The following is a 71,253-nucleotide window of genomic DNA, read 5'->3' on the forward strand; positions in this document are numbered from 1 at the left end:
TAACATAATCAAGCCTTAAATGTGTATAAACTTCCTTACCTCATATGGAGAATCCATCCCTAAGCTTCCTTCATCTCCTAGGTCTCCAACTTCTCCTTCTCTTCTTCTTCTTCTTCTTCCTCATGCCCTAGCTTTTCCCTCTCTTTTCTCTTCTCTTCAAACTCTATCAAGACCAAAATGGTTAAGCCCCAAACCGTGTACCCCATAAAACCAGCTGCCATTTATCTAATTCCCAACCAAATGACCATTTTGCCCCTCCTTGCCTATCATTTCCCACCTAAACCTCAAGGGTACTTAAGTCCTTTTACTTCTATTTCATTTCTACCATTTTCTACCTAGAACTTGTTACTCTCAGCAGTAACTAATGGTTACCCAGGTTACTAAATCTCCAATAACCATTACCCGCTAAATCTCAACTTAACCATAAAATTCCCGAGGTACCCCTAGGCTCCTCCCGAGCCGGGTATAGAAATCCCGTTGTGACTCTTAAGTTAAATTGCTCTCTAGGACCGTCTCGGCACGTGCATCACAAAATAACACCACACTCACGTGGTACAAATCACGGAATACAATTATCACAAATATGCCCTCGACGGGCTAAAATTACAATTATGCCCTTCAAACACAATCAGGGCCTACATGCATACCAATACACATATACATGCGTCTCAGATGAATAAATAGTCAAATAACATGCTTGAAATCATAACCATGCATTTAACTCATAAAATCACACATAATTCCCATCGTGCCCTCCTGGCACGCTAATCAAGGCCCTTAAGCCTTATTAGCGAATTTGGGTCGTTACATGTACCCACTTTTGTGACTTTTACGATTGTCACCTATTTGTTTGGATTGAAAGTCCTGGATGATTATTATGATCATTGGTTGATGTATTATAATCAACATCGTATCTCTATTTATTGGGGCTAAGAGTCCTGAATGATTATTATGATCATTGGTTGATGTGTTATACTCAACATTATGTGGATCTGTTGCCTGTTGGAGTAGGGCGTGTGCCTTATGATCCGATGACATGTTATAACTGTTCATAAGCATATTAAGTTTTCTTGCTAGGCTTCGGCTCACGGGTGCTATGTGGTGTAGGTAAAGGCAAAAGAAAGATGGACCATCCTTGAGTTGGAGAGCTTAGGTGATGAGGTGTACATATGCAGCTGCTCGTCCACCACGGCCGAGGTTGAGAAGGAACTAGGGTTAACCCTGTTTTGCCGCATAGAACGACCTGTTGTAAATATTTTCTTATAATAGACTCTGAAATTATAATTTTGGGATCCCAACATATATATTAAACGTTCTAATGAAATGTTACATCTTAACCAAAATTTTTAATCCCTAAACCGCTAATCATACCTCGTACACGATTTTGGCCAAATGACTCGATTAGCGAGTTTAGCACTGTTTACAAGGCACACCGTAACTGTCCCTGGAGTTTAGGGCGTTACAAGGTTCGTGGCCCCTACCTCCCGGGCCAAGCCCAACCCGGCCAGCATGGCTTCGTGCTTAGCTTCGTTGTTCAATGCCTTGAACTTGAAATGCAAGGCGTTTTGCAACTGGTGTCCCTGGGGTGATACCAAGATGATCTCGGTCCCGGCCCCATTCTCATTCGAGGCCCCGTCCACGAACACTTTCCATACGGGAGCAGCGGGGGCCGCAGGATCGTCCCCCTGAGTGATCCCGGAACACTCCACGATGAAATCGGCTAGGGCTTGCCATTTGATGGAGACCCTAGGAATGTAGGCTATATCGAACTGACTTAGCTCCATGACCCACTTTATGAGTCTTCCCGACGACTCGGGGTTCTGCAACACTTGCCGTAAGGGGTGGTTGGTCAGGAATTTCATGGCGTGGGCCTGGAAGTAAGGACGGAGTTTTCGGGACGCCATCAGCAGGCAAAAAGTCAGCTTTTTGATCAGCTGATATCGAGACTCAGCGACCAATAATTGTTTACTCACATAGTATATCGGGAGCTGGGTCTTTTCCTCCTCCTGCACCAATGTGGCGCTGATCGCGTGCTCGGTCACTGCCAGATAGAGGTACAGAGGCTCCCCGTCCACCGGTTTTGCCAGGATCGGCCCTCGGGCCAGGTGCTCTTTCAGCTTTTGAAAAGTTTCTTCGCATTCGACTGACCACTCGAACCGTTGGCTTCCTCGAAGGACGTTGAAGAACGGGATGCACTTGTCCGTGGCTTTGGAGATGAAACGACTTAGGGCGGATATCCGCCCGGCCAGACTTTGCACGTCCTTATACTTCCGGGGAGAGGACATATCAATCAGTGCTTTGATCTTATCCGGATTGGCTTATATTCCCCGGAAGCTCACTATGAAGCCCAGGAACTTCCCGGAGGCCACACCGAAAGTACATTTCTTGGGATTCAGCTTCATCCCATACCTCGGAATGACTGCGAAAGCTTCAACCAGGATGTCTGAATGCTTCCCGGATGTCTTGGACTTGACCAGCATATCGTCAATATAGACTTCCATATTTCTCCCCAGCTGGGCCCGAAACATTCGATTGACGAGCCTCTGATAGGTTGCCCCGGCGTTCTTCAGCCCGAAGGGCATGACGATGTAGCAGTATATTCCCTTGTCAGTTTGGAAGTTGGTGTGTTCCTAGTCTGCCACATGCATGGAAATCTGATTGTAGCCGGAGTAGGCGTCCATGAAGCTTAAGATCTCGTACCCGAATGTCATATCCACCATTTGGTCGATCCGGGGAAGCGGGAAGCAATCCTTCGGACAAGCCTTGTTGAGATCCGTGAAATTGATGCACGTTCTCCACGCCCCATTCAGTTTCGGAACCAGAACTGGGTTGGCCAGCCACATGGGGTATACAGCCTCGCGTATGAAGTTGATTGATGACAACTTCTCTACCTCCAGATTAAGGGCCTCGGCCCTCTCCGTTCCCAAGGGCCTTCGTTTCTGACGGACCGGGGTCGCATTCGGGTCGATATTCAACGCATGGCAGATGATGTTGCGGTCGATCCCCGTCATATCTGAGTAAGACCAGGCCAGAATATCCTGGTTCTCCTTAACTTGGGCGATTATGGCGGCTCGGACCTCTGCCGACAAATTTTTTCCGACTTGGATTACCCTGGTTGGATCGGTGTCACTAATGCACACCTCCTCAATCTCATCCATGGGCTCCAAGACGCGATCGTCTCCTATCCTCGGGTCCAGCTCATCTTCTTCCCGGATCACTCTCTCAGCAAGGGGGGGGGGGGGGGGGAGGAACCGGCTCGATGAAGTCCTCTAAGGGTTCATCCCAGACCATGTATATTGGTCGGGCGGACACGTGGTAGCACTTCCGGGCGTTCTTCTGATCTCCTCGGACTGTCCCCCCCCCTCCGTTGTTGGAAGGGAACTTCATGCAAAGATGTCGGATGGAGGTGATCGCCCCGAACTCGACTAGTGCGGGCTGGACGAAAATGACATTATAAGCAGTAGGGCGATCCACCACTACGAATGTGTAGAATTTGAATGAGTGCTGCAACTCGCTCCCCAATGTTACGGGCAACTGGATCTTTCCCATGGGGAGCAACGTGTCTCTGTTGAAGTCGTAGATCTGGGTTGGGGATGATGCCAGATCCTTTTCGGTCAAGCCAATCGCGGTGAAGGCAGGCTTGAACAAGATGTTGACGGATCTCCCGTCGTCCACCAGCACCTGGGACACCTGCTTGTTGGCGATCTGCGCGTCTATGACCAGCGGGTCATGGTGCAGGAAATGGACGTTGCGGGCGTCGTCCTCCGTGAAGGTGATAGGTAGGTTCATCAATTTCGAGCGCTGAGCCGAGGCCTAGACCAGAGTGCACACCTCCTGATCGTGGTCGAGCTCGCTTAGTTAGCATTCCTGATCATTCCTGGATGGCCCTCCCAGGTGAGGTCCACCCGAGATGGTGGCCACATGTCCGTCCAAGCGAGGGGGTGCCGTCCCGGATGGATAAGGCATTCCAGGGCCGGGTGTTTACGCGACGGGGACCCCCTGAGGGGTTTGCGCCGCCGGACCCTGCTCATTAGGGGTGTTCATAAAACCGCCCGCACCGACTGCCCACACCGCACAGCAATTTGCGGTTTAGAACCCTTCGCGGTGCGGTTGCGGTTTTAAATTTTATAAATGTGGTTCAAACCACACTGCACCGCATCATTATATATATTAACTTTTTTATATTATTTTTTTTCAATTTTACTACATTTAAAGTTAATGCATAAATATTTATATAGTATAATATATGTACGCCCTGGTTTTCCCACGGGCTGATTAGCAAGCCCGAGCTGATGACTAATCGTAGTTATCTCATGAACTCCCCTGAGACCGGAGCTCCTGTCGTTAGCTCGAGGAAGCCCCGAAGGGCTCCCCTCCATTGTCCAAGACTGGAGCAGGTCCCCTGAAGGCCGAAGACCGAGCTAAGTATGAAGCTCGTGGTACGAGCTTCATATGGAGGTTGTGACCCTTTGCGAAGTCAACACACGCAAGGTAAACGTGCATATATCAGACATCACGTGTCTGATATCCCCCTGACTTCTCGGACACGCAGCAGGAACGTGTGTATCCAGACACCCACGACTGGGTTGGGCCGTGCGGCCCATTACCTCCTTGCCTATTGACTTGACCACACTTATGTGTCAGGTTTAGGAATTAATCATGAATGTCACAGAATTGATACGACAAGTAAGAAGGTCACGGGATGACCTCCCTACCAACTTCCAGGTGCCTTCTCCTATAAATATGGAGACCCTGGGAGTTGATAGGGGTTGGAAAAATAATCTCTTGTAAGAAATACTTTGTAACCAAATACTCAGTACAAATCAATAATATTGACTAGTGGAGTAGAAGGATTTTAACCTTCGAACCACTTAAAAACCGGGTCTTGAGTCACCCCTTTCGTCCTCTAAGATCATATATCTATTTCGGGTCACATTTAGCACTAATCCTTTTCTTTCATTCTCTTAATTACCTGTTGGCGAAGAACCGCGTCAACAATATAATATACACAATATCTAGAAAGAAATATAATGTTTCATAGGATGCTAATACATATTCTACTTCAATCTAAAGATATTCCTCCTTAATTAAAATAATATTCTTTTATATTACATTTTTTATTTGTTATTAGTTTGTTATATTTTTATTGTCTTGCTTAAAGTATATTAGCTTGTTGCACATTTAATTCTTTTGTTAAGCATTTTATGGTTATGAGATTTATTATGAATATTTCTTAATTATAATATTTAATTGTTAAATTATTTGGCGATAGGTATAAACCTCCAAAACCGCACTGCACCACACCGCATTTTTGCGGTGCGGTTTATGCGGTTTGAGGTCTATGCGGTGCGGGTTGCGGTTTGGAAAATTGTTCAAACCGCATATGCGGTTTGGTCCAAAAAATTAGAGAAAAACCGCACCAATCGCACCACGAACACCCCTACTGCGCATACCCTCCTCCCTGAGGCAGATATGCTCTGGCGCACCCGGGACCGCGGGTTGTCTGAAACCTGCTGACAGGCCCGGGACTCCCACAGGCATCCTGACCTACTGGTGGAGATGCCCCAGCTTGATTAGATTCTTGATCTCATCCTTAAGCTGTCGGCACTCTTCGATCGTGTGGCCCACATCCTTATGGTAGGCGCACCATTTGTTGGTATCCCTCAGATTTCTCCCCCTTTGAACATGGGGCTAGGCTTCCAGTAGTGAACCGCCCTTTCTGTGGCCAGGAAGATGTTCTCCCTGGTGTCCACCAGATTGGTGTATTTTGAATATTGGGGCTCGTAGCCCCTTTTTCCTTTCTTAGCCGGCTCATACCGATTTTGGCCTTGCCAGATCTCTTCCCCCGGGAGGGGTTTACGCTCGCCTCTATTACTCCTGCCTGAGACTGTTGTGACCCGTTGGCGCGGCTTCATATCCGAAAAAGGGGGCGGACTGGACCGGGGGATACCTTGAAGAGGCAGGACCGTACATCGTAGGGATGTAGGTAACCCCGGGCGTAACGGACGAACCCGGGGCAATCGGGGGAGTGACGTAGGGCTGCGCCGTGAACTGCACCCCGTACCCCAGGAACGTCTGGGCACTGGGCTGAGGCGCCGGAGGCCATCCGAAAGCCTGGATATGAGCCTCCTTCCAGTTGATAAATCCTTGGGCCCTCCTTATGAATTCTTCTAAGGTAGCCGCCTTGCTACGCTGCATGTCATCCCAGAGAGGGGACCCGACCCGGATCCCTGACTGCAATGCCACTAGGCGCTGCCCATCGTCCACCTTAGTCTTGGAGGCCTCTTTAGTGAAACGTTGGATGTAGGCCCTCAGTGTCTCCGCGGGGTGCTGTTTAATATTGGCGAGGGCACTGATTTGCATATCCATCCTCATGGCGCCCACGAACTGCTTACGAAACGCCGACTGCAGCCCTGACCAGGATTGGATGGATCCCGGCTTAAGTCTCTTCCACCACTCCTCGGCGGGGCCACCTAGAGTGATTGAAAAACAGAGGCACTTGCCGTCATCACTAACGTGGGCCACGGTCATAAGCACCGAGACAGATGATCCCTGGGGTTGGTGCTCCCGGTATAAGCGGTGAGGCTCAGCATCTTGAACCCCTTGGGGGAGCACAACATCCAGGATGTGCCTCGCACAAGGCTCTTTGTCCTCTTCGTCGGAGTCGGTATCCGCTCCTTGCTTGCGGACCAGACGGTCCGTGACCTTTTTCAAAGCGACCAGCTGCTCCATGAGCTGTCTGGCCGTGCCATCCTCCAAGGGGATTCTTTCGTTCCTCCTGTCGTTGATGTTGTTCCTAAGGTCGCCACCTCGGGAGAGGATCTTTTCCTTACGGACCCGCTCTTTCTGAGCGTTCAGCCCGTCACGTAGGTCTATCCGGGACATGTCGTCCCCTGAACTAAGGGTGTGACGTTCTTCGCTACGTGGGCGTTCCCGGCGATTTTTGTTCACCGAGGCACTGGGGTGTAAAGACCTTTCCCGCCCGTCTCGCCCTGGGGCATGCCACGGCCGAGCATCCCGCGGCCGCGTCCTCTGCGGATTGGTCGGGTGGCCCTGTCCTGGGACGGGGTGCACCTTCTCTTTCCTAGGGAGCGGCCGGGAACGGGCCCCGGCTTTCGCGATGGGGTTGTTTTTCTCTTGGGTCTTTCCCTCGACCTTCTTTTTCTCCCGGTCCGGGTTTCTTGGGACTGGCTCAAGAAATTGTTCCGGGGGAGGGGCCGCCCTCACGTCTCCGGGGGCTCCGGCTCTGGCTTGCGGAGCGGGCTGTTGCGCTCCCGGAAGCGGGCCAGCTGGGAGATTGGTCGCTGGACCCTACGCAGCTATGAATGCCTGCAGGGCTTAGAGGGACTCTTTCATCCGCCGAGACGCCTCTGCCTGCTCAGCAATCCCGGCTTCCTGGTCCAGGACTTGCTGCCTTAGTCTAGTCACCTCCAGGTCCTGGTGGTTGGGATCTCCTCCTGGGATCCCGGGATCCACAGCTTCGTCGTGGTATTCCCCCTCGTTCTCCTCCTCTTCATAATATTCCTCCTCGTTCTCCTCTTCGTACTCTGTTCCACCCTCATAGTCTTGTGACTCGTCAAGGTGAGACGTCTGAGGAGGAGCGTTCTCAGGTGGATTCTAAGGAAGAGGCTGGGAAGGCAGCGACTCTCCATTGCCCTGCTCTGGGTTAGTAGGGTCGAAAGTGGTGTGTCTTGTATTCACCATTGTAGTAGAGGTTTGATGTTAGCACTAGCTTTCTCAGGCTCTCAACGAAAGCACCAAAATGTTTACCGATATTTTCAGAAACTATATTAATAAAAAGTAAGCTAGATTAATGATATGGAATTTAGAAGATATAAACAAGATTTTTACGTGGTTGGGGCGTTAATGAGCCTTAGTCCACGAGACAGTTGTATTAGAGCTTGGAAAATCTTTAACAAAGGAGTTTCTCTCTATGTTTTAGCAGAGTAACTGTATACAAGCCAAAAAGAGGTCCTTTCTCCAATGCTCTGTTACCTGTATTTATAGGCTCACAGGAGCACTGGGCTTGGGCTGGGCTGACCCGGGCCCAACAAGGATATAAATACCCTTAGCTTCTCTATCGGAAGCCCAATACAAATGATAAAAATACAAAAGATTAAGAATGATCAAAGCCCACTGGGGTAGCCCAAGGCCTATATTTCGCCCAACAAAATGGGGCTTTTGGTCTGGGCATTCCGAGTTACGAGGCAGATTCATGGGACAAAGTAAGTCAGTGTAGTGGCAGCGCAGGTCTGAACCAGCGGTGTGCAATCCCGAGGTGGCCTTTTCTGCAGGTGAAAAGTGGGGATAACCCCCACGCGTCATGGGGCGGCTTCAGGGTCATGGATGCTTTTTCCTGCCAACCTTGAGGACTTGACCCGAGTTCGTTTACCTCTGTCCCTCTTCGTTTACCGTAGGCCCGGATCGTTTACCAGGCTCCGGGACCGTCTGCGTACACTTTGACCGTAACCTCAAATAGCTATACGTCTCTCGAATGATCGTCCTAGATCATCTTCCTGGACACCGTCCGGATCTGGACCCACACTTGGGCCGTCGTTCCCGGTCATTCCCTGCCAAGCGAGCTTGGGCTGGGCCAAAACCCAATTGCCCAAATAGTGGGCCTGGACCACCGTCCCTGGCCCAAGGCAGGAAATGGGGATAACAAAAGGTAATACAAAATTATTAATGTTGACATATTAAGAAGAAAAATGGAAGTGGAGATATTTAACTTATATGATAATTGTACATAGATGAGATAAAGATGTTTATGTTTCTTTTTCAATTGTGAGTGATAACAAGTCTCATGAACCATATACTTCTCTTATTATTTTAGTAATAATAATAATAATATATTTAAAATGGGAAATCAACTACTAGAGATGTTAGGCAACAAATTAGAATATATATATATATATATATATATATTTGGGTGCACTTTTAATGGTCAGTACCGATGGATGGTTATTTTAATATTAACAATTTTTTTTTCAAATTTTTGAAAGAGTTACCTGATGAAAAACGTGTATTTATTATTAAAATATAATATTGTAAATTTTTTATTTTTTATTTTTCAAATGCATGTCAATTTCTAAATATAGCTAGTATTTCTTATTGGTTGGAAACATCATTAATTATGGCAAAAAAAACTAAATTTGAAATTAATGTAAAAAAGAAATATTTAACTTATGTTGCTACATCATCATAAATTAATAAATTTTTGATATTATACATAGATTTTAAAAAATTAATTTATTAGAAACTAATTAATAAATTTAATTGTTATTCAAGTTTTAAAATTAAAAAGGTTAAATCTTAACTAAAATTATTTTTAAAGAAATAAAGTGTTTTGAATAAATGTAGATTAAGTCCTAATAATTCTACATTTTTTTTCCATTGTTTTATTGCACAACTCTTCTCCATCTTCCTATCTATCAAACTATATTTTCTAAGAAAACAAAGTTCAAATTAGAGTTCATAGTGAACAAATTTTCATAACCATCAAATAATGACTCAACCATTAAAATCAAAGTAACCATATATAAATAAGTAAATATTGACATAATCATTGAGTACACTATCATATATATATTTTAGTTTCTCTATTGGAACATTATTCGATTTTTTTTTCCTTTTTTTTTAAAATAAAAAGTGATTGAAATACATCTTAAGCTAGTGCACTTAGCCAATATTTAAGCTAGTTTTACTCAAATTAAGTGGTAGTGTTGTTTTGATAAATCTTTGGGCCACAATTGGGTTTGTTACTAAATGGTCTTGGTTTTATTTTCGACCCATACAACTTATGGTCCTTGCCCAAACATAGGCAAGAACTCATTCTTTTTTGGGCTTTATACAAAGTATGGTAAATTATTCATCTTAACTATATATATATATATTATTTATTTTATTTCATAATTTTTAATTTTAATGCACATATCATTATTCTTTTTATTATATAGGAAATTTATACTTTTTATATGGATTTTATACTAACACCAAAGTAACAAGTAAAGGGTAATATCAACTTTTTATCACACAAAATAATAAAATTAGTAACCAATTACAAATTTGATTAAATTAAATAAGTACAAGTTGGAAATAAAAATAAGCCAGAAAACAATAACATTAAAAACCAAGAACTAACAACATTAGTAATAGTACTAGTATATGTGTAGAAATTATATAAAAGAGATCATATACTCCTAAGAAGGAATGTACATTTGCAACAACTAAATGTTTGTTAATACTAAAATCCATGAATAAACCAAAATGAAATAGCTTAAAGACATCCTTCTTCATATTATTAATATAAAGAGTAATCATAGGTGCACTTTCAAATTTCAAACTCAAATTATACACCATGATGTGTAATAAATATCAACTGTAGATACTTTTGATGGAGACCACAACATATTTAATTGTATGATTGAGAATATTTACACATTATAGTGTATAATTTGAGTGTGCAAATTGAGAGCGCACCATCAATCACAACAAATGCTTTCTTTAGAGATCGAGACCAATCATTTTTAAAAAAAAAATGCTAAATTTTTCGAACCAGATTTTTCACAAGGTTGATATGCCAAATTTGACTTGGTTGTTGACATTAATTTAGTATTATTGAGTTAGTTGGAAGCCGATAAGAAAATACTAAAAATGTGTTTGGTGCTTGCGTAATGAATAAATGGATAAGAATATGTAATGCATCTCATGTTTTTTAGGTGTGAATGTGTAACTTTTTTTGTGGGTCCTATATTGCTTGTAAAATGTTATATCAAACTATTTGAAATGTTGAGTTTGATGTCACCCTCATCTTAAGTCATTCATTTTGTTCGAAATTTCTTCGTTCGTAAAAAATTTACAAATTCACGGGCCACTCAACTCTTAAAACAAACTAACTAGCATATTTGGCCTATGCTGATAGTAACAAACATGTCAAAATCATTTCTAAAAATGACCAATTTACAAAATGATGGTCAATTAAAGTCAATTATCCAAAGGCAAGAAAACAGGAAGGTGTGAAATTCAAAATTTCTAAAGAAATAAAAAAAGTGGTTAGAGAAAGATGGAGATGAGTCTATAGATAAAGATGAAAAGATGTAAGCTTGGAGAAGGGAAAAAAAAGACAAAATAATAGATTTTTGCAAATATAACTCAGATATGAAATGTCATACATATTGTATAATAATTAGAAGGGATAAAAGCTAAAATTAAAAACAAATCATATTATAAATCAATAAAATAATTATTACAATGAATCCCAAATTCCTATTAAACTCATTTCCGGTGTTACGAGATAATATAACCTAAATGTGCATTTTTAAAGTCACTTTGTAATTGGAATTAAGTATTTTTCAGAATAATTACTCAATTTGACGTATTTATAAGATGATGTAATTATACAGTTTTTATGTAATTGTTGTTAATTGAGGAGTCTCAATAAGACTCTCAAATTCTCATGGCCACCCATAAGAATTTAGTATAATTATATTGTATAATTGCTAATTACTATAAATTTTAAATAGTATTTATTACAAAATAATATTTTTATGTGTAATTACTAACTAATTTAATAACCATAACAATAAGAATTGATAAGTAAATTTTACATTCAAACACATTGTATTTTAAAATATGTTAAGCATCTCCAAGTTATACCTTCAAACCACATTTTTTATTTATTTTAAAGACAAAAAAAACTAAAAAATTCCCACTCCAACAGATTACTGACTCTATCTTCCCTATGAAAATATACACCGTTCTCCTTCATTATTGAAGGCAATACTATTATTTTAAAAGAAAAAAATTCTCTACCAAAAATACCCTTAATAATTCCATTTAATTACATTTATATCCTTTTATATGTTTTAATTATTTATTTTTATAATTATATTCATGTTTTATATTTTATTTTAAGATTTATATTATACTAATAAATTAAATAAATAAAAAATATATAACACGAATAAATAAAAAAAATTAAAAACCAATAACTTGTCAAATTTAAAATACGAAATGAAATTTAACATAATTAAACAATAACAACAATTTTTTTTATATATAAAAAAACAATTACAACAAAATAGTTCTACTATCAACATAAACATAAACTAGGATCATCACTTAATAATCTATTTTATCTTTTTTAATTTAGATGTAATGTTAATTTTTTTTAAAAATGTAATGTTTAATTTTTATAATGTAGCAATTAAAGTTAATTCCATTAATAATTTTTTAGTGTTAAAATTATTATTACTTAATTATATATGTTAATGTATAAAATTAATATTTATTAATTAATTAAATTATTTATTGATGATTAAAAATAATAAAAAGAAGATTTTGTTTTTTTGAAGTAAAATTTAAAATAGTAAATGAAGATGAAATAGTAATTTAGAGTGAAAAGTTGAAAAAATGTAAATAAAATTGATTTTAAATGAAGTTAAGATTGGAGACTAGCTAAATACCCATTTTCAGTTGAAATTCGGAGTTCCATGGCGTCGGCGGTGGTTGAGAAAAGGCGTAAAGTGGTCTGCGTGACCGGGGCCGGTGGCTTCGTCGCTTCCTCGCTCGTCAACCTTCTCCTTTCGAACGACTATATTGTCCACGGAACTGTTCGACAACCCAGTACGTACTTTCTTAACTTCTCACTTTTTTCTTCTATACCTGGAGCTGGAGTTATGGAGCTCAGCTCAAGGTCTGATTTTGAGCCAACCCCTTTTCCATTTGGTTAATCGATCCAAATAGGTTAATTGTAAATCGCTTTGTAATGCTGTGTAGACGATGCTAAGTACGCTCACTTAAGTAGTCTGAATAAGGCATCGGAGAATCTCAAGCTATTTAAAGCTGATTTGTTGGATTACGGTTCTCTGGTCTCTGCAATTCATGGCTGCAGCGGAGTGTTCCATGTTGCTAGTCCAGTTCCCCCATCGTCAGTCCCAAACCCAGAGGCAACAATTTAACAACCCCATCTTTGAAATTTTCTCTTCCAGGTAGCTATCTCAGTTGTGTCTGCAGCCTCTTCATTTTCTCATATTTTACCTTCTGTTGTGCAGATTGAACTGATTGAGCCTGCGGTGAGTGGCACGCTTAATGTGCTCAAAGCTTGTCGTGAAGCCAAAGTTGAACGAGTGATTTACGTGTCTTCAATTGCTGCTGTGGCCATGAATCCCAACTGGCCCAAAGATCAGGTCATGGATGAAACATCCTGGTCTGATAAGGATTACTGCAGAACAACTCAGGTAGTCTATCCAACAAATCATTCTGTCTTAATTGCACTATTATTTTGTAAACTGACTGCCTATTCTTGTTTCGCCAGAACTGGTATTGTCTATCTAAAACACTAGCTGAAAGTGAGGCTTTTGAGTTTTCAAGGAAAACTGGGCTTCACGTGGTGTCTGTCTGTCCCACCATTGTTTTGGGACCGATTCTACAGTCCAACGTGAATGCAAGCACCTTGATTCTCCTTAAACTTTTGAAAGGTTTGTAACGGTATCTAGCTAGTATAAAGGATAACGAACCAAAATAACTGCATTACCTAATTTTCTGTTGTAGGCTGGTTTGGACAACTGTTAGTTAGTTGTTACTAACCGTTTCCATCTAATCTGTTTGAGTTTCTTACTGCTCTAAATTTGCTTTGTAAGAATTTTGTATAAAAAAATACGAGTTCTCAAGTGTGATCACTCACATTCAGTAACGCACTTTAATTCAGTACTTTCAAATCTTTGTTTTCTTGCTCTCTAGTTTTCATACACAACTGCTCTCTCAGCTAGTCCATACATCAGCTGATAAGATACAAGTATAAAAGCCATCAAAATAGAGGATATTTCATACTTACTGTGCTGTATTTGACAAAGTGAGCATATGTATGTATGCAGAAGGGTATGAGTCAATTGAAAACAGACTGCGGTCTATAGTAGATGTGCGTGATGTAGCTGAAGCAATTCTTATGGCGTACGAGAAGCCCGAGGCTGAAGGAAGATATATATGTACTTCTCACATAATTAAAGCAAAGGATTTGGTGGATAAGCTGAAGAGTTTATATCCTAACTACAATTATCCGAAGAAGTAAGTTCTCATTTTACGTGCTATTTCTCACCAAACTTAAGGGAAGGGATCTCGAAATTAGATTAGATTAGATTAGATGACAAAGGGCTTTGAATTTTTTAAGGCCGTTGTCTTCGTAAGATGAACTACTGATATAGAGTGTCCGTGTGAGTTGCAGCTTTACTGAAGTCGAGAATGAAAAGAAAGTGAGCTCCGAAAAGCTGCAGAAGTTTGGTTGGAAATTCCGGCCACTAAACGAAACTCTAACTGATTCTATTGAAAGCTACCGGGCAGCTGGACTATTGGATTGAAAAAGAATTAGAAGACTTATCACGGTTTCCATGAAAGCATATGTTATGCTTGTGATTACAGACTCAAGAGTGTTCTTGTTTGTTAATTTCAACTTTGAATAAAGTTTTTGAGGGGTAATGTTTGGCTTGTGAACCATTGTTTTATAAGCACTCTGGACCTTCTTTTTTTGTTATTTCTCTATTTGTTTGTGTAATAAGTAAAAGCTATCACTGAAAGAAACTTGGTTTCTTACTATCGCCAAGGCTATTGATTCGATTGTTTAGCAGTAGCAGCAGTGTCACTTGTAAGATGGGAGTTAATTCTCTATTTACTGAATTGAGCAGCTCTAAGATACTGTTTCACTCAAGAGCTTCTTTACTGCTTAATCTGCAGGAAAATATATAAATATGGAAAATGAAACTAGTTTTCTTTATGTTAACATACTAAATGCAATTGGTTGTTTCGTTAATGGTTTCAAAATCAAATAAGTCATTTAGAATATATATATATACCTCTAGCTTGGTCAATATCTTTGGTTAAAAGAAGACTACTTTTCATTGTTGTTTGGTGGGAGGAAGAAATAGATGATTGCATTGTTTATTATTGTTGGGATTTTGTGTTTGTGTTTATGATTTTTCATGGGTATTAGCAGACTATTGATTTTGCCTTTTAGTTTTTCAATATCTTGATTTGGGGTTGGAGCGATTTGCTCTGTTGTAACTACTCTGTTCTAGTATGAACATAAAATTATATTTTATCAAGACAATTTGAAGTGGTATGATACTCTCTTCCTTTTCCTTGGTAGAAGTTCTTCTTAGCTAAAGGTTTATATATATATATATATATATATATATATATAGATTGATGTTGTTGGGCACTGAGTGAACACTTAAAATCTATACAGAGTTGAGAATTTCTTTAGGTATTGAAGTGATATTGTTCTGTACTATATTATATATAGTGTGTGATTGATAGTGAAGATTGTTGAGAGAATTGAGGGTGTGATTCTTTCTTTTACAGTGGACTGACTAGGGAAATTGTAACCTTTTTGTCAGTTTACTATTTATTCTTTGTTTTGTTTTGTTCTTAATTAGTGTTGGTTTTGGTTTTCTTGTTGGGTGTTACTGACTAAAAAAAGCTTCTCAGGTGATCAGAAGGTCTCTGTGGTGCTTGCCATGGCTGGTTTTTCTTATTGCTTTTCCTGAGGTATGCACAGATTATAATTAGTATTGGATTAAGACTTCGAAGTGAGTGTTTAAACAATTGATTGAACCAGCTGTAACTGGAGACACTGGCATGTTTGAAGGCTGGAGTTAAGAGATTGTGATTTTATCATCTGTGGCTGCTGCCATATACATTATTATGCTGTATTAGTGTGTCCACATGTAAATAAACAAGTGACCTAAACGAGCCACAACCGCACAAATACTGTCCAAAATAAATAGTGAACCAAAAGAGATACTAATGTTCCAGGAGTTCAAGATTGGTAAGGGAGATATTAGTGTGTCCCATATAAAAAGTGTGTGAGCACATTCAACAATATATAAGAGCGTTACTTACTCTACTCATTACCAATTTGTTTTGAGAAAAATATTAAAATAAAATCGGTGTGTTTCTCATACCAAACAAATGACTTTTTATTATATAAATTTTTCTGTGTATATTTTTATGTTTTACACTATTTTATATAAACTTTTACAAAAATGTTCTTGCTGAATATTTTGTACTTAGATTTTATATGCAATTTTTCATATTTTGCCCGTATATATATAGGGTGTGTCTGTCATACAACACCCCAAAATGTTGTATCGGTACAACACACTCCCAAAAATACCACTTGGGGGTATTTTAATCTTAATTTTGTTATGACAGTGCTTATTATAATTATAGTGACTTTCCTGTAAATTTTCAAGAAGTTTAGAATATTTCACAGTGCCGAAAACAGAGTTCAAAACAATTATTTTTACACGCGTATAAAAAAAACAAGTGCGTGTGCAATAAGCTGTTTGAACTCTGTTTTCGGCATTGTAAATTATTCCAAATTTTTTGAAAATTTGGAGGAATGTCACTATAACTACAACAAATACCGTCATAAAAAAAATAGGATAAAAATACCCCAAGTGACATTTTTGGGAGCGTGCTATACTGATACAGAATAAGGGGCTGTTGTATTACAACCGTCCTCTATATATACACATATTTACTACCATGTCTTTAGTAATACACGTATGTTATATGAGCAATAATAAAATCATGATGAGTCTACCAATGGTCCCAATCCAGTGTCATTGTAAGAATTTGTAGCACAATTGGGATGGAATATCCAACACTTTGGAGAGGTAATATTTTAACCTCACAACAGTTAGTGAGGACTGATAAATTGATCTCTGAATGACACTATCTAGAGAACCACAATACAATGTTCCTCCTTTTACCATCATACATATACAATACAATGTGGTGGTGGGGCTAAGTGGTCCCACAAATGACAATGTCATAGTAGAGCATAAAATGAATAATAGCAATAGCAGACTTCATTGCTCGATCAATACACTAAGGCTTGGTAAAAAAAAAAGCACTTTGAAGATGTAATATTTCAACGTCACAACCACTACTGGGAATCAATCGATCCTAGAAAGACTATCAAGAGAAGAGAACCATACTAGTCATCTTCCCTTACTATAGTGGTGGCAATTTGGGTCACGATACGATAACACGACACGACCCGACACGAAAATAAATGGTTTTGAGTGACACATTTAATAATCGTATTCGTGTTTGAGTTTTTGATATGTTTAATAATCGTGTCGTGTTCGTGTTTACCTTAATCGTGGCGTTTCATAACCGTGTCAACACGATAACATGAATAATTATCACAAGTTATATGATTTTTTTCATACAGTTATAATTAATTGTGCCGATTTCATGTTGTGTCATGACACATTAATCGTGTCATAATTGTGTTATTGTGTCATGTCGTATTTTTAACACGTTTAATAATCGTGTTATATTCGTATTTACCTCAATTATATCATGTCGACATGAATCTGACACATTTACCCGAATTGCTAGCCCTCTGTTACCATCATACATAAACAATACACTTCATTAGTAGGGCTAAGGTTGTCCCATAAAATTAAGACAATGTTGTAGAAGAGTAAGTAGTAGTAGTAGTAGTAGTAGTAGTAGTAGTAGTAGTAGACTTCATTGCATGTATGGCCCAATAATACACATATACACCCTAGTCACTAATTTTTGAAGAAGAGTGTCGATGGAGGAGGGGTACACCAAGTTTATGATGGGAATGGGTGCATGTGATAAAAATAGATAAATAATGCATGCACTCACTCCTGCCTATCTACCCGATTAATGAAAGGAAATGTTGAATGATTCATTCAGTTCAGCTTCATCATCCATTCCATTGTGTGTGGGCTCCTTTTCTTGACTCTACTCCCATTCCATCGACAGCTCCATCACCTTTATCCATCTTAATCTTTTTCTCTTTTTTCTTTTTTCTTTTTTTAATCACATTTAATCTACATTCATAACATTATTAAGATAGCCCTCTTTGTCTTCTAGTCATTTGTGTATAATATATATATATATATATATATGTGATATAAGACCATTAGAGGTACTAATTTCAAATTTAGAAGAATAAGTGATTATTAAATGTTAAATTTAATACAAATATTACATTTAAGCTATAAAATTGAGTTATAAATATATCAAATAAATATAAAAGAAAAAAAAATTGATTATTCGACTTTACCAAGCTTTTATTTATTTATTTATTTTTGAAAAGTAACAAGCTTTAATTTAAAAGTATAACATTTATAGGAACCACTACAACGTTTTTTTTTTTTTTTTGTAATACTGGTGCATCTTTTTTCTATTTTCGGCACTTGGATAGATATAATCTTAATTTTTTTTATATGACGGTGTACATTGTAGGTATTTAGAATATCCTGCAAATTTTCAAGAAATTATGAATAGTTTACGAAGCTGAAAATAGAGTTTAAACTGTCAAATTTTACATGCGTACACAAAAAAAACAGGCACGCGTGCTACATACAGTTTAGACCCTGTTTTTGGTACCATAATTTATTCGAATTTTTTTGAAAATTTGTAAGATGTTCTAGATAACTATAATGTACACTGTCTTATAAATTTTTTTGGGATTATATCTATCCAGGTGCCGAAAATAGAAAAATGATGCACCGGTGTTGCAAAAAAAAAAAAAAGTTGTAGTGGCTCCCTAACATTTACTATTGTTGTATCAAATTTGATATATTAAAATTTATTATTGTTACAAAGATTTGATTTGATATTACCTTAGAGATGTTGTAATTATTCGGTTTATTTACCCTCTTTTGTATTCAAAGTTAATATAATATACCAACATGCAATCTTCTTTTTTATTTTTTTAATTAACAATAATGATAAAATATTGTGTGTGTGGCCAAAATTGAGACCATTTGTAGAGTAACAACAAATCACAAAACACTACTTTTATAATTAAACCTTAATATTAATAGTCTAATGTCATTCTCGTTAGACAATAATTTTATTTTAGATAACACAATAATTTTATGCAAAATACTAATTAAGTATGAGTCCATGTCATTTTCCCATTTCATCATACATAACTCTCACATAATTTGCTTTAAATAATAATTTAGATTTCTGATTATTTTTAAAAAAAAAAACAAGTGTGAACAAGAATACCCTACAGCTATTGGCTAAAATAAAAAGTATTATACTTATTAGAAAATGGTCAATTCATGTTTATTTATGAATTGGATATTATATTTCTCCCAAAGTATTTATTTTTGAGAAAAAGAGCAGTGTTGAGTGTCATCAGACCAAATACCGACAATATATTTAACTTTGTACTATCAATATATATTTTAAAGCTTTTTATTACGATTCTTTTATAAATTAATATATCAAGATATGCCTCAAAATAAAGTTAAATATGTATGCTATTAATTATAAAATATGGAGAGATTTATAATTTTTTTAAAATATTTTTTTAGGGGAATGGAGATATGTAATTTGTTTCCCCAAAATTTAAATTTTCCTTGTCCGAAAAAAAAAGTGTACTTATACTAATTACTAAATCATAAAAGGAATGTCATAAGACGTTGCATGACATGAGTATATGTGAAACTACCCTCCTCATAAGTACCAAAATTCACATTTCCCAATAAAGCAGTGGGCTTGATATCTTTGTATTGGGCCTGTCGAATGACGAATAGGGCCCATAAGCCTATCTTATGGGAAATAAATCATAATTTATGTGTAAACTAATTCCATTACGGGAACATAATTGTAATCAGCTTTCATTAATGAGTTTAATTTCTCCTTAACTACCTATAAATAGAGTTAGGGTATCATTTGTAAAATGGATCCCAACTTGAGTGCATGCAAAAACGCTGCCTAAGTTTTTAGAAAATTTGAGCTTTATAAGTTCTTCATCCTCACTATAATTGACTCATGAATTGGGGATATTTAATAGTCTAAAGCACGTAACGTCCGGTGTTTGATATCTATATTTTTAGCTTTATCCGTTTACTTGCATTTGACGAAAAAACTAATCAACAATATATTTTTTAGAGTTATTTGCGACAAAACCCCTATTTTTTTACAAAAGTTGCGACAAAGTCCCTAATCAAAAAATTTGGTGGCAAAACCACATTCTGTTAATGGTTTGCTGCAAGTTATCCCTTTTATGTGTTAAATGTCATGTAAGCAAGTTAAGTGCCAACTAAGATACACGTGACAACACTTTATAGAGCCACATGTCAAAAAATAATTAATTATTTTTTTAAATAATAAATTTAATTAACAAACAAATAGAAAAAATAAATTTAAAACTTTTTTCAAATTTAAGTTTTGTTTATGTATTATTATTATTATTTTAAAACATTAAAATAATACACAAAAATAATTAAAACACTAAAACAAAACTTAAAATAGAAAAAATAAATTTAAAAAAAACCTTTTTCAATTTTATTTTTGGTTTAATAAAAAACTTTATTCCCTTTAAAATTTAAATATATTTGAAAAAAGTTATGATTTTTTTTTATTTTAAGTTGTTTTAGTGTTTTAATTATTTTTCTAATATTTTAAAATAATAATACATAATTAAAATTAAACAAAAATTAAAATTGAAAACTATCTTTTATTAATTAAATTTATTATTTAAAAAAATAATAATTAATTATTTTTTGACATATAGCCCTACAAAATCTTACCACGTGTATTTTAGTTGGCACTTAACTTGCTTACATGATATTTAACACCTAAAAATGGTAACTTGTAACAAACCATTAACGGAAAGGGTTTTGCCACCAATTTTTTTGATTGAGAGGTTTGTCACAACTTTTGTAAAAGAATAGCGGGTTTTGCCGCAAATAACCCTATTTTTTATGTTTACATTTGTACTATTTTGCTATATGTAAGGTATATGTAGTATATTTGAAATAATTATTTAGTAAATACTTTAGGCAAATTCTCAGTGCATTCCTCTAAAAGGGGCACACCAGTGCACTTCTGGTGTTTTTTTCTCGGGAAGTATTTTCGGCGAATTTATTTTTTATGACCGTGTACATCGTAGTTATTTAGGGCATCTTGCAAATTTTCAGAAAATTTCGAATAATTTACGGTGCCGAAAATAAGGTTAAAAACTATGTTACCTTCCACGTGCATAAAAAAAATTAGTCACGCGTAAAACAACATGTTATGAACATAATTTTCGACATCGTAAATTATTCGGAATTTTATAAAATTTTGCAATTCATTTTAAATAAAATTTACAAAAACATAAAGAATAGTTATTTTTAATCTTAACTTGTAAGAAAAACAAAGATAGAGAGAGAGAGAGTGAACAAAGTCTAGTTTTGGAGTGTACCTAATAATAATAATGAAAATAAAATAAAAGGAAAGAAAACCCTACAAAGGTAGGAACGTGCAAAGCATAATAAACTCATCCGTGTTTGGACCGTGTACCATTACCATTCACATTAAACTCTTCCAATCCAATTTTCTTCTTCTTCTTCTACCTTTCTAACCCTAACCCTAACCCTACCCCACTTCATTTTTCATTTTCTAACATATGTATAATCAAACTAAAAATTAGGGTTTAAGAAAAGAAAAAAAAAAAAAAGAGATAGCTTTATTGTATGCTGCTGCTTATAGAGGGTGGTGGTGGGGGTGGCCATTGGGTCCCACGTGGCACCCTTCCAAGCTGTCCTCTTTGCTCTTTGGCTTTCTCTGACTCAAGTTTTTATTTTTATTTTTATTTTTATTTATTATTTTTTTTTTAAAAAGGAAGAAATATGATAATAATTGGTTTGGTAATAAGATGAAGAGTAGTATAGTAAGGGTTTTTTTTTGCTTCTTTGGATTTGGGGTTTTGAATTTCATATATCATATCATATGTGTGTATATGTAGAGAGAGAAAGAGAGAGATGCGAGAGAAAGGTATGAAATTGAAGTTACTGTTACTCCCGCGACGCCATTGCAACCTCCATCTTCTTCTCCTCCTCCTCAATTGCTACTACTACTACTACTAGTACATACATATACCCACTGTTACAGACCTCATAAAGGCCCTTCCTTTTTCTTTCTCTTTTTTTGATTCTTATTTAGGCTTATTGGATTGATTGATCACTCTGTTTCGCCATCTCTGTTTCTTTCTCTTTCTACCCGATTCGAGACCTTTTTCTCTGTTCCCTCCTCCCCCCCAAGAATCTCATCCGAATTCAATTGATTCCCAGTATATCTCTGCTAGTTCTAGGGTTTTTCTAGGGTTTTCCTTCTACTATGCTGCTTAATCTTTATTGGGTCTTATTTACTTTCCCTGACCGATAGTCTCTTCGATCCGATTGCCCTTTACCGACTGGTATCCAACTTGCCCTTTTGCTTGAAAAAGGGGAAAAAAATTGTCTTTCATGGCGTATCACCATGTTCCAGTTCCGAGTTCGGGATCGAGTTCCAGTTCTGGGTATCAGTTTCTCAATTCCCCTTTTGGGGATACTACTTACACCAAGGTTTTCGTGGGTGGTCTCGCTTGGGAGACACAGAGCGAGACTATGAGACGATACTTCGAGGAGTTTGGGGATATTCTGGAGGCCGTTGTCATCACTGATAAGAACACTGGACGATCCAAAGGCTACGGTTTTGTGAGTATCTATTGTTTTCGTTTATACGTTATAGAATGTAAACATGTTCATCTGGTTTTGGGAAGATCTTTTTGTGATAGGAATCAATCATTGCTATTTCCATAGAATGACTTGGTGTTTGGTCTGTCTTTACATGGAGGGTTTAGGTGACTTTCCGGGACCCGGAGGCTGCTAGAAGAGCTTGTGCTGATCCAGCTCCAATCATCGACGGCAGGCGCGCAAACTGCAATCTTGCTTCCCTTGGCCGGCCTAGGCCACCTATCCCCTATGGTAATGCCTCTTGTTTTAGATTATTAGCATACTTTATTGATTGTATTTTCTTTGCATTGTTTTAAGTTGGAAGTTTTGAAACCTTTTGCCTTCAATTCACTTCTTTAGTTTGTTTTCTTACAGGACGTCCAAGACCTGCGGCTCAATACATAGGAAACATGCAAACTGCTCGTGGGGGTTATGTTGGAAGTTTTGGGTACCAACAACAACCACTCTCTTACAACTACCAAGGGCTAATGTATCCACCTTATGGGTGAGTTAAATATGTACATTGTTTGTATATATAAATCTAAATACTTCTATCCTAAGTTAATTCGGTTCAATTTCATTGTTTGAAAATGTATTACTTAAATTCTCCCCTCCATGTTATTTATTTTTTAAATAAAAAACAATATCAATGTAATTTCCCTCTTAGCTCGCTGTTGTTGACATTTATGTATACCCTTTGGAAATGAACAAATACTTTAAGTGGGACAATTATGGCGATTGCAGCCTTTCACTGCAGAAAAGTATTGTGCCTTTGATCTTCGTGGCTAGTTGTTGAGCTCTTTTCTGAAAGTTTTACATGGTTCTGGCGACCAGCATGTTGTTTGACATAGTATGACTTTGTGCATATACCATTGCCTCCGTATTAGGCCAATATGTATAGGGAGTGGCAGATACTTGATAGATTAGCACTTGTTAGTTGATGTTATTTGTTCACTTTTTTTGTTGAATGTTTGGTAGTTTAGGCTCTTAGATAACTGAAAACTTTGAGATGGATCTAAGCCAAACTATCTGATGGTCGGAGACTGGTTAGCTCATTTGCGTTCACCTCCTTTGCAAATACTTTCTCATTCTTTCTTTCTTTTGTGTGGCATATACCAAATACAACATGCATGCCCCGCTCTAAATAAATAATGAGTCAATCCCTTTCGAGGCAGGGTTGGTTTCGTCCAAACTATAGTGATGTGATATGGTGTGATTGGTAATTGCAGGAATTCAAAAAGTTTTAGTTGCGGAGGATATGTGCCCCAGATCAATGTTTATTGAGCAGGCAAGATTATAATTGGTGTTGTTTGATAAGGACCATGAGTTGAGTTGTTAGTGTCACTCTTTTTCTGATTGATCTCATACTTGGGATGAATTACTCGTAGAATAGGAGCCATTTAGCCTTATTAGGAAGTTTTGTCGTAGTAATGAGTCATGATGCATGCTTATGTTCATTTTTGTGGAACTTCATCTGTGGAAGTTATAGTTCATTTTGCTCAATGATATATATTTGTCTAAAATCATGACTGAAGCTATTCTTTTCAGGAAATGTGATGGCTGTTTAACTTGTGCAGGTATGCAACATATGGACCAGAGTATGTGTATCCACAGGTCAATAGCGCTCTAAAATCCGTATTTGCATCATTAATTTTCTTAGTATGCTTGATCCTGTTATTCTGATTTTTTTTTCTTTTTTCTATATCCATGTAGGGTGGTTACAATCCGTATGCCGGTCAGCAATATCTTCAGATATATGGAGTACCTGCGGCAGTTAATACAGCTGTCTATCCATATGGACAAGTAGGTCAATCTGTTCCTAGTGGTCAGGGTTATACCAACATGCATGGATATACAATGCAGAGTCATCAACTAGTGCAGTTTAGTGGACCCGGAGTGAATGCTTTAACAACTTCACCTATGCCTACAATGCAAGCACCCTATCCTTCAGGTACATTTCTGTGCTAAATAAAATCTAGTTTTGATCTTTAGAAAGTTTAAAGGCTAGTACTATCAGAATAAAACTAAGAAGGCTTAGCTTTTCTAGTTTTTGTTTTTATTTATGGGAACATTGATCATTCTTAAGCTTCTAATGTGCATCAGAAAAACGAAATATGAATTTGGGGTAGTGTTTCTTCAAGATTGATACTACTGCTATGTAGATAGACCTGATTGGAGATTTCTGGTGTTTTTTTTAAGGTATGGCAGCACCTGTTATGGCCCAACCACAGTTTATAGTTCCTGCTCCATCTCAGTATGTGCAAGGTGGCAGTTCTGACCAAACAACCGGGTGAGGGGTTGATTGAGGTTAGTTTCATATATCTTGCAGTTAGTAGAATTTGCAAATTTTCATGCAAGCTTTTTCAGCCATTTTAAGATTGTTGTCTGTTCTCACTTTTCAGGTATCTCCTTAGATTGCAGCAGGACTAAGAGCAGGGGAACTGCTACTTGAGTGGCAGGCTTCGATCTAGCCTTGCAAATTGTTTGTTTTGCATTCTAGAGGTATAATTGATTGTGGCATTGTGACATATACTATTGGTGAGCAATATGAGACATGACTCTAATACTCCTAAGAACTCACTACATTTACATCTGTACCGGTTTCTTTCTTATGTCACTTTTTTGTGGTTTTTGCAGGTCATACATAGTCATGCTCACCAGAGAAGTCAGATGTCTGTGTCGTCGCTCCAGATGGGTGGAGAAGGATTGTGGAGGATGGCGGGGCTGTTCTTCCTCTAGGGCCTTTCCGTTTAGCATATCTAAACCCTTGTAAACTTCCATTGCTCAATCAGAGCTGTCATGGATTGGTGGGTGCCGGATACGGATTCTGGCCACCCAGTAGGAATAAGAACTATGTAAAAAAAAAAGTCTACACGTTAGAATCAACATATGATTCTTTTATAGCTTAGTCTTCCCAGCATTTTGGGTGTATAGAGTAGAGTCTCTGGTGTTATCTGTCTTCGTGGGTCCATTGTCCATTGTTGTTTAAATGTGATATGTCTTAATGTGCATATCAGTCCTAGGATTTTTTTTCCTTTTTAAATATCAAAAACTGAACTCCTATAATCTGGATGATTCTAGGGGGCTGGCTTCGAAACCAAAGCAGAAGCTTCAGGTATTTATTTAAAAAAAATTATTTTGTGTGCCTATTGATACTGTCTCTCCTTATTGATCTTTCTTATTTGAAAAAAACCTTGCCCTGGACTTGGGGGAGGTATAAGCTAGTTTTACAGAAGAAAACAAATACCAGATTGATTGCATTGGTCGGTGAAGTTCCATATTTGTTATTTCCAAAAGAGACTCAAGTATATAAGATTGAAGAAGATATTTCACTAATGTTAATGGTCTGTGCTTGTAAAATCGAAAAGTAGCTCAAATAGGCAAGCATGAGGCGGTTTGTTTTCACAAGGTTTGAAGTTGCCATAGTTTTCGGTCTTTATATGGGGAAATTTTGATGATGAATGCATCCTAATATCCATTAGTAATAAAATATTGTAATTTTAATAATAATTAGGAATGTATGGTTTTTAAAAAAAAAAAAAAAAAAAAGATTACACATTAAAGTCCCTCTCATTCAGAGCTCTCTCTCCTCTCTTTCTCCCGCGACCATTAAAAAAAAAACCATGAAGGTATATATATATATTTACTTAAGACACTAATTCATGGATTTAAAATATTTGTGTATATTTTTTTTTTCTTTCGGATATGGAATTATGAAAATTATAGATTTTCGAGCAAAATTGATGTTTAACGATTATCTTATGAAAATTTGAATTTTTAGATAAAAATACGATGTCAATTCAATGCTTGATGTTAGTTTCATGAAAACTTGTTTTTTATGGCAAAAAAAACATGTCAAATCGATGCTTAACGATAGTCTAACGATGACCCTACGAAAACTTAATCTTTTAGACAAAAAATAATACAAAATATATGCTTAACGATGGTTAGCAATGTATTCGTAAAATCTTGATTTTTAAGGCAAAATACGATTCTAAATCAATGCTTAAAGATAATTAACGATAGTCTAGCAATGGTTTACGATAAGATTTTTGGTGAGGTATAACTTTTCACTCGAATGTCGAGTTGAGGTGATTCTTTTTTTAAATTTTGATATATTTTTTTCGAGTGTACATTCAAAATGAGTAGAACCTTAAATTTGAAGTGTGTAGAACAACATTTAAGTATCAATCTTCATTATGACCTCAAATGGATAAATATCAAAATTTGTTGTTCCACACCCCAAATTTAAGATTTTACACTCATAAAGTGTAGTTCTCCAAAAAAAAAAAAATTGCCAAAGTTGAAAAAAAAATAATCATCTCAAACTAACATCCTACTGAAAAATTATGTCTCACTAAATTTTTTATCAAACTTCATCACAAACTATTGCCATACTATCGTTAAGCGTCAATTTGAAATTGTATTTTGTTTTTACCTAAAAAAAACAAAATTTCATGAAATTATCACTAGACCATCATAAAACATCAATTAGCATCATTTTTTGCCCAAAAAATCAAGTTCATGAGACCATCAATAAGGATCACTTTTGCTTGTAAATTTTCAGAGTTCAAAAATAAAAATAATAAAAAAACACAAATAAAACCCAAAAAAAATTATACGTAAGTGTTCCAAACCCATAAATTAGAGTCTTAAATATATATTTTCTTTTATTTAAGTTTTGTATGAGATTTTCAATCATTAAAACATAAAAATGTTGCTTCGATGATGGTGTCAACGTTTTCATGGATTTTCTTAAAAAAAAAAAGCATACATTCCAAACTTTGATTAAAATTGACATATTTTATAATTAAGGGATATTAGGATGCATGAATCCCCAAATTTGCCTTTAAATATTGTAAGGTTAGATACATAATTTAAGTCAAGATCCTTTTCGTTCCTGGATACCTACATATAGATAGCAATTGTAATAGTTTTCTGTCCCCAAATATTGCAGGGTTAGGTACATGCATAATTAAAGTCTGTGACTTCAGGCAATGTACATTCATAGAATAAGCTTTGATGTTATGTTTAACCCACAAAAAGTGATGGTTAGGATTACAACATCATTGGACAAAAAACAACTCATTAAAACTTGCGATTGAGTTGTATATCTGGTTTGGTTGGATGGTGGTTATAATGTCAATTGTCAGATAAACCTAAATGATTTGACTGCCTGCAAAACAAAGTTCATTGATGGATTAATGGCTTATTTCATCATGATTGAGTAAAAACTTCTTCTAGTCTCACCTGCTGTATCTGTGAGCCATAGTTGTCCAAATCTGCTTCCTCAAACTGCACCCAAATTTTGCAGCCATATATGAGACCCTTGGATACCATCCAAAGAAATTTGGTTTCAGACATCAAAATCTTGAGCATTTATAAATACCTGTCCAGTGATGGTGTATAGCCTGTTGATCCAACCATTGGATGCCATTCCAAGCGCTGAGAACAAGTATCTGCGAGTCTCCCCTGGTCTTTGCAGGGTGTACTCGATGTAGTAGAAACCTGACATGATTCAGTTCAAATTATACCACACAGTACATACCTGAGTTTGCTAAAACCAGGACTAGAATGCTGGATTAAATAAAGTCTTACCATTGGAAGATTTACTATTGATAAGTTTGGCTTCCACACCTGGTGGTCTTTGCCAGCTCCTGTCCAATCCACTCACCTGTTCGTAAAGATTACGAATTGAGTTTAAGAAAGGAAAATAAATAATAATAATAATAATAAAAATGTAACTACTTGGCAGAATTTGAGGATGCCCACCAGAGTCTCAGCAAACTCATCAACTTTGCCGAATGATTCTATCTTGGTGAAATCCGGACCAAGCCCCGTAATCACAACGCTCACTGGTAGTGGTGAAAAACCAAACCAAACCAAACCAAACCCCATTGAGGCATTTTATCAAACACATAGAGATCAATCAGTTGATGAAGGAAGAAAACTACAATTCGTACCGTTGGAGCTAGTGTTCCCTTCTGGGTAGAAAGCAGTGACGGATTTGAACCCATCAGGCTCACCTGCAGCCAATGACCACCCTACAAAAAACAAATAATTGAAATTATACACAACACAAGCTGAACTGAAAAAGCAGCCATTTTCAGCTCACCTTTTGGTACAGATATCTTGAACTTGTTTACATCATCAGTGTAGATACGAAAACCCTCTGCCACATCTGTAAGAATAACCCAATACCCACTTTAGAATAAGAACTAAAAATGGTAACTTTAAAGAAGGGAAGGCAATGATACCGGTCTCTGCAAATGCATTGGACAAAATTGGATTACACGAAAACCCAGCAAAACTCATGGTCATGCCAACCAAAATTTGCCTCCTATTTTGGAAACTGCCAAGAAGGAAAAAAAAAAAAACAGTTGAGTTAATAATAATTAGAGATAGAAAGAAAGAAGCCCATTTCTCACAAATGCTAAAATTGAAGGCTACCATTGTTGTGGCTCGTCGTTCTTGCAACATTGCACAGCCCATTGTTGTCCCCCAATTCTGGGAGTCCCTTAAGAAAGTAGAGAAAAAGAGATGATGGGAAATTGTAAAGATTGGATTTTGATTTGAGAATGAAAAAGATGAGATGGCCAACCTTTGTTATTGTTCGATACAAATGTGAAGTGGCTCAGGGGACGTTGCAGAGACCAAGGACACCAAAGCCCAATACTCGCCATGGATTTTTAGATATCTTATTTTCTGTTTATTTTTAAATTTTTTTTCTTTTTAAATATGTATTTATATATTACTTTTATATGGCTGAAAATTGATATACTATTATGTGTTTCAAGTATCATCTTGAAATATACTTGAAACAAATAAAAAGAAAAGAACTTTATGAAATTATCTTACTTAAATTTCAACTTGGGGTCCTGGATTTGAGTCTGGTATAGGGAAAAAGATTGAACATTTGTGCCAAATGTGGTATGATATTTTTACAATTCAATTCAGTCTAATTTAATTTTAACTAATGATTTAATTCAATTTAATCTTGTTTCTCATGTGAAACAAGCCCGATAAAAAATAATATTACTGTATATGTATGTACTACTATACTATCCTGGATTTTAATCTTATGTTATTTGAAGATTACAAGAATGAATCAGAGAAAGTAGGTTTGACTGGACCAGTACAAGTGAATATACTGAACTTTGGTCAGTAGAGTGACAATAATGAACTTTTGTATAGTTACATCACATATCACAGTTATAATTGGCAGTGTCAATCAATTTTTATTTTTTTTATTTTAAAAAAAAAACTGTATATATTACATCATTTAATTCCTTTTGAAACATCTTCACCAAAATGTTTAGTTTTTGGAGTAAGATAATTAATGTTTTACTTCCATATTCTAATGTAATTTTTGATTATACACCTTGCCACAATTGAAAATAGTGACTTTCTTTTATAGGGCATCTCTAACTTATAACACTATATATAGTATTACACTAATATTAAAACTAAATAATCTTAGCATTATATTTTTTTTTTCATTCCAATCACAACACTAAAAAATATATTTTTTATTATTATATTATTTTTTAATAAAATAATATATATAAAATATAAATATATTTATTTTTTTAAAAAGAGATATGATATACATATATATTAAAATAAGAACAAAATTATTATGTGAATAGTGCATAACATATATGCTGTGACACTATTCACATACAACTTAATGGTATAATATATGCAGTTGGAGTTGGGTTGGATACCATTTAAAGAATTTTTAGAATATATATGCTGATTTGAGGTTGGGTTGGAGTTAGCCTTATAGTTTAAGTCAATTGTGTTGGAAAATTAATCACTAATTTATGCAACAACATAGCTTATTTCATTTAATAATAAATCTTTTTTTTCTTTCGAAATGAATCATTCTCCTCTTAAATAGTTGTCTTTTTTATGTCTTTAAACTTGACAAATTTCTATTTACTTAAACCCACTCTCTCATATATTTATTTAATTTAATATTACATTTTCATACAAAATAATAATTTATCAAATTTAAAATGAAAGAATAAGTATTTTTTATTATTATAATTATTATTAAGGTCTCTTAACAAAATGACTTATTTTTTAAAATTATTTTGCAATCTAGTCTAGTTTTAATAATTATTGGTAAAATGTTCTCTCATAATTTAGACAGCTAGTCAAAATTTTAAACAGGTGGTCGAAAAATTCAAACAGCTGATTGAAAATTTTAGACAGATGTTATTTTATAAAAAATTATTAAAAGTAGGCCAGATGTAAAATCACTTAAAAAAAAAAGAGGCTATTTTCACTAATTTCTCTTAATGAATATTGGATAATTACACTAGGTTAAAATAATTTTCTTTTTGAATTGAATTTGTTGTTTGTTCCATCCAAAAGAAAGAAAAAAAAGAATTCATGCTATATTAAAATGGTAAATTATAATGATAAATCCTAATAAGGTTGATTCAAACCTCCACTCCATTGCATTTTTATTCATGATATCATGAAAAGTGAAGGTCTAAAAAGTATTTTCCTACCTTGATAATAAATTAAAATCAACTCAAATATTTATATATATATATATATATATTATATGACTGGCATCCATTCTCTTTCACTTTCTTATCCTTTTTGTTCTCAAAATGAGTAGAATTTCTTTTGTTATTCTGATTTGAAATTTGAAGGGGTATGTACAATGAATGTAGATTTCTAAGAAGAAGAGTCTTGAAAGAAAATCTTAAGACAATAATAATTTGTCCATTTACTTTGTCTTTTTCTTTCTTTCTTTCTTAATAATACTAACAATAAGATTCTGGGGGTAATTATGTCCATAAATAAAAGTAAAAATTGTGGTCCAAATTAAAATGGTTCACCTAAGTCATAGCCACTTTTTTTTATTTATTTTTTCCATTTCAAATTTTCAAGCAACATTTTTTACTGCTTTTTATTTTCCAAATGAATAAAGTAGGTATTAATAATTTAAAAAAAGAATCGGTAGGTGAAAATTAAAGACAACTTTTTTTTTTCCCCATTCTGAATAACAATAAAAAGTGTTTCTTACATTCTTTTAGAAGTTAATAAAAAAGTACTTCTGATGTTTTTTCTTTTCTTTTTTAAATATATAAAATAAATTACAATTTATTGTTATACTAAAAAACTATTTAAAAATAAAATACATTATATGAGTCAAAATTAAACATAATATAAATATGAAGCTCTAATTCAAGTAAGAATGTGTTGAGTTAGAGATTTTGTTAAAATATTAAGGAATATTTGGGTTGTCTCATATATAACCCTAATAAAAAATTTAATAGTAATACCCCTAACTGTTACATTTTTGTTATAGATGAGTCATTTTGGCTGTTAATTGCTGGCAATATTTTATTAGGCCACATGTTAAATTATTAATTATTTATATACATTTAAAAATAAATAAATTTAATTATTTATTTAATTAAAAATCCCCAAAAAATTAAAAAACAAATAATTAACTAAAAAATTAAATATGCCAAACATCTAAATCATTCTTATCATTTTCAATTTGACAATCAGCGGCCTAAACATCTTCTAGAATATCAATTTGATTTGTTATTGAATTTGAATTTATGAGATTTGTTCTTGAACAAAGACTCAAACCCAAAAAACTCAAACCAAAGCCGCTTGTAGTCGTCTATTCAACAAGCAAAGCTCAAACTCAGAAGTGTTGTAGAGCGGAAAACTCCAGCCATGCATCTAATTTGAAGTGCTTCTGATGGCGGTAGGACAATGCCAGAAAACCCAGATCTACAGAGTAGGGGTGATTTTCTAAACCGGCAAATCGCGGCAATCGACCATACCGCACCGCACCACACTACACAGCAAAACCGCAATGTGAAAAATGTAATGGTTCGGTATGGTTTGTATCTTAGCTAAACTATGCGATGCGGTGCGGTGTGCAGTTTGGCGGTGTGAAATTTTGGTTTACACCACACCGCACTGCATACTTACAAATATGTTAAAAGAATTTAAACTTTACATATATACTATTTTTTAGTAACCTAACCTGAAACTAGGAGCCTACTTAAATTATGGTATAACCTTACTCTCTAACACATCATACACGACAACAACTCATTCATCTCATTTGCTCCTCCTCCCTATCACCATCTCTATCTCACACATATTTTTTAACACACTTACACCGTGAAAAACCATCAAAACCACACCGCAAAAAATGGTCTGGTTTGGTCGGTTTGATGCAACCAAATCACGCCGCACGGTGTGTTCTAGCTACTACACCGCACTTGTGGCGTGGTATATTAAAAAGTGTTCAAACCGCCCAAACTACATCGTGCACACCCCTACTATAGAGGGTGAGATCACATGTTCTCTGTCATTTAGATACCCAAGTTTTTTTAAATCTGAGCCATAAGAATTCGAGATTTTGGAGACGATATGCTGCTGCATATGATGATGAGGACGATGTCTTTGTGGGTACTTAACGGATTTAGCTGGCACTTAACAGTCAAAATGGCTCATCTGCAACAAAAAGGTAATAGTTAAGGGTATTGTCGTCAAAATTTTTTATTGGAGTTAAATGTGCGTTAACGCATAAAAATTCAATAGGTTTTGCCGCAAATATCCCAAACAATAATAATAAGTTTGACAACAAAAATTATTTCTATTCAATTTTGGCAATTATGCAGTCTTTGTTGATTATATATAATATTTACCTAAAATTAAAACATATGAAATGATATAAACCCTAAAGAAAACATGCTAATCAACCCAACATTTTAATTCTTAATAGTTTCAATTCAATATCTTTAACTACCCATCACCAACCCAAAACAAACCTTTATTTTTTGTTTTAAATTAGAAAAAACAATCATCATCATTACCCACCTAAAATAAATTAATTGGTCAGAATAAATATATACTTTTTTTTTAACAAAATAAATACATAATAATTATGAGTAATGACTTATTGTTGTAATCAAAGATGCTTTCAAAATTAAAAAATAAAAAAAAAAAGAAAAAGAAAGCAACAAAGAGCCAAATCCAAAATCACCCAGATTTGTACTCCACTGCCGAGAGTACCAAAAATCTGTACTCGCTTGAGATTCGTGACGCGTAAGGTTATCATTTTTGAATTTGTAACGGCGCGTGGGGTTGAATTTGAAATAATTTTGAAAAAAAAGAGGCGTTGGAGTAAATGCAATTACTTTATTATATTTATTATTAATAATTATTATTGCTATTATTTCTGTGGTTGGTTGAGAAAGCAAATTGGCCTGCTTTTTACCTGCTTTTTTTTATTTATTTATTTAAAAAATAAATTAAAATTAAAATTTAAAACCCGTAAGAGGCAAGGCATGGAGAAAAGAAGAAAACGTAAAAATATATATCTAAAATAATAATAATAATTAATATTATTATTATTATTATATCTAAATATTGAGAATTCTCCTAGAATAAGCCTTCCGGTGCAGCTCTTCGTTTTCATCCAGAAACCCTAGAAATTCATCCTCTTCTGAAATTGGCTGATTTTCTTTTTTCCTGAATTATTGGTGAGTCTCCAGTGATTTTTCCGCCTATTTTCTCATTTTCACCCTATTTATTTTTTATTTCTGATTCTTTTACTGTGAACTTCTTTAAAAATTAAAAAAAAAAAATTAAAATTCTAATTTTTAAATATTTTAATTAAATTTTTATATTTTAATTTTGAAATTGTTCGTATCTGTGTAATGCTGAATTTTGCCCATAATTCATCTTGAATCGATTAAAAAAAATCGGTGTTTTTAAGTTAAATTTCGAATAAAAATTCTTTCTTTAGGGATAATTATGCTTCCCTCGCAGTTATTAGGGTTTAAGAATTTGCTTACATGGTGAAGTTAACACATAAAAAATATATATCTTTGGTAGTTTTTGTATCTGGGTCTGTAATGATCTGAGTAGTAGTGATGTGATGTAGACTAAAGTTTGCGTAAATCTTTCAGGTAAGATTGCATGGAACTTGAGTGAAAATACTTTGAACAAAGAAGAGAAGATGTCAGGATCTGAAACTGGACTTTTAACGAGTAGAGAGCCCTTCAGTATTGGTCTGCAGAAGGGTCCGGTGGCGTCACAGCCGATGTTACAGAACATGAGAATGCCTTTTGCTGCTGCAGATGGGACAGGAGTGTACAAGCCCATTGCAGCTACCTCACCCTCTTACCAATCCTCTGCCGGCCCCGGCGCCGGAGGAGGAGGAGGAGCTGTGGTCTCGGGTGATGGTTCAGCCGGCGGCGGTATAGTGTCTCCTGGTGGTGGTGGTGGTGGTTCTGGGCTCAATATGAACAACATGGGTAGTGGTGGTGAGACAATGAAAAGGAAAAGAGGGAGACCCAGAAAGTATGGCCCAGATGGCACTATGGCATTGGCGCTGTCCCCTCCGCCACCTTCTGTGGTGGTGAATCAGTCCGGTGGTGGCGGATTTTCTTCTCCTCATACAGCGGCGGCGGCTGCTCCTCCCTCGGATGGTGGCTCGGCCGGTGGTCCCGGTTCTCCCTCGTCCATGAAAAAAGCTAGAGGTAGACCGCCAGGTTCTACCAAAAAGCAACAATCGGATACCATGGGTAAATAAAAGTTCTCTCTTTTTATTTATTTTTTATTTTATTTTTAAAACTAGACTTTATGCTTAATCTTACAATATTTGAATATTAAAAAAAAAAATAGTAGTAATTGAAATGTAGGTATTTAAAAGAACTCGAATCTCAGATTTTTGTGGGAATAAATCACATTAGCCACCACCTTATTTACTTTGAGTACATATGAAAGTAAAACATTACAATCTTCGTTGGGTTTATGAGTTTAAAGTTTTTATCCATTTATCACTTGAATGTAAGTCTTAAGTAATAAAGATTTTGACTTAGTTTATTTTGGCCTTTTCATTAAGTTTCTTTTTTGAGTGAGTTTATACTTAAAATTATTATGTTAAATATGAATTTTAGATTTTTTATTTATTGAAATTACACATTTGCCCTGTGCTTATCATCGACTTATTTTATGGTATTGAATTTTGTCCTGTTTGGGAACGCATTTCGTTATGTATTTAAGTTCGGTTTTATGAACTTTCTAATTCTTATATTTTACTTTAAAATAATTAATAACCGTTCGATCAATTTAATATTTATTTGACGATAATAAACTAATTGGATTTCGTCCTTTCATCCAGACCCTTGATTGTATTATAATATATTATTACTTTGGATAATAATTATAATATTTTATTCCTCTAGGTGTCAGAAAATTCTGTCATTAAGATAATGAAATTAATTATTCTCATTTGATTAAATGTATAGTACTTGAATATTGAGCTCTAATAATTTTTCTTTTGTGCAGGGTCAGCTGGGTTCGGATTCACACCACATGTTATCACAGTCAAAGCCGGAGAGGTAATTTCTCTTGTATTTTTTCCTCTATATTTCTTGTTATTATTTATTAAATTGCAACGTAGAAGCAAAAGAATGGTCTGGTGCATATGTTCTTGTTAATTTAGAGAGGTGTAATTGGTTTTTGCAGGATGTGTCTTCAAAAATAATGTCATTTTCTCAGCATGGTCCGAGGGCTGTGTGCATTCTCTCGGCCAATGGAGCCATATCTAATGTCACCCTTCGCCAGCCAGCCACATCTGGTGGAACCGTTACATATGAGGTTTGTGACTTGGTCTCTTCTCCTACTAGCACCTCATTGGTATTATTAGCTCAACTGGTTCAAAGTTCAATCAGTGTATTATGTTTTATTCATCTGCAGGGGCGATTTGAAATTCTGTCACTCTCTGGTTCGTTTCTTTTATCCGAAAATGGTGGACAGAGAAGTCGAACAGGGGGGCTGAGCGTCTCGTTGTCTGGTCCGGATGGTCGTGTTTTAGGTGGTGGTGTGGCTGGCCTTCTCATGGCTGCTTCTCCTGTTCAGGTACATATGCTTCATCATGCAAATATATAGGCATTGATCTTTATTGAGTATCTGCTGCAATTTCGCTTGTCTTAGAATCGAACAACACACTTTTTACAACATTTTCCCTATAAAATTAGAATAATTGGTAAAGATAGATATAAATAATTTTAAAAGTTCTCTGGTGTTGAGTTTGTAAAAAATTATATATATATATATGTGTGTGTCTTTCAGTAGTATAAGAGAATAATCTTGAGGTCCTACACTGCATTGCAGGTGGTTGTAGGGAGTTTTGTCTCAGATGGCCGTAAAGAATCAAAGTCAGCCAACCGGGTGGAGCCATTGTCCGTCTCACAGAACCTTGGCACTGGGGGCGGACCAACTGGGCCCGGCAGCCCAGCATCGCGTGGCACTCTAAGTGAATCTTCAGGGGGGCCAGGTAGCCCACTTAACCATAGTACAGGAGCCTGCAATAACAACAACCAACCACTAGGCATGAGTAGCATGCCATGGAAGTGAAAAATCCTTTTCCCCCAAATAATTTGTTTGTTTGTGTAGTATCAGTAATAGTAGTAGTGTCATGTTAGGAGGCATTTAAAATATCTGTTTGAAGTCCCATCTCATCAATTTCGTTGTAAGTTTGGTAGAATAAGGCTCAGGCAGGCTTGACTTTCCTTTTGGCTTTTGCCAGCGTAGAGTGGTGTGTTGGCTAGAGTTAGGTAGTAGCGAGAGTAGTGACTAGTGTTGTGTTCAATAGAAGAAATTAGGTGAAAGCCAGTGGTAGGTTAGGTGTTAAGATAATGATGTCTCTAGTTATCTCATGGTAATTTGTTGTTATTATTGTTGGCTTGTTGCCTCCATCACACCCTATGTTGTTATCAATGGTTAATCTCATCAAATTTATTCTAATCTTGGTTCATCTTCACTTTTTATATATAGGGCTATCTTTCTATGTGGTTTTTAGTTATTAAAAGTAAGTAGTCACCAACAATGCAAGTAAGGTAGTCTTTTTTTTGTCATTGTCTTGATCAAATCAATTTCAGCACTGCCATCTAAGTTTGATTGGGATACAAAACATTTTCCAAAAGAAACTTGTGATGTTGGACACTACATTAATACAAGTGTTGAAAATTTTCATCTTCTACATGAAACGAAAGAGAGAGTCATTTCTTTGCTATCTCCCTTCCCATTTCCTTGGGATTCTTTTCAAATCTTTCGAGTCACATTCAAATGGGTAATATTTTCTAGAAAAAAAAAAGTTGTAACTGTAAATACAGTAGGTGATAGCATAGCAAGAGCATATAATTTTGTGGTCAAACATATTAATTAACTAATTATATGATTTTATCCAGGACTTGTATCTTTTTGGATCATGTGTTTATTCTATTTCCTGAATGGATATTATGTTTCGACAAATTATTTTTTGGACTCTATATTTTGTAAAATTGTTCAAATAGAACCCTAAACTTGATTTTGGTCAAAGTTTTTTCAAATTAAACCATAAATAATTCACCAAACTAATAAAATAAAATAAAATCATTCTTACATTTAGAACAAAAATAAAATTATTTTTATATTCAATTTTTCTATTTGAACTGTTTTATAAAATATAAGGTCAAAAAATGAATTTTTTAACATATAGTTCAAACAAGTAATCGAAAAAAATAGAATAAAAAAAAAGTATAAATCCTTTTAATATAAATAAGTTATAAACTATGTGTGTATATGTTATGTGGGTACAAATATTATAAAGAGTAATTTGTGAAAAATGTCTTTTATGAACTAATTTTGTATTAGTTTTGATAATTTTTTTACAAATCTCAAGTGTTAGAAATTATTTTGCAAAGAAAAAATAATCAATACTAAGCCAAAATACAAAATGACTTTAAAAAAATAAGTCATGTCCCGAAGGACTGTGATAGGTAATTACAAATTTATAAATTAAGAACAATTATCAATAATTTGGCTAGTCAAAATAATAATTTTTAAAAAATTAGTAATCATGACAAGAAAAAAGATAATAAGCTCAACTCTGAATAATATACATAATGAGATGAATTACAAAGAGTTCCTAAAATTCACTGAAGAAAAAATAGTTTGGTTTTCAATTCTTACATCCAATTCAAAACATTATCAAATGCATTTCATTTTGATTTATAGAAGATGAATAATTTTAAAGCAACTCAAGGATTAATACCACATGGGGTGTTACAAAAAGTCATTTTACAATTTTATATGATTCTTATATGATAAGAGAACAATAATAAAACTCAATACTGTTGTGTACACTTGTTGAGTCCTGAATGAGAGTCAAAAGGGACAAAGAACCAATCAATAATTAAAAAAAATGGAAACTAAGTGAACAATGAAAATTAATTTCATGAACAAATTCGAACTCAAAAGACTGAAAACATTGAAAGAAACCAAGACTTGTTCAGTTCGAAATTTATATACCAACAGAACATTACAAAACAACAGCATATATTATTTTCTTTTCGCCTACATGCTTAGTTTTTTCTTTTTAGCATATAGTAATTATATTCTGTTATCTAGTTATTAATACAAGCATATGAATGGATTTGAAGAGTATTTCTTACCAAAAAAAGACATAAAAATTTAAAGAACCTCATCGCAGTGAAGCTGCTAAATCGACAATACACTCCCTTGGAAGGAGGATGTCATATCAGTTGCACTTGAGGTTGTGCAGACCGAAATGCCTCTTCCTTAGTTCTTTTCTTGCTGCATCCCACCTAAAAAAAAACTCACTTTTAACTCCATAACAACGGTGAGGTCCTCTGCTTAGGTCCTCCATAACAATGGTAATTAAGAAAGTATAATTATCATCTTGAGCTCTTCTATGGCATATATATCTATGTATAAAAGCTTCTCCTGGCAAACCCAAGAGAAAGAGTCTACAGAACAAAGCAAAAGATAAGAGACCCAGACAAGTATTATATCTTATAATTCTAGAAAAAATATCAGAAAATGGCCTAAGAAGTCGGTAAGAAAGAAAAAAAAGATTGAGATGGATTTTTTTTCTAGCTAGAAATCTGTTAAAAGACCATTACAAAATCCCGAAATGGATGTGAAAAGGACGGTGAAATGAGAGAGAGTGAAGGATCTATGGAGTCACAAACGACCAAATAACTTGACGAAAATCAAAGACCTAAAACCCACTCTTTTATAAATAGATTAGTGCAAAAATGCTAACTTCGTGATTGCTTCTTTGCTCTTTTGAGGAGAAAACGCAATGAAAAGATCCCAAGAGCAAACGTCTGCCAAAACCATCCTCTTGCATTATCAGGGTCCACCCTATTGGCCAGATTCCATGCATATACAGCTTCTCCAACATGTAATAATGTAGCTGTATGGAGCCCCATCCTTAGCATCCACAATGACCTAAAAAAGAAGAGGCAAATCGCTCTGAAAAATGGCACGGGTCCTATGTCTGGTAAATAGGCAGCACAAAATAGTGTGCTCATTCCAATCACAATGAGCAGCCAAGTATAAATTGTAGGTCCATCAAGTGTTTTCCTTTTCCTTTCTTGCCAATATGAAATTGTCGCAGCCATGCCCTCACGAGGTGTTACCACTGGAACATACCCAAGTTCCTCCTTGGCTTTAAGAAAGGAGAAGTTGTGGGTGACACCAACCTGTGAGAGATACGAAATCATTATCTTGCAATATAAAAATCTGAGAAATTAGCAACCTATATTATCTAAATCAAATATCAAACAGAGAAGAGAAACCTTGTACACTTCGGCAGGAAGGATCAGTGGTTGAGGAAGCCACCATCGATCCAACCATGGATATAACAATGTATAGAAACCCCAGAAAAATTTTCCCAGACCAAGAGCTTGTGGGACAGATAAAGAAGCAGTTGGTAGGTCATAATCCAGGCTTTGAAGAAGTGGTCGAATAAACTCAAAAGTGTTGACAGGAGACCCTACAGAAGTACTGGGCTTTTAGATATCAACAAAGATTTTGGAGCAGAAGTACTTCCATTCCCATTATTTCAATTCATAAAAGAGGTGCGAAAAGGGGCAGTTATTACCGTCAGATACAAAATATGGCTGCCCAGCAGCTACTAGACGTCTCTCCTTCTCAGGAATGTTATCCAGAAGCCCCATGCTTGCCAATATTAGAGCGAGTACTAGATTTTCGACATAAATCCAGTCTGATTTCACACTTGGATCCCCAGTTTTAAATAGAAGCAGGCCAAGCTTTGCCAGGGATACTATCCTTGGAAAGTGCCTTTCCTCACCAGGTCCATAAATAGCAGCTGGACGAATGGCACAGGTGTGAAGACATTTTCCAGTCTTTTTTCTGTAAAGTGCATAGACAAAAGAGTTGCTCAAACCCTTCAACTATGAACTCAACACCATAAAAATAGAATTGCAAAGTACTTACTTTAAGGGGCGACCATTGTTCTTGAGAACCAACTGCTCGGCGAGTGATTTGCTACGGCCATATGGATCGACATGGTCATCAATAGGAAAATAGGGTAGGGCCTCATTGCCATTGACGATTTCCTTTCCACCAAATACAACGTTGTAAGTGCTGACATAGATAAGCCTTTGAATTCCAAGTTCAAGGCATGCGTCTAAGATGTGGCAGGTTCCATTAATATTAACCGCATCCACACGACCAAATTGCAGCATTTCCTTCCCAGACATACCGAACGAAGCAAGATGGAACACACAATCGGCACCACGTAGAGCCTTGTCAACATCTTTTTTTTGGGTGACATCCCCTATCAGTTTTAGCAAAAGAGAGTAAAATAAGAACTGGGTGTCTTGTTTTCTATCCAAGTGCCTACTTTTTTCAGTGCTAATCTTACTCTGCTCATGACACTACATTTGCATAGAAATAAAATGCAATACTACAAAAACCCTAATTTTGTTGATACAAATTGAAATCGAGACTAAATTAACAAAATTTGACTACTTGTTAAAAGGGGGTCAGGTCAAATCAAAAGGTGAAAGCTCGCATAAGTAGAAGTAATGGAAAATGAAGAGAGATCAATAAGAGTGTTCTTATTCTGCTCATGTGGTCTACTTCTGCATAGGAATAAAAATCAATACTACAATAAACAAACCCTAATTCTGTCGATACAAACTGAAAAAATCGAGGCATAAATAAATAAATAAAAAGAATTGGTCAACGATCGATCTGATTGATAATGGGTAAATTCAAAAGCTAAAATCTTGCACAAGTAGAAGAAATGGAAATGAGTTACCTTGAATGAAATGGACTCCACGTTTGTGAAGATCTTCAGAGAAGTTAGATTGGAGTCGAAAATCAAAAGCTCGGACCTGGCGAGCGCCTCGACGAAGGAGGTCTAAGCAGAGAGCTGAACCCACAAAGCCCAAACCCCCAGTCACTACGAATGTGTTCCCCTCAATCCCTTCATTCTCGCTTAGGTGCATCTTTCTTCTCCTCTTCTCCGACAATTTTCAACTTCCAGCTCCGAACTCCAACCAAAACACTTTGATCACAGGCTGTTGCTTCTGCTACGGTTGATCAGAAAGTGTCAAAGCAATCCAACGAATAGAAATGAACCACCATACCAGCTTCTACAGCTCCATGTTTTCAAAACTAGCCTGTCGTTTTGTTGGTGAAAAACTAGAAATAAAATTACTTTTTACTTTTAATAATTTAAATGTTGTCGTAAAATTAAAAGTTTGTGTTTTTTTTTTATGTAATTTTGATGGATTAATTATTATTAGAGAAATTAGTGAAAATAACTCTTTTTTTTTTTTTTTTTTTTTTAAGTATTTTTGTACTCTGGCTTACTTTTGATCATTTTTTACAAAATAGTCTATGTCTAAAATTTTTGACCAGCTGTTTAAATTTTTCGACCATCTGTCAAAATTTTCGACTAGTTGTCTAGATTATGAGAGACCATTTTGTAAAGAATTATTAAAACTAAGTTAGAGTGCAAAATGACTTTAAAAAATAGGTCATTTTACCAAGAGTTATTATAACTATTCTTTTTTTTAAAAAATAATAATAATAAGATGGGTATGTGTTTTTAAAAATAAATTTTTAGTAAATAGATAATCTTAAGAGAACTATTAGGCTTTATGAACTTAGTAAATAAAGTTATTGATGCAACTTTTAGACAATGAGAATTAAAAGAGAAATAGAAGTTAAGAACTAAATAAATAAGTTGATTTTGACGTGCTTCGGTAATTACAAGAAAACACGCTTACTGCAACGACAAAAGTCATCTTTGTATGTCAAAAAGTCATTAGTGTGGGTACTATGATGTTGTGTCCTTGCTAAAATATTGTCGTAATAACTAGCAACAACGACAAAAATATCATCGGTGAAGAACTTGTCAATTTTTTTTAATTTCATCACCTATATTGTCGTCTCTATAGCGAGTCGTTGCCATAGATGTGAAGACAAAGTTTTAATTAAAATTTCAAGCCTATATTAATGCTATTGCTGTTGCTATACATGGTAGTTTAAGTAATAATAATAATTATTTTTTATTAAATTAATTTATAGGGAAATATTGGTTTAATTCACTTTAGTATATGTATGTTAAAATCAAAATTTCTCCACTTTTTTTGAGTTTTGTCAAATTTTTTGGCCTGAGGTTTACTGACAAAATTTTGTAGAAACCTATAGCCACAATAATGTTGTCTATAGATAATTTGTTCTATAGTAACGACAATATGGTTTATGTAAGTCTTTAATTAATTATAAATAAATAATTTTTTTTTGCATTTTTTCGTGCTTTTAATAGATCTATAGCAGCAACAATATCGTCTCTACAAGTGTTCTACTCTAAAACGGTGACAATGTTATCTATATTGGTTAATTAATTATTTTTATATTTTTCATGATTTTAAAAGCTATATTGTGACGATACTTATGTTGTTGCAATAGGTGTCGTCGTAATAAGTTTATTTTCCTATAGCATACCACGAGTCAATATTATCGACTAAGAGTTTGTAAAGATTAAGTTCTCTTTATAATTACAATTTGTCGGTATTTTAACTTGCTCAAATAGTATTGTGTCTTTATAATGAAATCTAAACCTTATTTTATGAGCGATTGTAGATGCTTAAGGCTCCTAAGGAAAATTAACCGCATCATGATACGATGCAAGTGGGCAGTTAAGCAGAAAATATGCTCACCCCAATAAAATGTTCATAAGCGTGGTAGTAGCATAAGTATCAAAGTAGCTCATCCAAATTTGGCCACATGATAAAACTTCTGACTTCTATTCTTTGTCTACAAAACGAGAAACAAAAAATCTTGGACACCACTTTTATTTATTTATTTAATATTATTAGTATTTTCTTTAAAAAAGATATATATATATATATATATAACACAAAAGAGTTAGAGATGAAGCTGATCTAAACTCTTGTTCCTTTGATTATAATTTGAAATTATGGTAACAAGTTGGGCAATAATAAATCTTGAAAATTTTAGTTTATGTTATCATTTTTTTTATTTTATTCATTTATCATGTTAACATCAATGCATAAAATGTTTTTAAGTAACTAAAATGTAAAGTTTTAAATTTTAAAGATAATATTAAAAGCCACTAATTAAATAAATTTGTAATTTTAGTATTAAAAATTCTGATAATAAACTATGATAAACTAGCAGTTTTTGTTATGATATTTTAGATAAAACTATGAATTTTTAGGGTTTCTTTGAGAATACTTTGCTTGGGTTATTTTGTCTATTTACTTTTGCATTGTTTATTTAACTAACAACACAAGTTTCAAATGAAAATTAATTTAATATAAGGGTTTTTTGGCAAAATGACATATTTTTTGAAGTTATTTTGCATTCTAGTATAGTTTTAATAATTTTTTGCAAAATGACCCCCGACAGCTAGTCGAAATTTTAGACAGAAGTTAATTTGAAAAAAAAATTTCAAAACTAGACCAAATTCTAAAATGACTAAAAAAAAGATGTTATTTTCATCAATTTCTCTTGATATAATAATCATGATTTTGTTTATAGTTCAAGAGTACAAAGACCAGAATAAAGTTTAAAATGTAACAAGTTGGGCAATCAAGATACTCTCTTATATGCTATGATTGGAGGAATATGGCTAAAAGAAGAGAAAGAAACAAAAAAAAAAAAAAAAAATCAACCAAAACTTAGGATTCTTCATTTTTTTTTTTGGTTCACTCTCTCTGTCTCTCTATGTATAAATTAAATAAATCATCATGTTACATGTTGAAGTCCCTTTGTAAAAAAGAAAAGAAGAAGAAAAAGGGGGCCAAAAATAAAAGTAAAAATAATATTAATATTATATATATAATAATATTAATATTATATATATAATAATATTAATATTAATATTAATATTATATATATATAGTAAAGAAATAATAATAATAATAGTAAAAATAAAAGTTGTTCTAGAAGAAGTTAAAGGTAGGGAATCTGAAATTTGCATAGGCAACTCCACCTCCAGCATAAGCTTGAAGAAGCTCATTTTGAGCAGACCAGAAATCAGCTTTCAAACCACTTCTTCTCACTGCTTTCAATACTTTGTTCTTGTGTGTGTACCCTGTCACTACCACCTTCTGACTATTTGTGTCCACTTCTACTTTCTCTATTCCTGCATTAATATCATCCAATTGATGAATTGAGATAATAATCCAAATTATTATTCAAAAACAAACTTATTATATATAATCATCAAAAACCAATACCTTTCAATTTGGAAAGACATTTCCTGAGTCTCTTCTCATGTATACCAACCATCTCAACCTTCAACTCCACACTCTACAAACATTACATTATGTTAAAACTCAACATTATATATGTATACAAATAAACAAAGAAAGAGATATATATATATATATGTATGTATGTATGTACCTCCATTGGATCCAATACAAATGATTAGGTGATGAAATGGTGGAGAGAATAATATAGATGTGAAGGAATGAAGTGAATGAAACACAATATAAGAAGATAGGGATATGGAGTGTCAGTCAGGTACTGATGATTATTTATATATCAGATTATGTGTATATATATATATATATACAGAGAGAGAGAGAGAGAGAGAGAGAGAAGAGAAAGGGAGGGAATAAATAAACAAGAGAAGAGATGATGACGATGACGATGAGAATAATAAAGTGGATCTTGGTCTTTGGTTCTGTGAAGTTTGCTTTTGTTTCTTTCTTTTTGAAAGGGAGACAGACAAACCAGAAAATGACCATGAAAAACCAGATAACAAGAGTAATAATAGTAATAAGAAGCTCAACCTTCGATGCTGTTATGGTCTGCGCAAAGCAAATGGCTCATTTTGAAATGATTGGCTTTGACGAGTCCAACTTCCCTTTTTCTTGGGGATCTTTGGCCATTGGGAATTCATTTATATATATCTCATTTGGGTTTTGTTCAAAATTTAATATAAAAATAAAATAAAATAAAAAAGTTGGGTTTTTGAAATTTGGATAATAATCTCATAAATAATTCCAACTAGCTCCGGTAAGTTTTGGAGTATTGTTATTTGACATTTTAAGGTGTTTAATACTACATGAGGTGACATTTTATAATTGTTTAGTAATACTTTATAATACTTATTAATTCAAATAAGTAGGGTCTGATATTAAATTGTATAGCGGTATACCATCTACTTGTGTGGTGATGAGCACCAGTGATACTGGTTAGCAACTCTTTCAGTTTTGATACATAACTTGATTCCCCCCAACTCAACAAGTTGACAGCTTGACACTTGGCATAGCTACCTACCTACTATACTTTATTTGTTTGTGTGTGCTTATTTTACACTTACCAAAATGTGTTAATTTTGCACTCTATTGGAAAAAGGAAAAGGGTCTTGAGAAAAGAAAAAGGAATAAGGAACAAAATAAATAAATAAAACAAATAGGGTTTAAACTACACAGCAAGTTTGGTATTTTTCTTTTGGATTCCTTAGTTTGCTTAATAGATAATATGTACCAAAATAATAAAATAAAAAAGTAATTCCTTTAAATATATTTAATTTCAAGTTTTGTTTTTTTAATCATTTTTACAGTCTTAGACAATTTTTTATTTCAAAATATAATCATTATGTATGATACAAAACATATATGGAACAGATACTAAATATATATCCTACATATATATGTAATAAAATTATTTTAAAAAAAATAGAATATATATCAATACCAAACACATATCAAACACAAACCAAATACACTCAAAGTTCTTAAACAAGAAATCAAATGCTTTAATATTTATTTATACAAACCCGTCATAAAAATATATTTAAAAAAATAAATAGTAATTTTGTCTTCTAAACTTTTTACACTACCAGATTGTGGAGATTGTGCCCTTTAAAATATATTGTCTGTTAAAATTTTCCCTAAACTATTGATACTATTAGATTGTGCCCCTGTTACGATTTGCATAAAATAATTAGCATTTTCGCCTCCTATAATTAAAGTGGGCTTAATTTGCTAGTTGTCAAAGTTTGGATGACTAAAATACTAATTATTTTTTGCAAATCGTAACAGGGGGCACAATCTAATAGTATTAATAGCTCAGAGGAAAATTTTAACTTTGTTATATATTTTAAGAAGTATAATCTAGTACTGTGAAAAGTTCAAGGGAAAAAAAATCATATTTATTCTATTTAAAATTTCCCAACAAAAAAAACTACAAATATAATTAATGTTAGTTAGAAGAAGCAAATAGGGGTGGTGGCGCAGTTGGCTAGCGCGTAGGTCTCATAGCTGTCTGAGTTATCCTGAGGTCGAGAGTTCGAGCCTCTCTCACCCCATTTCTTTTATTTATTTATTTTTAATTATAATATATATTTTTTTATTAAAGAAAAAAGAAAAGAAATGGATCAGATTCAGAGGGAGAGAGTTCCCCCATAAAGTTGGATTAGAATTTGGATTTGGAATCTGGATCTCGAGTTTGTCGTTTTCTTGAAAGACTCCCATCAATCAATCATTATCATATTCTCTTGCTTTTTTTTTTCTTTTTTTTTTTTTTAAATTTTTTTGGACCATATACCAAAATAAGCTTAGTCAAAAAGATCAAACTTTATAAACAAACCCAATGCTCCTCCACAACCACATTTATGAAATTCAAGTTTTTATGTTGTTTTGCTCAAACAATGATCTAAGTCCATAGTTATATTTGACTATAAAGATCACTGCTTTACTTAGCTAATTATTATTTTGTTAAAAAAAACTCATATGATATGATGAGGTTATATATAGATATATGTGTGTGTTAATGATGATGATATCCTTTTACTTTTGATTCAAAATCATGGATTTGAAGTTTTTTTTTTTAGTTCTTTGCCTTGATGTAAATCTTTGAACAATCATAATACAAACATAGTGGTTTCATTAAGAGAAAATTGATGATTATATATATATAATTTATTGATCAGTATTAAGAATATCGCTTGAGTTTAGATTGGTTTACACAATGTAATGATAAAGTTTCATTTTTGTTCTATAATGTTCAAGGCATTAGAGGAAAGGGTTTTAATATTAGGTTAATCTTAGATGCTTACATAATTAGTTTAAATAGATTTTTACTTAATTTTAAATGTACATCGACCAAATCAAGGCCGGCTCAACCATAAGACCAATTAGGCAAAAGTTTAAGGTGTACAATTTTTTTTTTAAAAAAGAGGCCTAAAATTATATGGTAATAAAGTCCTCGAAAAAAAATCTTATGAAATTAGGGCCTCGAATTTTTTTTGGGGGCCTAAGGCCTGATTAAGGGTTGAACCGATTTGGACCAAATTATAATATAATTTTCTTGTATCTTATTTAATTGACCTGTAAAATGTGAAGAAATAAAATGATGGATCTTCAATATGTTGTGCATAAGGAACAGAAATGGAATAATGGTGCAAGAGCTTTGGGATTATGAAAGAAATGATTAATATTGTAGTATACGATTTGTTGTGGCAGCCAAATTAAGCTGTGAGAGATTAAGATGAAGTTCCAACAGTTAATTATGCCCACATGGGATAAATTTGCTCCAAACTTCAGAGCATCATATGCCATTTTAATTTGAAGGAGTAATATCATATATGAAAATACAATTTAAAAAAAAAAACAGAATATAATACCAAAGAGCATGACGTCTCACGATCCAATCCAATTCAATTAGCTTGAACCAATCTAAACCAATATAATTACACAATTTTGGATATCCAATTACAATTGGATTTGATTAGATTTATAAAGTTGCATATTAACTAGATTGGATCGGATAGCGGATGAGACTATAAAAATCAAATTAAAAACTGATCTAATCCAATTACGATTAAAAATATTCATATTCTTTTTATATATATCATATTAATTATAAATATATTTAATTTTCTAATATTTTTTCTTAGTTTTTAGCACTATGAGATGTTATTGTTTTAGAAAATAATACCAAAGATGGTCTTTACTCTTTGTCTTGGGTTAATAACATAATAAACTATCCCACAATCTTAGGATGACCAAAACAGGCCTTCCTCTTTTTTATTGGACTTAGGCCCATAGTAATGGGTGTCATCTCATCTCATTCAATTTGGACTGGGCTCAACAGTGTTACGGTGCAATTAGGCCCAATATAAATTGAATTACAAAGTATTTATACATATATATATATATATATATCTTCATGAATAATCAAACAATCTTAAAATTAAAAAATTCTTCATTTAAGTGTCATTCTAAAATAATAATAACGAAATAGCTCCTCTCACCAAATTTTCTAGCTCTGTCATATCGAGAACGACCATAAACATAAACATAAACTCTTCTTGAAAAGGATGTAGTGGAGTTTTGATTTAGTCAAACATATCTTAATTTCTTTTATAAAGCTATCGATAATGAGGTTACAAATCAGCCAATTAAGGAGTGTAAAAATTATGATGATGCATTGTATTTGAATTAAATACATTGATGTGATATGGTAGTCATCTCAGTGAGCTGGTTCCTCGAACTTACATTCCAATCAAGGTACGTAGTGTTTACTTTTACAGTAAAGTAACGATGCGTGTACTATAATTATTATGTACTAAAATATTACAACAATTGATATTTGAATTTTATTTTAAATAATTAAATTTATTTTAAACAGAACCTATTGTTTTAAAAAAACGTCAACGTCATAAATGTAATGTTTTATTGCATAATTCTAGTACATATATCATTATTCTTATTTTATAATATCACAAATCTACGATCTCTAGAGAGAGGCCCACATAGACCCTTTTGGCATTTTGGTGGTGGATGGCATGTTCTTGCCAGTAGTAGTTGATTGAAATTGTTTAAGGTCGTAAGTGGAGATTAAGAATCTACATTATATATTCACTAATCATCTTATATATATATATATATATATATATTATAAGGTCTATTATTAGCTTGCATTTTGTGCTTGTCATTATTTTAGATTCTTGGTAAATTGTTTATTTGATTTCTTCTTGTTAAAAATGGGCATGAATTCCATCCCTCCACATTAGGGCTCATACCATTATGCATGGTAAAAAAGATGATAGAACAACACAATAATTTCTTACCCTTTTTTTTCTCTTTCTTTTTAATTTTTAAAAAATAATATATTTTATATATATATATTGAATAGAGACCATAGAAAAACATAGCTATTGAAACGACAAAAGTAGTCCAAATAGGTCTCAACATAGGCAGACCTACTTGAGGCCAAGGTTGCCCACCCTCATTTGATATTGAGGAAATTATATTTTATATGAGATTTTTAATAGAGTGTGCAAAAATATAGCTTTTTTTCAAAAAAAGTTAACCTATGGTTTTTTTTTTTAAGTATTTTCATTTTTATGGGTTTATTTTCCCATATTTTTGTATAAAAGTTGGTTTATGCCATAGTTTTACTCTTAATCAAATTTGGAAGGGTATGTTTGTAATTTGATTTTTTTTTTTTTTTAGGTTATTTGTTTTTTTATATTGTTTTTATATTACTAATTTTATATTAAATTTTTCTTTGGTTGTTTTGCAATTTTTTTTTTGTAATATGAATTGTTTTTAAAATTATTATTTATTTATTATAAACATGTTTTTTTTTAAGATTGTACGCTTTTTTTTCAAATCCTGGGTAGGGTAACCAATTACTTGATTGATCTTAAAAAAAATCCTAGAGCTAGGTTAAATAACATGCACCAGGAGGGGTAACTAGTTATCCTGAGATGAGTAACCTTCTGCCATAAGAGTGGTAACCAGTTACCTAAGAGGGGTGACGAGTTACTCATATTAAATATGAAAATAAACATCAAATTTGAAGGAAAAAATGGAAGAACACTTCATTAAAAAAGGAAGAAGAAGTAACTATGATTTTAGTAACATAAGTAACTAGTTACCATAAAGAAACCATAAATATACCAACACCAGAACGTGAAAGTAACCAGTTACCCTCAGAAATATACACACAGAGAATGTGAAGGTAACCAGTTACCCATTCACGTTTTCATATTTTTATTAGTTTTCTTTCCAAATTTTGCTATTCCTATAAGTGTTACAGTAAAAAGAAAATGCTAAAAAAATTTATTTGAATTTTTTTTACATATAGTGGAAAAAACTATAAAAATAATTACAATAATAAAAGATAATAAATAAAAAAATAGTAGAATAATTATGTAATGTTAAAATATATGTGTGAAAAAAATGAAAAAAAAAAAGAAATAGAATGAGAAAATAATAAGTATAAAAATGAAAAAAAAAAACAAAAGAAATGATGAATGAAAAAAAATAGATGAATAAATAAGAATGAAAAGAAGAAGAAGAAAAATAATGGAAAAATGAAAAGAAAGAAAATATGAATGAAAAAATTGAAAAAAAAAAGAAAAAAAAGCTCATATGTCTGTGTTGACTGTGTTTTTAGCCAACGACGTGAGAACGTCAATAACGACAAGCCTTCAAGAGAATGTAAACGACACAGACAGTTTAATCAAGAAAAGTAAATAACACAAGAGATTTTATAGTGGTTCAGCCCCGATCAGTCGGTAATAGCCTAATCCACTTAGAGATTTTATTATTTTATCCACACCCAAGATCAGATGAACCAGTGTCAACTGAGTTTCTTCAGTGTAAATATTCAAGAATACAAAAAGGGTTCTCTAAAGAAAAAATGCACTTTCTCTCTCTAGAACTCAGACCAATTCTCAAATTGCCAAAAGTCCATTTTTTGATCTCATTAACCCTCTATTTATAGGCTTGGGATTCTAAACTGATATCCCTCTAGAATCGGGATATTCTATTATTTATATTACATTTAAATTACACAAAATATTCAAAATACAACAAATTCCTCAATTTGAGTGAGGAATGAGAGATTCCCGCGGTGCCCAGACCGATTCTTGCTGAAGTTGTTTCTGGAAATTTGACGTAGTCTAGTCTATTTTGTTGATGAATATCGTCTTTTGGTCGGACATATGCATGCTGGACACCTGCATACGGTCCATAATCCTCTAGGCTTTCCTTTGGTTCAAGATTATGCATGCATAGCTCTCCTCGGACCAAGGTCCGAGCCACCCTCCTTGGCTCTCCTCGGACTAAGGTTCGAGGCAATCACTTTGGCTCTCCTCGGACTAAGGTCCGAGGCAATCACTTGGAGCCTCGGACATGGTCCGAGCTAATCACCTAGGAGCTCCTCGGACTGGAATCCGAGCCAATCCCTTGGCACACATGCATGGCTCTCCTCGGACATGGTCCGAGCCAATCACCTAGGAGCTCCTCGGACTAAGGTCCGAGCCAAGCATTTAGGGGCTCCTCGGACTAAGGCCCGAGCCAAGCATTTGGCTTCTCGGACTAGGGTCCGATCGGACCTGTTGTGGCCTCTCCTCGGGCCAAGGTCTAAGCCCATCTCTTAAGCTCCTTGGACTAGGGTCCGAGCCAAACACTTGGGCTCCTCGGACTAGGTTCTGAGCCAAGCACACCTTAGCCCAAGTATTCTCCTCGAGTGTATTTGGTTGACTATGACATCTCTCAAGCAGTCCAAACCCTTCACTGATGCACTGGGCTATTACTAAGCCAGATCACCCAACTAATCCATGCCACGTGTCAATTCTATTGCCACGTCACCATTTTCAAATTTTGGGATAACATTTGTCCCCCAAGTTTATTATATGATACATTCACATAATAAACTTTTTCTCCAGCTGACGGCATTATAAAAAATAATAACTGTTCATCTTCTTTCCATGCAGTAGACCACAATTTATAGGCCACAATCATTGCAAAAATTGTCCATGATCGTGGGGAGAAAAAATAGCCCCAGAATGCCAAGGGTCCAAAAATAAGCAATAAGCCCCATTTTTTCCTTTAAATAACCCCTACTTTTACCCACTTTTCTTCACACAAGCAAATCACACATTTTTTTTTTTAAACTTCTCTTCTTCTTTCTTCTCTATTGGCCGAAACCCCAAGGTTTCTCTCTTCTTTGGCCGAATCTTCAAGGACTTCAAGGGAAGCTCTCCATTTCTTCAAGCCATCTCCAAGCAAGCCAAAGGTCCTTCAACCTTGAGTAAGTCTTCTTCTCCATGCTTGTTATTTTTCAAAAATCTCCATGAAAATCCATGCCATGGCCGAAACCCATTGATAGTTTTTTTGTTGAGTTTGTTCATGAATATCACATGAATGCTTGTATAATGTGTTGGGTGGCTGTTTTGATGATGTTTGTGATATGGGTAACCCAACATTTTCTTCAATTTCATAGGAATTTCAAGAAAAATAGGTTAATTTGATATAAATCATGAGTATGGATTTTGGGGTTTTTGAAAGCATAGAAATTTTCAAGAACATGAAAAAACCTTTCTACTTCTATGTTTTGATCTTGTTTTTGTATGTATGGATGAAAAAAGGTGTTTATAATAGGGAATTTAGGGCTTTGCTCTTACGGTTTAGGTTTTAGGGTTAAACTTGGGGTATGAAAAATGGATAGGTCAAGGAAAGTGGCCGATCGGCCACTGAATTTTCTGGGCAAGCATGTGGTTCGATCGAACCACATTTACCCTTCTTGGATGTCCGTGTTCGATCGGACATGTTGGGCTGCTGGTGGCCAGGCTCCTCGGAAGTGCAAGGCGCTTGGATGCTCGGACACCACTCGCTCGACCGTGGGGTGTGCATCTCCTTGGGCGTGCTATGTCCGATCGGGCCTTATGTGGGCTACTTGGCGCTGGGCTCGCATGAAGCTAGTCTCTTCGGTCCCAAGCAACTGCTGCTTGGATGAACACCTCCTCGGACGCGCACGTTAGGGTGTCTAGGCATCCGGGGGATGCACTAGGCACAGCCCTCTCCTCGGATCAAGAGTGTGGTCCGACCGAACCACACTTACACCCCTCGTACACGCACAGCCCCTTAAACACGCACAGCCTCGGACCTCTTTGAATAACCCCAAAAAAAATTTATTCATATAAATTTTAGTGACCTTAAATACTTCAAATACTTTTTAGGCATCTTTAGGAACTCTTAGGCACTAAGATTATTTTTTCCCATGTGAACTATATTTTTATCACTTAGATAAAATTTTCTAAGTGTAAAAATAAATTTTATTCTTGTTGAATTTTCTCTGTATGGTTACTCACCTCCCCATCTTTTTTATTTATTTTTGTAGATGAATCGCTCTGATTATAGGGGAGGTGATAACCACACGGACTCCGATACATCCGTCCCGCAGTCAATCGAGACTCCTCTAAACAGCGATTCCTCATCAAAATCGTCTACCAGTTGCACTCCCGAGGACCGCCTTCGTCGCTTCAAGCAGGTCCTTCCTCGCTCATCCCTTTATCTTCTCCACGAGGAACAGTTTCTTCAACAAGTTTCTCAGTCGACGATGAGGGTGAAGAAATCCAACAGACTTCCCCAGGAACAAGATCCACAAGTTGCCCGCAGAGCGGTGCAAAAGGTGGTGAAACGTAGTGATGCCTGCGCTGCAACTCCTCCAGAATCACCTTCTCAGGAGTTTGCAATCGTGATCCAGAATTTGGCCGTTCAAAAGCCACGGAAGGGGGGAGGAGAAGAACCTTCCTGGTTCGTTGCCGAAGCTTCAAAACTTAATCCTGCATCGTTCCACAAACACATTGAGGCTTTGGGGTTGAGTGGGGCGAACGTGATATGCCCGGGCCCTCATCAGAGAGCCAATAGGCCTGGTGGAGCATACTGCGCCTGGTCCAGGCATCATGTGCACGTCGGAGCGACACTCCCGCTACACACCTATTTTCGGTCTGTAGCGGATTACTTCAATGTCTCCCCATTCCAGATTGCACCGAATGGGATCCAGGCATTGTCTGCATTATACATTCTTTACTTCCTGCATGGTTGGGACGAGCCCACCCTTCACGAGGTGCACTACCTATTTGACCTCAGGACCAATCCCAGCCACAACAACACGGGCTTCTTCCACCTCTACCATAGGCAAAAGGGGACTATATACCTTAGTGGTATCTCTCACAAATCGAACCCCGGGAAGTATCACAAAGAATATTTCCTTACATCAGACATTAAGGCCAACAACTTGGCCTTTACACATGCGGGTCCATTCGAGCGACCCTTGCCTACTGAGGGGATGTTTGATCGAGCTGAGAAGTTGGCTAGCATGAGTCCTGCAGAGAAAGATGTGAAAAAATTGGTCACTGTGGACCTCCTTCAGATGGTGGGTCTGGTACCGTGTGACCAAGATATGGCGGTAGAATGTACCACCGGGGAGAACAATACAACTGATCAGTCCAATGCGGGCACGGAGATAGTGACTGACCAGTTTTCTCCTGGACCTTCTCCGCTCTCTCGTAGACCTGGTGACCTTGTCATTAGGGAGCCTGAGCCTCAGCGCAGATCTGCCATTCCCGCTCGGTCCGGGAAAGGAAAGGCTATCCAGGTTGAGAGAGAACTCAGCTCATCCTCAGACGACGAGGATGAGTTCATCGATCAGATTCTCAACGCAGGTAACACATGTCTAGTGATCATAGGAATATGTTTAATAACTTGGTGTTTCGAGACTAACAAAATTGTAGTAGTAATATACTATCTACATTTTATTATGTTTATATCTCTAACAATTTTGTGTTTTCCTCTATTGCAGATCCAGATATGTTCAGGCAGTGCATTGCTTCTGTTCCAAAGAGGAAAGCTGGCGATGGAAGTGGCTCCATGCCCCCGAGGAAGATTCCGAAGGTAGTGCCGCCCAGCCGAGGGAGACAACCTGAGGGGTCGACCACACTCCCACCGTTAGCTCCTTCGTCACTCCCTCCATCAGCGAGCCTAACTCCCCCAGGCCCGCCTGGCCCGAGCGAGGCACTCCGAGCTGCTGATACCAAGCTCAGGGGGTCAGCTGATCAGACCCTCCGCGATGCATCAACGATTCAAAGCTTTGAATCTCTTCCCCGGCTCAGTGTCGATGCTGTCCTAGATAGAGGGATTGCTCAGCTGACACACGTAAGTACTCCACCATAAGATAGATTGTTACTTACGTTAATGCTTTGTAGTAACTTTTTGTTTTTCATGCAGACGCTCATGACCTTCTGTCACGCCCAGCAGTGGTCAGTTGATTACAAGGAGTTGATCAAGGTGCTGAATGATCAACTGGTGGAGGCCCAAGCTAAAGTAGAGACTCTAACTGCCTCAGAAAAAGACTCCAAATCCAAGTTGGAGCAGGCGGAGAAGACCGTGGCTGAACGGGATGAGTCTCTTAGGCAGCAAGCTCAAACCAACCAGTACTTGACCGCTTAACTGGAGAAACTGACCCTTGAGAATAAGGAGTTAGCTCGTGAGAATGAAGGACTAATACGCGAGAATGAAGAGTTGAAACAAGAGGAGTTTGATTTAACTCGCTTCGAGGAGGCTAGCTTCGACTGCTTTTACCAGGTCTGGAAACTGAATGAACCTCTCAAGCTCGATTTTTTCACCAAGGAGGTCCAGGCAGAGGAGCTTGCTAGGTGTGAAGCAAGGGCTGCTGAGGAAGCTGCCAATCCTCCTGGCCCTACACCAGCCTCCTCTACATTATCATTTCGAGCAAGAGGAGCAGCTGAGGCCGAGGAGGGGGTTGATCAACCCACCAGAGAAGCACGCCGGTGACTCCTCATCCTGCTAGAGCACACCTGCATGACTAGTTGTAGTTTTACTAGTTTTTACCATAGTTTGTTTTATTTTGTAAACTTTTGCTCGAATGATTGAGCCATTTTGACACTTAGCACTTTACTTTTTTTTCTTGACTTAGCTATAAACTTTTAAGTCTTTATTGTGAATAGTAAAATTCCTACATGCCTTAAATTTCACATGAGTATTTAGTTTTCTAACTTAGAAATTCTAAACATTTCATAAGTCCATACCAAATATACTTCCTCATGCTCTTATTGCTCTAACTTTTTATGAGCATAACTTATATTATTACACGAATATCTATTTCTAACTTAAATTTTTTTTTTAAAAAAATTCTAAGTTACTTAAGCTTTGTCAAACAAGTTAGCTTAATGGCCTCTTTAGACTTCCAAACTTACAAGTCAGCCCGAAAACAGATATCTTTGCTCGTGCTCATATTGCCTGTGTTGAAGTGCAAACAAGTATACCCTATGTGCCCCCCAAGTGATTGAGGGTTTGAAAAAATCCTTGATCACTTGCTACTTGACCGAATTTGTCCGAGCAGTTACTACTTGTGAAACACATAAAATATACAAACATATTTCAGTAGTTGACCACTACAAAAACATGGAGTTATTTAAACGTTGGTCATTCATCTCATGATACTGACTAGTTGAACACTGTCCGGTATATATTTACACTTAGTTTTAAAAGACCTATTTTGTTTAAATCATAATGACAGTTGAACACTGCCAAGCAAGAATAATCAACACATATGCAAAATTTGTAGCAAGATTCGACCACGCTGCGCGTGGTCTCTTTTATTACTCGTAATAATAAGTGACAAAACGTGTCTAACAACGAGTTCCAAACAAAATAACATTGTTCAAATTAACGTGATTGGGTAGCAAATAACCAGTTCACAAACAAAAAACTTAAATAACAAGTTAAGCACTTGATACAAAGCGACTACTCTGCAAGCAGTATTTATTGATAATATTTTCTCAAGTGCTCGCCATTCCAGTAGTTCCTGATCAGCTCTCCATTTAACCGAGCAAGCTTGTAGGTGCCGGGTGGCAAGACTTGCTCAATTTGATACGGTCCTTCCCAATTTGGTCCTAGCACACCAGCTGCTGGGTCTCTTACAAACACCTTTCTGAGGACCAAATCTCTGACCTGGAACTTTCGATCTCGCACTCTGGAATTGAAGTAGCGCGCCACTTTTTGCTGATGAGCAGCAACTCTGAGGTTTGCCTCCTCTCTTCTCTCCTCATGGAAGTCCAATGATTCTGCTAACAACTGATGATTCTCCTCTTGGTTGTACATAGTCCTTCTATGAGATGGTGGGTCTATCTCCACAGGTAACATGGCCTCATACCCATATGCCAAAGAAAATGGGGTATGACCAGTTGTCGTCTGAGCAGTAGTCCTATATGACCAAAAGACTTCTGGTAATTCCTTCGCCCAAGCACCCTTAGCTCGCTCCAGACGCTTTTTCAGAGTGTCTTTCAGTGTCTTGTTTACCTCTTCAACCTGCCCATTAGCTTGAGGATGGGCTATCGAGGAGAAACTTTTTGTGATGCCATGCCGAATGCAAAAATCGGTAAATATGTCGCTGTCAAATTGGGTGCCATTGTCAGACACTATCTTCTTAGGTAGACCATAGCGACATATTATGTTCTTAACCACAAAGTCCAATACTTTCTTCGATGTGATCGTGGCTAATGGTTCGGCCTCAGTCCACTTAGTAAAATAATCTACCGCGACCACTGCAAATTGCACTCCTCATTTTCCTTTGGGAAACTTCCCGATCAGATCAATACCCCACACTGCAAAAGGCCATGAACTTTGCATTTGCTTCAAGACATTTGGGGGCGCTCTGGGCACTTTAGAAAATCTTTGGAATTTGTCACACCTCCTCACGTATTCCATAGAGTCCTCGTTCATGGTAGGCCAGAAAAATCCTTGCCTCAAGATCTTTTTAGATAGACTCTGCCCCCCAGCATGATCTCCACAAAACCCTTCATGCACTTCAGCTAATAAACTCTTTGACTGGTCGGGTGTTATGCACCTGAGTAGAGGTAAGGAATACCCTCTTCTATACAACACCCCATCCACCATGGTGTACCTAGCAGCTTGCCTCATAATCTTCCTTGCTTCATTACGTTCCACTGGGAGGGTCCCTTGCTCAAGGTAAGCAATGATGGGAGTCATCCAGGTGTCGGCTATCGTGATCGGCATGGCCTCTTGTTTATCAATGCTCGGCTCCGCCAAGTATTCTACCGGTACTATATTCAGAGTTTCGGCGTCTTTTGCACTAGCAAGCTTTGCTAGAGCATCTGCATTAGAGTTCTGCTCCCGTGGTACTAGCTTGATGGTATACTCCTCGAATTGTGCTAGTAGATCTTTGGTCTTGTTTAAGTATGCCACCATGTGTAAGCCCCTTGCCTGGTATTCCCCCAATACTTTATAGACCACCAATTGGGAATCACTATTTATTTCCACCGACCGGGCACGTACATCTCTAGCCAGTCGCAAGCCTGCTAGGAGGGTCTCATACTCCGCTTCATTGTTAGAAGCATTAAATCTGAATCTCAGTGCACAATGAATTCGGTGCTTCTCTGGTGTGACCAATATAATTCCAGCTCCTGAATGATGCTCATTCGATGACCCATCAACAAAAAGTTGCCAAGTAGGAATTTCTTCTTTCTGCCCAGTTACACTCTCTTGCTGGTCGGGAACATCAGCGATTCCGGTACATTCAACGATGAAATCTGCCAAAGCTTGGCCTTTAATAGCAGTCCTCGGCTGGTACTTGATTTCAAACTGGCCCAGCTCAACTGCCCATTTAAGTAGCTGACCAGACGACTCCGGCTTCTGCAAGACTTGTCGTAGAGGCTGGTCAGTAAGGACCTTAATCGGGTGTGCTTGGAAGTATGGCCGCAATTTCCGTGATGCAAGTACCAAGCAGTAAGCCGACTTCTCGATCACGGGATACCGGGACTCCGCTCCTATCAATCGCTTGCTAACATAATACACCGGGTGCTGCACTTTATCCTCCTCACGTACTAAGGCAGCACTAACAGCGTGCTCCGTGACTACTAGGTACAGAAATAGGTCTTCTCCATCAACTGGTTTGGAAAGAACAGGAGGTTGGGCCAAATGCTCTTTTATGGCTTGGAAAGCTTGTTCACACTCTGCGGTCCACTCAAACTTCTTACCTCCCCTAAGCAGGTTAAAAAACGGGACGCACTTGTCCGTTGATTTCGAAACAAACCTGCTTAGAGCTGCAATCCGCCCAGTCAAGCTTTGCACATCCTTTATTTTAGTTGGAGACTTCATTTCAATGAGGGCCTTGATCTTCTCTGGGTTTGCCTCTATTCCTCGGGAGTTCACAATAAACCCAAGGAATTTTCCAGAACCCACTCCAAATGAACACTTGAGGGGGTTTAACTTCATGTTATACTTCCTCAAGATTGCGAAGCACTCCTCTAAGTCCCGCACGTGCCCTTCAGCTTCCTTCGGCTTCACCAGCATATCGTCTACGTACACCTTTGCCGATTAAGTCACGAAACATACCATTCACCAAGCGCTGATAGGTAGCTCCTGCATTCTTCAATCCGAAGGGCATGACCTTATAGCAGTACATCCCTATATCTGTTCGGAAGCTGGTATGCTCTTCATCAGGAGGATGCATGCTGATCTGGTTGTACCCCGAATATGCATCCATGAAGGACAATGTTTCATGACCAGAGGTTGCATCTACCAACTGGTCTATTCTTGGTAAAGGAAAGAAATCCTTTGGGCATGCTTTGTTTAGATCAGTAAAATCTACACAAGTCCTCCACTTTCCATTGGGTTTGAAACCCAAGCTGGGTAGTACGCCTCTCTGATAAACCCATTCTCCTTCAATCGCTCTACCTCCTCCTTAAGAGCTTTTGCTCGATCCTTGTCAAGCAATCTCCTCTTCTGCTGCACTGCTGGATAGCTTTCATCCACGTTGAGCACGTGGCTGATCATAGTTGGTGAGATACCCACCATATCCTTGTGAGACCAGGCGAAGACATCTTGATTCCTTTGCAAGAATTCTATCAGTTGTGCTCTCACCTCAGCTTTCAACTTCTTTCCAATCTTGACCCCTCTCGTCGGGTCATTCTCATCTATAGGGACCTCCTTTAACTCCTCGGACGGTCCCACATCACTTTCATAATCCCCAAAGCAAGGATCAAAGTCCCTTCCCTCGCTTTGGGCAACGCCCTATTTGGTGACTTCATCACCGGATGGGGTCTTCTGCTTTCCTAAACCAAGAGTGCTCTCCTGGTTAGATTCCTCTAACATCTCTTCATCGTTCACTACTGCAAGACTCTGGTCTACATCCATCTTGTCCACCTCCTCTCTCTCAACACATACAATCATGTTGTTCTCCTTGGCCCCTTTCTTCGCCTTGGCTACCGAGGCATTATAGCACTCCCTAGCCTCCCTTTGGTCTCCTTGGACAAAGCCTATGCCAGCATTGGTAGGGAATTTCATGGAAATGTGCCAGATTGAAACTACTGCATGCAAGTTGGTGAGTAGTGGCCAACCAATAACCACATTGTAGGCGGCCGGACAGTCAACAATAAAAAACTCAGTCATTAAAGTTTCATGCTTGGGAGCCTCCCCCGTCGTGACTGGTAACTTGATTGTCCCAACTGGTGACAATCCTTCTCCAGTAAAACCATAAATGACTTGAGAGCACGACTTCAAATCATTGACAGATAACTTCATTTTCTCGAAGGAGGACTTAAAGATAATGTTTACAGAGCTTCCCATATCGACCAGACACCTCTTTACCTTCATATTAGCAATTTGGACTGTCACAACAAGAGGGTCATTGTGAGGATACCTCACGTGTTTAGCATCTTCTTCGGTGAAAGTGAGGGACTCACTTTCATATCTTGGGTTCTTTGCTGGTCGTTCCTCCACCATCATAACTTCGGAGGTGGATGCCGCACCCAACTCATGACGAAGGGTGCAAGCATACCTCTCCCTTGCCTTGTTGCTGTCTCCAGCAAGATGTGGTCCTCCACATATAGTATCTAGTGTGAAGTCCACAGGTTCGGGTTGTAAAGGTGGGGACCGCTGCCGCTTGAACCCAGGATTATTGTTGCTCCCCTCTCCTTGGGTCTTCTCTGCTCGGTACTTTTTTAGCTTCCCCGACCGGAGGAGAAACTCTATCTCATCTTTAAGGTGATTACACTCATTCGTGTCGTGACCATAGTCTCCATGGAAACGACAGAACTTGTTCATATCCCTCTTACTCATCTCCTTCTTGATTGGTGGGGGTTTCCGGTAAGGGACCTCCTGATGACTGGCTAAGTAGATCTCCGCCCGGGTCGCCGAAATAGTGGTGTAGTTGGTGAATCGAGGTTCATACTTTGTTGGCTTGTCGTTTGATCCCGACTTAGCCTTTTTCTCATTGCGACGGTCAGACCCGTTATTCCCACGTTTCTTACCACCACCTTGATCATTTCCGGTATCCTTGGGAGTATCACCTGATCCATTTGGATTGTTCAACCCATTCTCTCCCTTCTCAATAGCATCATCCAACTTCATGTACTTGTCCGCCCGGCCTAAAAACTGTTGTAAAGTTGAAATTGGATGGAGATGGATGTTGTCCCACAAAGGACTTCGATAGATGATACCGGAAGAGATTGCCACCATCTTCCCCTCATCTCCAACCGCGGTAGCTCGGTTAGCTTCTCTCATGAACCTTTGAATGTAGTTCTTGAGAGACTCATCTTTACCCTGCCTAATATCCACCAAGTGGTTGGCATAAACAGGAGGGGTTCGGGCAGTACCAAACTGCCTGCAAAACTCCTTCCTAAAGCTCTCCCAAGAGGTGATGGAGTTTGGTTTGAACTTCCAGTACCACCCCTGGGCAGTGTCTGAAAACGTGGTGGGGAAGACTCACCGGTAGTCATCACTCACCCCTAGCAGCTCCATCTGATCTTCAAACTTCCCAACGTGTCTCACCGGGTTTGCTTTTTCTGTATAAACTGGCAGTACCGGTGCTTTGTATTTCTTTGGTGGTTGAGTTGCTCTAATTCGAGCACGGAAAGGGCTACCACTTCTGTGGTCTACCAGATCAATCGCAGCTGGTTGTTTTGACAAACTCTGGACTGCCGCTGCCAAAGCATTAAGCTGGGCTTGGATGCCTGGGGCCACTGCTGGGGACTCACTCTCGGGACCGCCTGGTTGGGCACTCCTATCCGGCACACCATCATCGAGTATTTCTACTCGACAGGTAGGACGGATTGGCTCTTGCCCTTCGACCGGGTCGGTCCTCCTTCTATCATCAATGACGTCCCTCAGGTCCTTCTGAGCAGTGTTCTTTCCCAACCGGTCGAACACCGTACTCCGAGTCTTCCCGGAAAGTCTGCTGGGTGGAGCGTGCTCCTTGCCATTGTGCTGGTTGGGATACCGTGGTGGTTTTCCTGCCTGAGCTGGTCGGTCCTCTCCTCCTCGTCGGTTATTATTCTTCTCCTTAGACTGGTTGCTGTGATGACTGTCAGCCTCATCACGTCCATGCCCATCCTTGAAGTGGGAAGTCTCATTGCCACGAGGAGCTCTATTGTGCTCCTGCTCAGAAGGTGTTTTCTTACTGCCTGACTTATGACTCCCTGACTTGGAGGTTTCTGATCGGTGGCTCTTTGAGGGGGTTTTGGAGTTCCCCCTTTGAGTCGAGGCAGTGCGTGATCGGACTCCATCCTCCTCATGACCAGGTGGGTTATTACCACCCCTGCCTGGTCTATCAGTCTTTTTACAACCAGCTTCTGTGGTACTTGCCTCTGGGGTGGCTGCCTCCCCAGGCGCAGCTTGAGCATTGGCTCGGGTTAGTTGCGTAGCTGCCTCCAGAGCGAGTGCAGCTTCGCGATGTCGCCTGTCAGCCTCCTCCTGCTGTCGACGGATCTCCTCACTCCTAGCGTCCATCTCCCGTTTCTGCTGCTCGAATGCGGCATTCTGCCTAGCCATCTCCTCAGCAAACGCCTCCTGCCTGGCGTTGAACTGAGCCATCTCCTCCTGGAATGTGCTCATGGCCTTCTGAAGCTCCTCAACTTCTGGAGCTACATCCTCGAGCACGACTTTAGGCTCAGTTTCACGATCTTGAACGCTGGGACCTTCCAATCTAGCATGCTCCTTAAAGGAGCTCGTCTTCTTGGAAGCAGCAGTGGTGTTCTTAGGCGCCATATTGCTTCTGGGACTGTCTGTTCTTCTCTTCAGGCTCTCAATGAAAGCACCAAAATGTTGACTGTGTTTTTAGCCAACGACGTGAGAACGTCAATAACGACAAGCCTTCAAGAGAATGTAAACGACACAGACAGTTTAATCAAGAAAAGTAAATAACACAAGAGATTTTATAGTGGTTCAACCCCGATCAGTCGGTAATAGCCTAATCCACTTAGAGATTTTATTATTTTATCCACACCCAAGATCAGATGAACCAGTGTCAACTGAATTTCTTCAGTGTAAATATTCAAGAATACAAAAAGGGTTCTCTCAAGAAAAAAGGCACTTTCTCTCTCTAGAACTCAGACCAATTCTCAAATTGCCAAAAGTCCCTTTTTTGATCCCATTAACCCTCTATTTATAGACTTGCGATTCTAAACTGATATCCCTCTAGAATCGGGATATTCTATTATTTATATTACATTTAAATTACACAAATATTCAAAATACAACAGATTCCTCAATTTGAGTGAGGAATGAGAGATTCCTGCGGTGCCCAGACCGATTCTTGCTGAAGTTGTTTCTGGAAATTTGACGTAGTCTAGTCTATTTTGTTGATGAATATCGTCTTCTAGTCGGACATATGCATGATGGACACCTGCATACGGTCCATACTCCTCTAGGCTTTCCTTTGGTTCAAGATTATGCATGCATAGCTCTCCTCGGACCAAGGTCCGAGCCACCCTCCTTGGCTCTCCTCGGACTAAGGTCCGAGGCAATCACTTTGGCTCTCCTCGGACTAAGGTCCGAGGCAATCACTTGGAGCCTCTCCTCGGACTAAGGTCCGAGCCACATATTTTTGGCCCTCCTCGGACTAAGGTCCGAGGCATGCACTTGGCTTCTCCTCGGACTAGGGTCCGAGCCAACCTCATGGCTCCTCCTCGGACTAGGGTCCGAGCCAACCTCATGGCTCCTCCTCGGACTAGGATCCGAGCCAATCCCTTGGCACACATGCATGGCTCTCCTCGGACATGGTCCGAGCCAATCACCCAGGGCTCTCCTCGGACATGGTCCGAGCTAATCACCTAGGAGCTCCTCGGACTGGAATCCGAGCCAATCCCTTGGCACACATGCATGGCTCTCCTCGGACATGGTCCGAGCCAATCACCCAGGGCTCTCCTCGGACATGGTCCGAGCCAATCACCTAGGAGCTCCTCGGACTAAGGTCCGAGCCAAGCATTTGGCTTCTCGGACTAGGGTCCGATCGGACCTGTTGTGGCCTCTCCTTGGGCCAAGGTCTAAGCCCATCTCTTAAGCTCCTTGGACTAGGGTCCGAGCCAAACACTTGGGCTCCTTGGACTAGGGTTCGAGCCAGGCACACCTTGGCCCAAGTATTCTCCTCGAGTGTATTTGGTTGACTATGACATCTCTCAAGCAGTCCAAACCCTTCACTGATGCACTGGGCTATTACTAAGCCAGATCACCCAACTAATCCATGCCACGGGTCAATTCTATTGCCACGTCACCATTTTCAAATTTTGGGATAACAGTGTGAATAAAGAAAAAAAATGGAAGGAGAAAATAATAAATACAAAAATGAAGAAAAAATAGAATGAAAAAAAAACTGAAAAAAAATAAAACAATACAAATGAAAGAAAAAAATAGATAAATGAATAAAAATGAAAAAAAGAAGAAGAAGAATGAAAAAATGGAAAGAAAAAAAGATGAAGGAAAAAATTGGTAAAAAAAAAAAAAGAAAAAATGGAAGAAAAAACAAGGAAAAAAAAAATAATAAAAAAATTATGGAAAATAAAAATTACCTTCAAAATCAAAGAAAACATAACTATGATAAAAAAAATGTGACATTTCCATATTTTAGGTAGCTACTATTTGTGTTTCCCATATTTTAACTTTTTCTTTAATAAATTTTCCATACAAATTAAGAAAAGTATAACTTCCATATTTTTACACATTGATGGTATAAAAACCATATTTTTTTAAAAATTCCCTTTGATATTTTACACCAAATTTGATATATTTTTTAAAATTTTGAAAAATATGACACTTTTTTCTTTTTAAGTTTTTTACAGCATATTTTTCTTGTTTATATTTTTGTGGGAATTTTTCCCCATATATTTGTATACCATATTTTATTTTATTTTATAATGTTTTGAGATTATTTTTATAATTTTAATCTATTTTTATTATTTTTTATCATTCATATTTTATAAAATATTTTTTTTTGCATTATTCCTTGAAAAAAAATGTGAGATCTTCATCACCATATTTTTTATTCCCATTTATTCTTCTTTTCTTCCATTTTTTATCTTCTTCAATTAACATTTTCTCCTCAGTAACTGATTACCACTATCAAATTAATTTTGATATTTTTTTTGTGGTAGTAATCTTATGTCACTGTCAATTTTTTTTTAGTGATGTGTGGTAACTGGTTACAATTATTGTAATGCCCCGAATTCTCCGATATGGTTTAATGGCAGGAATAGTAGACCGAGAGGGTCATACTTGTTTAATTATGCCATTAATTGATAATATGCATGTACATGTGAATTATATTATGATATGATGTTATACGCGTGCATGCGGGTCCACATTTGAATAATTATACTGTTTTGTTAATTTGGCCCATTGAGGGTGAATATGTGTATTTGGGTGCATAACTTGATTTTTGAATGAGATTCCATTATTATGTAGATATATTCGAGCTATTCGGCATGAGACGGTCATATAGAGTGGATTAGCGGTTTTATCATAACGGGGTCAATTTTGGGGTAATAGAAATGTTTATTTGATGATAAATTGAGAATATTTGAGATCAGGGTGAAATTTTGGAGGTTTTGACTATAATGTCCTCAGGGGTGTTTTTGGGACCCCGAGCACTAGGTTTTATTAGAGGTTACTTAAGCTTGAAGTAGTTGTCAGATAGAACGTATGATCAGAAAACCTCTCGTTCTCTCTTTCGATATTCCGTTTTACCGTTTAAGCCTCTTTGAAGAAATCTTGAGTTCTAGGAGTCGGAATCAAGCGAAGATCGAGGCATAGCGATCCTAGGAAAGATTAGAAGCTTCTTAACCGAAGAATTCGACGGAAAACAACCCAATCGAAGGTAATCGAAGTTTAAGTTTTGAGTTTTTTTCTGAGTTTCTAAGCTTTGAATTGATTTTGTGAATCGTTGAGTTTTCGATTCGTTTGAACCTTGGGTTTTGAAGTATTGGGAAGCTTGGGAACTTTGTTTTGATGATTGGGGAATGTTTAGGTATGATTTTGGAGTGTTAAAAATATGTTTGGGAGTGGCCCAGAGTTGAAGACCGCGACTCTGTTCTTGGGGTGCCGCGGCCCTGCTTCGAAGAAGCAGGTGGGAGTTTTTGTACCTGCTGGGCGCCGCGGCCCTTGCTTCAGGAAACTCTGGGGGCCGCGGCCCAAGGTGCCAGGGCCGCAGCCCTTGCCCAGTTTTCGCCCTGTTTGCTCGTTTTGACCTCGGGAACTTAGTTATGGGCCTTGGGAGTGTCCCTATTACTTGGATTAGTTTGGATTGATCTCTCGGAGGCTAGATATTGGTGTGGAAACCTATGTTGATCATTATTATTAATGATGTCCCGTGTTTGGTTATGATTAGGTGACCGCTAAAGGACTAAAGGTTGATCGCTCTCAAGGGTCGTTCTTTTTATTATTCTACCTCGAATCTGAGGTAAGAAAATAGTGTATGAATACAGCTGCACCCTGTATATGTATATGACATGCGTGATTATTGCTGAGGCATGTCGGTTGATAAATGTGGACATGGATTGCATATTATATGCTAGTGAATGTTGTATACTTGTACATGTACTAATTAGTCAGGGTTACTAACCTAAGAGTCAGGGATGGCATAGCGTTGTGAATGCGGGGCCAAATGAAGATTAGATCTAATTGATATCGGCATTGAACGACTCTATGGCATTAATGCTGGACCGACCCTAAGGTCGATGAAACTTATAAGCGCTTGGCTAGTCTATGACTAGTTACTCAGAGCCAGGGCACAGGGCCCCGGTGACTGCTTGTCACATGGCTAGGGAACGATGTTCCAAGGTTATGACTCTATGGTCATGAGGAAGGTTATGTTGGTGACTAATCACCATGTACCTATCCTGTTTAAGCTATGAAAGGTTAATTATCTGTTAAGCCTTGGTGATCCTATCGTCACATGCTAAAGGGGGTTGTACCCATTTCAGTGACTTTCATGACTGTCACCTATCTGTTTTGGACTGATAGTCTTGAATGATTATTATGATCATTGTTCATATTATATCATGCTATATTGTGTTTTCTTGCTGGGCCTTGGCTCATGGGTGCTATGTGGTGCAGGTAAAGGGAAAGAAAAACTCACCCAGCCTTGAGTGGAGAGCTTAGGTGGTGTTGTGTACATATGCGGCCGCTTGACCACCACGGCCAAGGAGTTCTTAGAGGAACTAGGGGGTTTACCCTATTTTGCCGCTTAGGTCGGCGGGATTGTAGATTTGAAACAGTAATGACCATTTTGTACTGAGAACAACTTGTAAATGTTTTGATTAGCTCTGCAGAGCAGTTTGTAATGTAAAACATCCTTTCCTTTTATTGGTTTTTTCAACCTTAACCTATTAATCACATTTAGAGCACATTTTTAACCAAAGGACTCGGGTAACGGGTCAAATTTCTGGTTCACCGTAACTGTTCTGGGGTAACCAGGGCGTTACAATTATAAAAATTAATTTTATTTTTTAAGTGATATTGTAGTAACTGTTTACAACTATAAAAATAATTTTGATTTTTTTATTAATGTACCATTTTCAAAATACCAATTGAATTGTAACTGGTTACTACAATATGAAGGTAATTTGAAAAAATACCAATTGAGTTTTGGAAGAAAAAAAACTAATTTGAAAAAAATAAACTAAATTGATTATGAAGGTAACTGGTTACAACTAGGTATGAAAAAAAAAAAAAGTTGTGATGATAACCGGTTACTTAGCCATACCTGGAAAAAAATAAGATCAAAATAAAATATCTAAACTGATCATAATCGTAACTGGTTACAGCTATCTAAACAGACAAAAAAAAAAAAAAAACTAGTTGCCATGGTACCTGGTTACTTATTCGAGTCTGAAAACAAAATCAGATCTAAACAAAAAAAATATATAAATGAATTGTTATCATAACGGGTTATAACTAGGTCTAAAAAAAATCAGATATGAATAAAAATAATCAGGTGCCATGGTAACTGGTTACTTAAAAAGATTTGAAAAAAAACCTAGAAATCAAAACAAATTGTGATAGCAACCGATTACAGTTAGGTCTAAAAGAAAAAAAAATATCTAATATGAAGTGCAAAATCATATTTGAAATGGCAAAATCAGATGTGAAAAAGAAGAAGAGGAACAAAAAGAATAAGAATAAAACCAAATTTGAAGAAAGAAGAAGAAGAATAACCAAAGGGGCGGAGGTGCGTCGCCGTCGGGGGTGGGGGCAGAGGGGGCATCGCCGGCGGAGGGCTGAGATGAGGGAACCGAATGGGGGAAGAGAGAGGAAGAAATAAGAAAAGAGAGATAGATATCGTGAGGGAGAGATGAGAAAGGAGAAAGTGAGAGAGTTTTATGTAATTAGGTGTATGGTAATCTAATTTTTAAATTTTATAGAATTACCATATTTTAAACTTTTTTTTTTCAAAGGTTGCCATATTTTGTGTAATTACTTTTTTCCCCATCAATATAGAAACTATGTTATTTTTCCCATATTTATGTAAACTTCTTTTATATATATTGGTCTTTATGTATAGATTTTTACTATTATGTTTTTGGTAAAAAAATTATAATTTTTACACATTCTTTCTCTCTCTCTCTCTATATATATATACATTTAGGGATGGACTATAATACCCTACGTTTTTCATACTGTACCATATCGCACATTCCAATTTACATATGTACAGCAGTTATAATCTCAACTTTTTTATATAACGATATTTATTATTGTTAGAGCAGGCATCATATATGTTTTTAGAAAATTTGAAATAGTTTAAAATGCCGAAATTAGAGTTTAAGCTTCAATTTTCATCATGCGTGCAATATTTTATCTGCATTATTTTGGACTTTGTTTTCACCACTATAAACTATTTTGAATTTCCAAAAAACATGCTAGATCCCTGCTTTAACTACAATGAACATCATCATAGAAAAAAATGAGATTATAACTTCCGCACTGTATAAACTGAAACGTGCGAGATTGTACCGCATCAAAAAAGTGTGGCATTGTACAACATAAAAAATGTGCTGTATTGGTGTTGCTCCCATATATTTATATCTTTCAATTATCAGAAATATTTTTACTAAACATTATGTTTGTATATTTAATACAATAATTAAAATTTTTGCCCCTCGTGAAAAAACTTCCTGGGTTCGCCACTACGTCCCAAAGTCGCCGTTGTAGGATTGTCGCAATAACATTGTCGCTAATAGTCTTTTTTGAAATTTAAATTTCTTATCCTATAACGATGATATGTCGCCGTTATTGTGCTTATTAAAATAAAAATATTGAATTCTTCGCCCTACAACGACAATATGTCAATGCTTGGGTTTTTTTAAAATGTCAAAAAAATTAAATTTCTGACCTTATGGCGACGACTTGTCGTCACAGAAGACTTTTCAGAATATTTTTTATCAATCATTATTTTTTTCAATTGATAAGATTTTTTTTAAATAAATAATATTACAATAAAACTAGTAACAAAAATTATTAATTCATATTTAGTAATAATTAATGTCAAACTCATAAAATTATTATCTAAACACATAAATATAACATCAAAGTAATACTTAATGTTTTGTTTATTAACATATATTATAAATATAATCGTCCCGTAAATTCATCTCGACCTCATTATCATTGTTGGACTGCTTTAGTGGACACTTAGGTAGTTGTGGTGGACGGTGACCCGATGCTGCATTTCCCCCAGACTATCTAATTTACTGCCTTAGGCACCGAAGTAATGAATGATCGACGAAGGTTTTCCATGTTTTTGTTCTGTTGCTGGAGCATTGTATTAAATTGCTAAAGCTCTGATAATCTCCACTAGTACTAGCGGTGACAATTCATATTCATGGGTCGTGTCGAGATTCATGTATTACAGGTATATGCTCGACACGAACACGACCTATTTAATAATTATGTCAAAAAATGAAACTCAAACACGACTTGTTTATAAACAGGTTGACACGACATGACTTGTATAACTAGTTTATAAGTGGGTCTTGTTCAAGTCGTATCAAATATGTCAGCTCATTAATCTATTAATGACATGTTTCAAACACTTTTATGATTAATTTCTTGGAGAGAAACTTATGATCTTTGATAGTTAGAGATAGAGAGAGAGAGAGTTGAAACGTGTGATCAAATTTGTACAACTCTAAATGACCCCTTTTATAGTGCAGACATTGTCATAAAGTCTAACTAATAGGATTAAAGCTTCTAAACACATACATTTGACGCCAAAAAAATGTAACTTA

At 36.4% G+C, this 71,253-nt stretch overlaps 6 protein-coding genes and 1 non-coding gene across 7 annotated transcripts; 4 read left to right on the forward strand and 3 right to left on the reverse strand.

Moving 5' to 3' along the window:
• The first annotated feature begins 12,425 nt into the window (after positions 1-12,425).
• Positions 12,426-14,701, forward strand: LOC133803215 (cinnamoyl-CoA reductase 1-like). Its single transcript, XM_062241189.1, has 6 exons — positions 12,426-12,624; positions 12,778-12,947; positions 13,053-13,238; positions 13,316-13,478; positions 13,875-14,064; positions 14,222-14,701. The coding sequence occupies exons 1-6, from the start codon at positions 12,492-12,494 to the stop codon at positions 14,352-14,354; spliced, it is 975 nt and encodes a 324-aa protein (XP_062097173.1). The 5' UTR covers positions 12,426-12,491; the 3' UTR covers positions 14,355-14,701.
• A 7,006-nt stretch (positions 14,702-21,707) lies between these two features.
• LOC133807052 (uncharacterized) lies at positions 21,708-25,690 on the forward strand. Its single transcript, XM_062245190.1, has 8 exons — positions 21,708-22,523; positions 22,670-22,793; positions 22,917-23,046; positions 24,119-24,155; positions 24,255-24,492; positions 24,741-24,848; positions 24,944-25,079; positions 25,179-25,690. The coding sequence occupies exons 1-6, from the start codon at positions 22,293-22,295 to the stop codon at positions 24,833-24,835; spliced, it is 855 nt and encodes a 284-aa protein (XP_062101174.1). The 5' UTR covers positions 21,708-22,292; the 3' UTR covers positions 24,836-24,848; positions 24,944-25,079; positions 25,179-25,690.
• A 1,823-nt stretch (positions 25,691-27,513) lies between these two features.
• Positions 27,514-29,296, reverse strand: LOC133804299 (psbP domain-containing protein 3, chloroplastic-like). The gene is made up of 10 exons (XM_062242461.1): positions 29,143-29,296; positions 28,992-29,058; positions 28,799-28,893; positions 28,657-28,722; positions 28,505-28,585; positions 28,314-28,396; positions 28,140-28,215; positions 27,931-28,049; positions 27,792-27,836; positions 27,514-27,717 (listed from the first exon to the last, which is right to left on the reverse strand). The coding sequence occupies exons 1-10, from the start codon at positions 29,222-29,224 to the stop codon at positions 27,691-27,693; spliced, it is 741 nt and encodes a 246-aa protein (XP_062098445.1). The 5' UTR covers positions 29,225-29,296; the 3' UTR covers positions 27,514-27,690.
• A 4,621-nt stretch (positions 29,297-33,917) lies between these two features.
• Positions 33,918-37,349, forward strand: LOC133803155 (AT-hook motif nuclear-localized protein 10). The gene is made up of 6 exons (XM_062241118.1): positions 33,918-34,075; positions 34,505-35,122; positions 35,889-35,941; positions 36,069-36,200; positions 36,300-36,461; positions 36,717-37,349. The coding sequence occupies exons 2-6, from the start codon at positions 34,555-34,557 to the stop codon at positions 36,957-36,959; spliced, it is 1,158 nt and encodes a 385-aa protein (XP_062097102.1). The 5' UTR covers positions 33,918-34,075; positions 34,505-34,554; the 3' UTR covers positions 36,960-37,349.
• Positions 37,350-38,853: 1,504 nt separating this feature from the next.
• Positions 38,854-42,005, reverse strand: LOC133803621 (uncharacterized). The gene is made up of 6 exons (XM_062241722.1): positions 41,680-42,005; positions 40,851-41,193; positions 40,495-40,766; positions 40,190-40,386; positions 39,652-40,093; positions 38,854-39,190 (listed from the first exon to the last, which is right to left on the reverse strand). Exons 1-6 carry the CDS (start codon positions 41,867-41,869, stop codon positions 39,165-39,167), a joined length of 1,470 nt encoding a protein of 489 aa, XP_062097706.1. The 5' UTR covers positions 41,870-42,005; the 3' UTR covers positions 38,854-39,164.
• A 2,764-nt stretch (positions 42,006-44,769) lies between these two features.
• LOC133804383 (heavy metal-associated isoprenylated plant protein 28-like) lies at positions 44,770-45,716 on the reverse strand. The gene is made up of 3 exons (XM_062242550.1): positions 45,306-45,716; positions 45,137-45,209; positions 44,770-45,042 (listed from the first exon to the last, which is right to left on the reverse strand). The coding sequence occupies exons 1-3, from the start codon at positions 45,309-45,311 to the stop codon at positions 44,840-44,842; spliced, it is 282 nt and encodes a 93-aa protein (XP_062098534.1). The 5' UTR covers positions 45,312-45,716; the 3' UTR covers positions 44,770-44,839.
• A 1,418-nt stretch (positions 45,717-47,134) lies between these two features.
• Positions 47,135-47,220, forward strand: TRNAM-CAU (transfer RNA methionine (anticodon CAU)). Its single transcript is given in 2 exon segments — positions 47,135-47,172; positions 47,185-47,220. It is a non-coding gene; the product is annotated as a tRNA-Met (tRNA).
• Positions 47,221-71,253: the final 24,033 nt, after the last annotated feature.

Source organism: Humulus lupulus, chromosome X (genome assembly GCF_963169125.1).
Source record: "Humulus lupulus chromosome X, drHumLupu1.1, whole genome shotgun sequence".
NCBI classification, from domain to species: domain Eukaryota; kingdom Viridiplantae; phylum Streptophyta; class Magnoliopsida; order Rosales; family Cannabaceae; genus Humulus; species Humulus lupulus.

Coding starts and splice junctions, on each gene's coding strand:
- LOC133803621 (XM_062241722.1), bottom strand. CDS start 41,869: ATGCACCTAAGCGAGAATGAAGGGATTGAGGGGAACACATTCGTAGTG. Junction 40,387..40,494: donor GCCATATTTTGTATCTGACG/GTAATAACTGCC, acceptor GTACTTCTGTAG/GGTCTCCTGTCAACACTTTT. Junction 40,094..40,189: donor TTCCTGCCGAAGTGTACAAG/GTTTCTCTTCTC, acceptor TATCTCTCACAG/GTTGGTGTCACCCACAACTT.
- LOC133807052 (XM_062245190.1), top strand. CDS start 22,293: ATGGCGTATCACCATGTTCCAGTTCCGAGTTCGGGATCGAGTTCCAGT. Junction 22,524..22,669: donor GATCCAAAGGCTACGGTTTT/GTGAGTATCTAT, acceptor TGGAGGGTTTAG/GTGACTTTCCGGGACCCGGA. Junction 24,156..24,254: donor CAGAGTATGTGTATCCACAG/GTCAATAGCGCT, acceptor ATATCCATGTAG/GGTGGTTACAATCCGTATGC.
- LOC133803155 (XM_062241118.1), top strand. CDS start 34,555: ATGTCAGGATCTGAAACTGGACTTTTAACGAGTAGAGAGCCCTTCAGT. Junction 35,123..35,888: donor GCAACAATCGGATACCATGG/GTAAATAAAAGT, acceptor TCTTTTGTGCAG/GGTCAGCTGGGTTCGGATTC. Junction 36,462..36,716: donor TGGCTGCTTCTCCTGTTCAG/GTACATATGCTT, acceptor ACTGCATTGCAG/GTGGTTGTAGGGAGTTTTGT.
- LOC133804299 (XM_062242461.1), bottom strand. CDS start 29,224: ATGGCGAGTATTGGGCTTTGGTGTCCTTGGTCTCTGCAACGTCCCCTG. Junction 28,894..28,991: donor AACGACGAGCCACAACAATG/GTAGCCTTCAAT, acceptor CCTTCTTGGCAG/TTTCCAAAATAGGAGGCAAA. Junction 28,723..28,798: donor CAATGCATTTGCAGAGACCG/GTATCATTGCCT, acceptor TTATTCTTACAG/ATGTGGCAGAGGGTTTTCGT.
- LOC133804383 (XM_062242550.1), bottom strand. Junction 45,043..45,136: donor ATGTCTTTCCAAATTGAAAG/GTATTGGTTTTT, acceptor ATATTAATGCAG/GAATAGAGAAAGTAGAAGTG.
- LOC133803215 (XM_062241189.1), top strand. CDS start 12,492: ATGGCGTCGGCGGTGGTTGAGAAAAGGCGTAAAGTGGTCTGCGTGACC. Junction 13,239..13,315: donor ATTACTGCAGAACAACTCAG/GTAGTCTATCCA, acceptor TTGTTTCGCCAG/AACTGGTATTGTCTATCTAA. Junction 13,479..13,874: donor TCTCCTTAAACTTTTGAAAG/GTTTGTAACGGT, acceptor GTATGTATGCAG/AAGGGTATGAGTCAATTGAA.